At 39.0% G+C, this 71,664-nt stretch overlaps 6 protein-coding genes, 2 long non-coding RNA genes and 3 pseudogenes across 8 annotated transcripts in view; 8 read left to right on the top strand and 3 right to left on the bottom strand.

The window, feature by feature from the left end:
* LOC149393692 (P-loop containing nucleoside triphosphate hydrolases superfamily protein) overlaps nt 1–539 on the bottom strand; it is a 6,961-nt gene extending 6,422 nt beyond the window's left edge. Inside the window, exon 1 of the mRNA XM_089617104.1 lies at nt 279–539. Coding sequence (XP_089473230.1) covers nt 279–447 — 169 coding nt within the window. The 5' untranslated portion in view covers nt 448–539. The remainder of the gene's footprint in view (nt 1–278) is intronic.
* A 4,784-nt stretch (nt 540–5,323) lies between these two features.
* On the top strand, nt 5,324–7,350 carry LOC149393691 (uncharacterized). Its single transcript, XR_016299849.1, has 4 exons — nt 5,324–5,761; nt 5,880–6,000; nt 6,588–6,962; nt 7,035–7,350. It is a non-coding gene; the product is annotated as an uncharacterized LOC149393691 (long non-coding RNA).
* A 3,754-nt stretch (nt 7,351–11,104) lies between these two features.
* On the top strand, nt 11,105–12,088 carry LOC149393690 (uncharacterized). The gene is made up of 3 exons (XR_016299658.1): nt 11,105–11,291; nt 11,364–11,446; nt 11,788–12,088. It is a non-coding gene; the product is annotated as an uncharacterized LOC149393690 (long non-coding RNA).
* Nucleotides 12,089–23,875: 11,787 nt separating this feature from the next.
* On the top strand, nt 23,876–25,768 carry LOC149393689 (uncharacterized). Its single transcript, XM_089618119.1, has 4 exons — nt 23,876–24,414; nt 24,522–24,909; nt 25,047–25,598; nt 25,680–25,768. Exons 2-4 carry the CDS (start codon nt 24,747–24,749, stop codon nt 25,766–25,768), a joined length of 804 nt encoding a protein of 267 aa, XP_089474245.1. The 5' UTR covers nt 23,876–24,414; nt 24,522–24,746.
* A 6,052-nt stretch (nt 25,769–31,820) lies between these two features.
* LOC149393688 (uncharacterized) lies at nt 31,821–33,091 on the bottom strand (annotated as a pseudogene).
* A 6,320-nt stretch (nt 33,092–39,411) lies between these two features.
* On the top strand, nt 39,412–40,053 carry LOC149393687 (uncharacterized). The gene has a single exon (XM_089618118.1). The coding sequence runs from the start codon at nt 39,412–39,414 to the stop codon at nt 40,051–40,053; it is 642 nt and encodes a 213-aa protein (XP_089474244.1).
* A 1,575-nt stretch (nt 40,054–41,628) lies between these two features.
* On the top strand, nt 41,629–42,372 carry LOC149393686 (uncharacterized). The gene has a single exon (XM_089618117.1). The coding sequence runs from the start codon at nt 41,629–41,631 to the stop codon at nt 42,370–42,372; it is 744 nt and encodes a 247-aa protein (XP_089474243.1).
* A 90-nt stretch (nt 42,373–42,462) lies between these two features.
* On the top strand, nt 42,463–42,813 carry LOC149393685 (uncharacterized). The gene has a single exon (XM_089618116.1). The coding sequence runs from the start codon at nt 42,463–42,465 to the stop codon at nt 42,811–42,813; it is 351 nt and encodes a 116-aa protein (XP_089474242.1).
* Nucleotides 42,814–46,850: 4,037 nt separating this feature from the next.
* LOC149393684 (uncharacterized) lies at nt 46,851–47,479 on the top strand (annotated as a pseudogene).
* Nucleotides 47,480–51,778: 4,299 nt separating this feature from the next.
* On the top strand, nt 51,779–53,459 carry LOC149393683 (uncharacterized). Its single transcript, XM_089618115.1, has 6 exons — nt 51,779–51,929; nt 52,333–52,601; nt 52,676–52,849; nt 52,927–53,088; nt 53,189–53,275; nt 53,355–53,459. The coding sequence occupies exons 1-6, from the start codon at nt 51,779–51,781 to the stop codon at nt 53,457–53,459; spliced, it is 948 nt and encodes a 315-aa protein (XP_089474241.1).
* A 2,492-nt stretch (nt 53,460–55,951) lies between these two features.
* LOC149393682 (uncharacterized) lies at nt 55,952–60,090 on the bottom strand (annotated as a pseudogene).
* Nucleotides 60,091–71,664: the final 11,574 nt, after the last annotated feature.

Raw genomic sequence — 71,664 nt, 5'->3', positions numbered from 1 at the left:
AAATTCCTCCAAATTATTTCATCTAAATCTTTTTGAGGTTTCAACTCCATTTTCAATCTTGAACTCATGTTCCAACAATTAGGAACGAACTTTCTAGTCAAGCCACTAACTAAAGAACAAAAAATTCCCAAAAAAATTACAAAATCCAAACCTTTCTCGAAACTTTCCAAGCAAAGCAAATTTTTCGGAAAATCGAGTACGCACTACCAAAACTATATTTATTAATTGATTCTCCATACAAACCCTAAAATGGAGTGAGTTAGGGTTACGATACGAACCTCCTTCGAGCTCGTTGGAGCCGACGAGAAGAGAGAAAGGATCGTCCTGAGAGAGGGACGAGTTCCATGGAAGCGAGTCGAACTGATCGAGTTCGGCGTCATTTTTACGAATCCGCTTCCTCTTCACTCTCTTCATCGAAGACGACGCGGAAACTTCCTCGGAAGCCATTGCCGTAATATACCTGAAACACTGTGCACTTCCAACGGCGGGTTCTTTCAAGGTTTAAGGACTCGCGAGTACGTAGGCATTAACTTGAATATCTTAAATTTCACTTTAGCCCCTATATTGTCTAACAACTTAAAGTTTAAGCTCAAACTGTTAATTAATTTAATGTAATTGAGGAACGTTGCAGATTGGACAAAGACGAATCCATTTTTATCATACATGCTAAATTTTAATTTTTTTTATTTTTTTTAGTGGCAGTTTCGCTGCCTGCCGAGCGCGAGATTGAACCCACGATTTCAATTTTGGAGATTATATGAAATTACCAACTAAGTAATGTTAGATATCACTCATACGTGTTAAATTAATTATTCGACATTAATACGAGATATATATTTATAAATATATATGAATGATGTAAAGTGACTATTTTCGAAATTATATTGAGCTACCTCAATCTATTTTCTTTATATTTAAGCATTATATCATATTATTTCAAATTTAGAACATCAAAACAAATCGGTGCGGAGCATCGCCTATACCTCAAGCTAGTTATCGGACGGTACCAGAATGACCATTTCCAATTAATAAAATTCCCGACGCCTGCGGAAATGGAAGTTTTTTCTGTTAATCTCAGAATTTCCTTGCTATCGGAAGTGGTAATTTCCAATACCATAAACAAGCCAGCGAAAATCTGGAAAAATGTGAAAAAAAGCTTCAATCGTCATTAATGGCAGAAAAAATATGGACCGTTGGATTTTACATCCAACGGCCCAGATTTAATAAATAAATAAATAACAAAACAAACCTGTGGAAATCACCACCACCGATAACAAAACAAATCTTCCGTATGCTTCAACCACCACCACCGATATGTCACGGAAATCATTCTGCCAGTTTCGCAGGCACAGAATACGGCCATTTCCATGAGACAAAATAAGCAATCGGAAGTCCTTCCTCTTGATAACTTCTGTGCCGATAGCCAGTTTACCTATACCCAACTAAAAAAGAGTCAATGAGTAGCTCGCGTTATTAAACACTCTTGGTAGCCCTGTCCATCATCTTAGACCTTTGACCACACTCACATGCACAAACAATCCTGGCTAACAATTTAGGTCGGACTGAAGCCTGATTATCATTTAGTAGTAATTGTGCTTCCACGGAGGAACAACCAATTTTTCAAACATGTGTGTGTCTTAATTAGGTCGCACGCTCTGTGCGGCCCTAAAGTCGACTTCGACTATGTTCTCATATCCGAGTTGTGCTATCTCTATCTCTTAACTTTTAGCATGTGTGGCCTCAACTCAAACTTCATGGACTCATGATGTGCCTTCAATTCTCACATGGCCAGACCCGACCTAACAGTAAGGGCCTTAAAGCTTTTGCTTTATAGAATTTGGCTGTAGGACTAAATTGGAGGCTTATTCCAACTTTTTTTTCTTTTCAAATTAAGGTCACAAATAAGACTAGCTCAAGAAAGATAATTTTTTTTCTCCTTTTTACCCCCACTTTGCCGAATTATAATGATAATTTTACCCTTGTTTCAGCTTTCATTATAACATGTTAATTTGAATTACGGAAATTAACTTCTCACTCGCTCTCTCTCGACATCTCCGCTTCATGACCTTTATCTTCTCGCAAAAAGTAAAAAAAAAAAAAAAAAAAAAAAAGCTCACCTTCCTTGCTGACACAAAGGACCTTCGCTGACCCAATCGCCGTCTTCTTCTTCTTCACTCTCCTTCGCCGACAAAAATGAAGAAAAAATTTGGTCACTCACCAAGAAACCCACAAACCCTAAAAAGCTTTCGAAACACGATCCTCATCAAACACCCATAAAAAAATCATCCGCCCGAGACACATGCATCGCCGCATCGGAGTCAACGAGGGGTTATGACTCAAAAGGCGTAGTTGAGAAGAAGGCGGCTCATGTGACGAAAAAATCGACTCCGGCGAAGAAGAGAAAGCCCTCAGCGCCACCAAAGTATTCTGCCAAATGCCAGAAGACCGAGAAAACTGAGGACCATGGTTCATTTTTCTCCTCTGAGTTTGACGTCGACGCATTCATCATGGCCCCGTGCAGAACAGACCTACATCAGAATGTTAGTTTTTGTAATTAGATCTGGATTTTGTTGTATTTCACATGGATTTTGATGGAGATTTTGTGGTTTTCATTGATGTGGATTGTCGAATTTCGTGACTATTTTGTAAAAATGTGTTGATTGAAAATTGTTAGAAATATCCTAAACATTGATGTTTTATTTGGTAGAAATGTGGCTTGATAAACTACATTTTGTGTTAAAATAGGTCTAGTTTGTATTGGTTAGAATGCAGATTAAGATGTTGCTCTAGTTTGTGTGTTTTTGGTTATTTTCCATTGATTTCGTGATCATTGTTGTCATGAAATCTAGTGATCGCTTCGTGACTATGTTGTAACCAAATTCAAATACTTTTTGACAGCATTGTCACGAAACAATATTTGTTTCGTGACAACGTTGTCACCAAATTTATATGTTTCCGTGATGTGTTAATAATTTAGTGACCTTATTTATATGATTTAATTACAGGGTGGAACCGACATATAAAAGAACATGATATCAAAGAGGGATATCCTTTCACCTTCCATGAAAACCTGAATGGTTTCGCGGATGAGACGGGCATGACATCTCCCGAAAGAGCTCTATTTCGGAAATATTGTTTCGGGAAATTCCTGGACTTTCCTGTACTCACCAAGTCTTCCATGATTATTATTCACAGTATTAAGAGCTGGGTATTTTGACGGGGCTGACACGTCAAATGGCTCGTTGTTCATAGAGATTAGTGGACGACGGAGGGCATTCACAAAGGAGCATTTTGCTAAGATCACGAGATTAAGGTTTGATCCCGCCTACGGAGTGCAGGAAGAGTATGAGAATTTTGTTAATAAAGGGGTGTATCATGACACGTACAGTATGGGCTTTCTGCCTAAAATATGGCAACATCGCTGCAGTTACGAGGGCGGTCAACGAGCAATGCAGTGACGAGGAAAGAATGTGACTTCTACTCCTATACTTTATGGATAACGTCCTCCTCGCAAATGAGAAGACAATCAAACTGCCTACTATTGATGTGAAAAATCACACCAAAGCAGTCACGACCAATTTATGAAAGGAAACAGGTCGATTTAGATTTGTAAATGGACCTCAATTCTCCGTGGCAAGACCAAACAAAAAAGACAAAAAAAGCTAGACGAATTAGACAATGAACAAAGAGAAGAAAATAGAATGTAAAGTAAGCTCGGGGCTGTTTATATTATGATCGCTCAAAATAGTACAAAGATGTTAACATAGAGACAAAAATCACAAAATCGCAGAGTAAAATGAAAAGTAACGTGCCCGACATGGGCTTGATTGTCCTATACTTATAGTTCAAGAGACGAGGCTGCGAGCTCCGAATTACAGGTGACACGTCGTGTGTCGGTTGGAATTCACTACTACGTCTTGGGACACCTGTCATTGGAGACCTATTCGTATAAAGGGTAGTTACGGATCGACCGGGCTGGCGGGCTTCATATCTGCAGGTACTTAGGGAGCGGCTATCTTGAGCTGGCGTTTGAATCTTCTATCGTGCTGGTTCTTGAACTTATTAGCAAAAAATATGTGGGCTTGGGCCCAATTTTCTTGTACTGGGCCAAATCCCCCTCTTTTTAGATTGACAAAGTCCAACATCAACACCTGCCTGGAGCCACATCAAGATGGTGGACAACCTCGAGGTGTTTGACACTTATCCATGTGAAAACGTCGTATGGGACTATTCTTGGACTCGGTGAACTCGTTCGTCGAGAAGGCGAAGAACATAACCGCCTGAAAGAACTCAAAACTCAATCTTCCGGGTTTTCTGATCTCGCTCCAAATTTGGATTTATGAGTCTATCCCCAAATTCATGGAACTTCAATTTGCTCGAGTGTTGAATGCCAATGCAACGCCATTGATTAAAAGATGGACTGCCACCGAAGGAATGGTCTTCAAATCCCATCTACAAAGGATTCGCTTTTGGGAGGTAATATTTGTCAATTATATATATAACTTTTAGTGTTATACTGATTTGTTAATACTTCAGGCCAATTGGCGGTGAGGTCGAATCAGGGTTGCCTGTGGTTCAAGCCATTTCGTGACTATGTTGTCTCTTAATCATACCGATTTCATACATTGTAGTCACGAAATAATGTTATTTCGTGACAACATAGTCACACTAGTATGTTATTTTGTGACTATGTTGTCACTTAATTTTTTCGATTTCGTTACTATTTGCTACTGAGTTGTTTTGTTTTGTGACAATGCCTCCTAAACATAACTCTCTCGATTTTGCGTCTCTTAAATCACATACTTGGATCTTGGCACTGGAATCCAATCTCATGGATTTACGATCAGAGTTTTCCAACTAGAGGATGGAGTTTTCGTCCACCTTGCAGGCAATGCACAACGTAAATGGACATATTGTCGTCCAACCCTCTCTTGGAAAATTAGCATGTGTTGGAAAAGAATGAAGAAGAACATGAAAAAGAGAAAATAGGTGGAAGTGAAGAAGAAGTAGATGGGGCCGAGAAAAGGTCAATTGAGGAAATAAATGAGGAGAAGAACAAGGAAGACAAGAATGAACCTAAGAAAGAAGAAGTAAAAGAAGAAGAAGAAGAAGAAGAAGAAGAAGAAGAAGAAGAAGAAGAAGAAGAAGAAGAAGAAGAAGTAGAGAAAAAAAAAAGACATGAATGAAGACAAAGACGAAAAAGAAAGAAAGGAGACAGAGAAAGAAAGGTAGGAAGTTGAAGGAGAGAAAGACAAAGAAGAAGAAGGGCTAGATAAAGAAGAAGAAGAAGAAGATAAGACAAATGGTTGTAAAGAGGACAATGTAAATAAGAAGAGGGGTGCTGGTAACAATGATTACCAGAGTCAAGCTGATAAACCGCAAGAGGAGCACGGTGACCAAAATAAGACTCCTGAGCCCATTGAAGACCAAAATAAGCGGAAGCTACCCAAGAATCCAAAACACCCAACCGACCAGTCGAGGGGGTTGGTGAGGTCAGTTCCTCGGTGGTAATCATGCCATCACCCAAGCGGAAGGCTCAAAGAGTAATACTGGTATCTTTATAGCCTGAGAAGTCTGCTCGGTCAAGGAAGGCCACAGTGCATTACACGCCTCTGTCGGGTCCTCTTCAGAAGTTCGCAAGACCACTCCGAAAGCCATCGGTCTATCCACTGTCTGACCCAATGGACCAACCTTTCAAGGGTGACTTGGATGCCATGGAGAGATGGATCAAACTTGGGCTGCAAAAATCTTTCAGAAATCGGTAAAAATCTTTAAGAAACTGATTCAGTGTTTTCGTGACAACATAGTCGCGTAATCTAGTGTTCTAGAATACGTGACTACTTTGTCACTAATTATCATACTTATTTCTTTTTTTACAGGTTGATGTACAAGGAAAAAGATGAAAAGTTGAATCTTCTATTCAACTATACTGTGGCCGAAATAACTAACAAGACTTGGTTTCGGACTTTATGGGAGGCATAACAGTGGCTGACTGGAGAGGTACGTCAAGAACAACTGGTTTTTTTAGCGCGAAGGACAACAAACACCAATATATCCGCCTGCTTATTGTGTGCATGTAAACTAGGAATAATATGTTTGTTATGATGGTTTTTTTGTGACTATGGTTCATGTTGTGGCATCTTTGGTTTTTGGCTGAAGTCCATGGAACCAAACAATAATATCACTTTTTTTTTTATTGTGTGTTTTTTTATCATCATCAATGACAATGAATGATGTGTTAGTTTATTGTTTATTTTTTTATGACTTTGATATAATACATATAATCCTAGTTTTTTTAAAATGGTTTTTAATCGACAAAAACACAGTATTTAGTGACATTAATGTCACTAATTAGTGTTACACAGCATTCAGTTTCTAATTGGTCACTGATTATTTTGACACATGAATTCGTGACTAAATTATCACTAAGTGAACATATTAGTTTCCTTTTTTAATGCATTCTCTCTCAACACATCAACATCTTTCCTTCTCGCATCACATTAACGTCGCCTTCTACTACTTAAGGAAGAAGGGTAGTTATGGGAAATTTGGATAAACGTTCACGACACTGACTCGTACTCTTATAGCTTTCTCATGGGCGTGAAAAAAATGGGATAAAGCGGCCGACAAGGACAGCTATAATTGGTCGAAGCATATCAACGTTATGGAGTACATTATGGCCGACGCAAAACCGGCTTCTCTGATACACCATGGGTTGAAGTAGACAATATTTATATCCCCGTCAATGTGCCGAGCCATTGAATATTTATTATCGTAAATGTGAAGCAAAGACATACAATGACGTATGACTCTTTGCATTTGACTTTTGCTCGATCTTATCAGGAAATGATAAAAGAAGTGTTAGAGTTTTTGTCGATTTTTCTCAATGTCCTTGATCTTGCTGAGGGCAACTCCGAGCCATTTAAAATATACAAAGGGAGCATGCCACAACAATCCTCTGGGTAAGATTTGTTGTCTTATTAAGTATTCTATATTGTATTGGTCTGAAACTCTAATGTTAACCTGTATTTTAGGGGCGATTGTGGTATGTTTTGCACAAAGGGTGCCGAATTCTTGATCCACACGGAGTTCCGCTTTCTAATTTGAAGCGACAAGACATGTCCATGCACAGAAAGAAGAGGGCACTTGAGTTGTTGAAGCACGGGGCGTTAAAGATCATAAACCATGGATACTCAGTTTAAAATAGAATGTTCTAATATTGTTTAGGTAATATGGTATGATAATTTATGTGTGACGACAATGTCACAAATACAATTACGAAAAGTACTAAGTTTATGTATGTAAGTAACATGCTAGTCTTTTTATGTAACTTATGTGATGTAAGTAACACCTCCACGTCTCCGGCCTTGAAAACGCTACATTTTTGCTTGTCCAGTCGATCCGATCGAAATTAGCCAAAAAAATATATATATAATTTTCGTGACTAAGTGGTCACACATTATGGGTTTGCATCAGTCCATATATAACACTTTTGTTCCATGTCATATATTTCAGATTTATGTTTAGAAACCTTTTTTTTTTATTCTTGTGTGTGTGCGTTTTCAAAGAAAAAGGAAATTCTATATTTTAACCAAATCTCATTATATTTAAAACTTATTTTTGAAAAATTATATTTGTGGACAAATTAATACAAGTCACTATCTCTAAGATCTCCTACAATGTTGGCTTATTAGATCCATATACGCACATTTTTTTTTTTAAAAAATTCGATACCTCCTTGTCTCCGGCCATGGAGCAGCTACATTTTTTTAAATCAAGTCAATCCGATCGAAAATAAAAAAAAAATTTAGAAGACTAGGTCGGCACGAAATATGGGTTCTTCATGACAAAAAAAATTCGTTTTTCGCGACTACGTGATCACGATTTCCCAGAATTCGTGACAACATATGGTAACGAAAGTCTGAAAATTCATGACATGTTAGTCACGAAAAGATAAATATCCTGACTTGAGTGGTCACAAAACTTTGTTCTCTTCTTAGAAATTAAATCAAAACTAATTTGTTCACCGAAAACTGAGGTATATCAAGAATAGTTTGGAGTTGTATGTAAGTGTAAAACAAAAAAATAATTATAGAACATATTACACCACAGAACCCGGACTCACATTGTGTTCTAGAGATGATAAAAACATACATCTTCTGAAGTATATACTTTTTTTTTTATATAACTAGAATTTTAACATAAATATTGTTTAAAACTTATTTTTGAAAAATTATATTTGTGGACAAAATAATACAAGTCACTATCTCAAGATCTCCTACAATGTTGGCTTAATAGGACCATACACACACATTTGTTTTTAAATTCGACACCTCCTTGTCTCCGGCATGGAAGCACTACATTTTTTTCAAGTCAAGTCGATCCGATCGAAAATTGAAAAAAAAAATATAATTTAAGTGACTAGGTCGGCACGAAATATGGGTTCTCTGTGACAAAAAAAATTCGTTTATGTGACTACGTGATCACGATTTTCCGGAATTCGTGACGACATGTGGTCACGAAAGTCCAAAAGTTTGTGACGCGTTAGTCACAAAAAGATAAATTTCCTGACTTGAGTGGTCACGAAACTTTGTTCTCCTCTTAGAAATTAACTAAAAACTTATTTGTTCGCCGAAAACTGAGGTATATCAAATATCATTTGGAGTTGTGTGTAAGTGTAAAACAAAAAACAAATTATAGAATGCATTACACCGCAGAAATCGTACTCATATTGTGATCTAAAGATGACACTCTTTGTTGCTTAAATTAAGGGAAAAATATACATCTTAATACACTTTTTTTATATAACTAGAATTTCAACACAAATATTATATTTAAAACTTATGTTTGAAAAATTATATGTGTGGACAAAATAATACAAGTCACTATGTCAAGATCTCCAACAATGTTGGCTTACTAGGTCCATATATGCACATTTTTTTTTAAATTCGACACCTCCTCGTCTCCGGCCATGGAACGCTACAGGTTTTCAAGTCGAGTCGATCCGATCGAAAATTGAAAAAAAATATAATTTACGTGATTAGATCGGCGCGAAATATGGATTATTCGTGACAAAAAAAATTGTTTTCTGTGACTACGTGATCAGGATTTTCCCGAATCCATGACGGCATGTGGTCACGAAAGTCCAAAAATTTGTGACGTGTTAGTCATGAAAAGATAAATTTCCTTACTTGAGTAGTCACAAACCTTTGTTCTCCTCTTAGGAATTAAACCAAAACGTATTTGTTCACCGAAAACTGAGTAATATCAAGAATCATTTGGAGTTGTGTTTAGGTGTAAAAAAAATTATAGAATACATTCCACCTTAGAACCCGTACTCACATTGTGATCTACAGATGACAATCTTTGTTGCGTAAATTAAGGGAAAAAAAACATACATCTTCTGAAGTATACACATTTTTTTAATATAACTAGAATTTTAACATAAATATTATATTAAAATTTTTTTTTGAAAAATTATATTTGTGAACAAAACAATACAAGTCATTATCTCAAGATCTCATACAATGTTGGCTTACACGGTCTCATAATAATAACCGCCACTCTCTCTCTCTCTCTATTTAATGTAAGTCGCTATTCTCTCTCTCTCTCTATATCTCTCTCTCTCTCTTTCTCTCTCTTCCATTCGCTCTGTGTCTTCCCCGACGATCCAAATTCTTCACTTTGTCCAAAAAATATTTCGCTCAATTTCCTTCGCCGAATCACTTCCTCCGCCGACTTACTGTTCATCCTCGGTCTTCTCCGCCGACAAAAATGAAGATGAAAGGTGGGGCGGTTTGAAAAAGCAACAAAACCCTAAAAAACACTCAAAACCTGATACTCAGTCAATACCCACTAAAAACCCATCGCCTGAGCAATATGCAACGCCGCATCGGAGTGTATGAGTTAATCTTGATGCAAAAGCCGTAGTTGAGAAGAAATCAACAGCGGTGAAGAAGAGAAAGCCACTAGCGCCACCAAATTCTTCTTCCAAATGCCAAAAAAATGATGACCACAGATCATTTGGCCATGACGACGAAGCATTTGTTAGGGTGCCGAGCAGAATAGACCCATGCCGGAAGGTTATTTTTTTGTTTTATTTCTTATGCCCGAATTCAAATTGCATTTTTGGTACCAATATGTCTTGATAACCTGCATATTTATGTATATATAGGTCCAATTTATTTTGGGTAGAAAACAGATTAAGAAGTTGGTGTGGTTTCTATAAAGAGTTTCATTGTTTCGTGATAACATTTTCAATAAAATTATTCACGACTTATTTTCATTTGGTGACAATCTCGTCACGACTTTGACTTGTTTCATGACAATGCTATCACCAAATTGACATGTTCACGTGACTATGTTGTCACCAAACTGACTTGTTTTCGTGATTACTTTTGAGTTATTGACATTTTTTCTTTGATTTAATTTCAGGGTTGGACTCGGCACATAAAAGAAGATACCATCGACGGATATAACTTCAACTTCCATGGAAACCTAGATGGTTTCAAGGCCGAGACGGGCGTGACATCTAGCCAGAAAGTACTATTTTGGAATTCATGTTTTGGGAAATTTCTCAACATCCCCGTGATCACCAAATCATCCAGGATTGTTAGTCAACATGTATTAAGATCAGGGTATTTTGAAGGAGCCGAAACGTTAAATTGGTCTTTGATAATGAAGATTGGTGGACGACCAAGGGAGTTCACGAAAGAACATTTTTTAGATAATCACGGGATTGAGATTTGATCCGGACTACGGAAAGCAAGAAGAATATGAGGATGTGGTTGAGAATGCCTTGTACCATGACACGCTCTGCATGAGAGCGTTTTGCCAAAAGTATGGCAATATTGCTGCGATCATTGAGTCCAGCAAGTATTGGTCGGACGAGAAGAGAGTGAGACTTCTTCTCAATCACTTAATGTACAACGTCTTTCTCGTGAACGAGAAGGGCAACAAGTTGCCTACCGAGATCTACGTCATGATGGTGGACAATCCCGACGTGTTTCACACCTATCCATGGGGCAACTTGTTCCTGAACTTCTTCCTGAACTCAGTGAACACCTTTGTCGCCAAGGCAAAGAACATCGAATTTACCGGAAAGACCCCAAAACTTCATTTTCTTGGTTTATTGATGCCGCTCCACATTGAAGCTATGATTATATCCCCCGGTTTGTGGAACTAGAATTTGGTAGAGTGTTCAATGTCAACGCACAACCATTGATGAAAAAATGGACTGCGATAAAAGGACGGGTCTTCGAAAGCCAGCTCGGATGAATTCGCTTTCAGAGGTAATAATTTGGAAATTGCACAAAATGAATTTATAGAACTTGTAGTCTTTGTACTCATTTTGTATTTTCCAGATCGACTTCAAGAATATAGGCGGCGAGGTCAAAATCAGCGGCTCATGTGGTGAGATACCCCAAGGCGGGGAAGAAGACGAAGGGTAAAGACTACGGAAGCTCATCGTCAAATCACGAGATAAAATTCACAGACCATATACTCTAAATTGTTACGAGATTGGCATGTTTTCAAGTTTATTCAATGACATTATAGTCACAAAATGTTACTGTTGGTGACTAAAAGTCACAAAATAATTATTCAGTGAAAAGGTTGGTTTCGTGATAATATAGTCATGAAATTGTATAATTTACTGAATTGTATGATTTTGTGACTTAGTTGTCACAGTATTCAATTATTTCGTGCTTAGTTGTCACAGTATTTAGTTATTTCGTGAAAACATAGTCACCAAATAATACGACATTAATTTTTTTTTTGTCTTTGAAGTTGCAAATTCGGATCTCGGCATTGGAACTTCAAGGATTTTCGACCAAAGGTTAAGAAGTGGAGGAAGAAGAAGAAGGAGGAGGAAAAGAGATTAAAGAAGAAGAAAAAAGGAAGAAGAAAAATATGAAGAAGAAGGAATCAAAGAAGATAAACAGAAAGAAGAAGAAGAAGAAGAAGAAGAAGAAGAAGAAGAAAAAGAAGAATAACACGAAATAGAGGAAGAGGAAGGTGGATAAAGAGAAAACGAACAGCAAGACAGAAAGGAAGGCAAAGAAGAAGAACCAGAAAAAGAACAAGAACAAGAAAAAGAAAAAGAAGAAAATGAGGAAGTGAAAGAATGAGGTTGTAAAGATGCGGACCTTAAAAAGAAGAAGGATGATGGTAATGATGATGAGGGCTGTCAACTGGAGAACGCGCTAGAGGAACACGGGGACCAGAACAGGACTCCTCAATCCACTGTGGACCCGGACCGAGAGGAACCAACTAAAGAATCCAAAACTTCCAACTGAAAACGCGAGGTGGTTGATGAGGTCAGTTCCTTATTGGTTATGCTGTCATCATGGAAGGGGAAGCGGAAGGTTGACAGTGTAGTACAAATATCTTCATCTGCTGAGCAATCTCTTCGGTCAAGGAAAGCCCCTGTCGTTTACACTTCTACACCTCTATCGCCTATGCTTAAAAGGTTCACAAAACTCGGTCTGAAGCCTTCGATCTATCCATTCTCCGACCCCCATGGAGGAAGCTTCCGAGATAGAGTTGAAATCGTTGGAGAAATGGATAAGAGTTGGTCTGCTAAAAAATACCACAATAGGGTAAGTATCTTATATATTTGAACTTAGGAAATTGATGATTGTTTTATTTGATCACTGGAATTCGTGACGCTATGTTTTGTCACGAGATTTTTTTTTCTCAACTATGTTGTCACTAAGATTACGTCGTATTTGTGATAACGTTATCACAAAACACGTGTTCTTCGTGACAAATAAATGCATTTTTCGTGACTACGTGATAGTGACAGTCCGAAAATTCGTGACTTGGTCGTCACAAAAAGATAAATTTCCTGACTTGAGTGTTCACAAAACTTTGTTCTCCTCTTTGAAATTAAAACAAAACTCATTTGTTTGCCGAAGAACAGTGGTATATCAAGAATCAATTGGAGTTGTGTGTACGTGAAATATACAAATAAAAAATTATAAATAAATTACACCACAGAACCCGTACTCGCATTGTGAACTAGAAATGACACTCTTTGTTGCTTGAATCAAGGGAAAAAAAACATACATCTTCTGAAGTATACACTTTTTTATTATATAAATTTAACATAAATATTATAATTAAAACATATTTTTAAAAATTATATTTGTTGACAAATTAAATCATGTCAGTATTTGAAGATCTCTTAAAATGTTGGGTTGCTTGGTCCATTTACGCATAATTGTTTTTTAAATTCGATATCTCATCTCCTTCGGCCATGGAACGGATACCTTTTTTTTTTCAGTCAATTCGATCCGGTGAAAAGTTGAGAAAAAAAATAATTTACGTGACTAGGTCGGCACGAAATATGGATTTTTCGTGACAAGTAAATGCGTTTTTCGTAATTACGTAATCACGAATTGTCAGACTTTCATGACGATATGGGTTCTTTGTGACAAATAAATTCATTTTTTGGGATTACGTGATCACGAATGTTCAAAATTCGTGACGACATGTGGTCACGAACTTCCGAAAATTTATGATGTCTTCATCACGAAAAGATAAATTTTCTGACTTGATTGGTCACGAAGCTTTGTTATAGTGAGTAATGTTGAATAATAAAATGTGTGGGTCACCATTTACTACCAAACATATTGAAAAGTTATATTACAACAATATATTACAACAAAATATTACAAGACTCTGTCTCTTGATCTTGTACAATGATGGCTTATATGAAGCTCAAAGAGACAAAACATAATAATCAATAACAGAGTTCAAGATTCAGGGTTGACAAGTAGAGGCTTCTTCACGTTAACAACCAGTTGATCGGACTCAATCCGGAAGCAAGGATCGTAAACCCCATGGTATAGTGATGAAGGAGAATATCAATTTTGTAAAATTGGAGTAAAAGATATGTAAGTATATTTATCTTCTCACAACCAAGACTTCACCTTGCCATAATTTAACTCCACGAACTGATCACGCACACGAGTCATCAACGCAAACTACATGGATGATCCATTTATTAGAAGTTTTTGTTTTAAAACCAAAAATGGCTGTGGATCGAGAACATGATTAAATGTTTCTTCAAAGCTTTTTTTGTTGATATACATTCCTCCTTTGAATAGTCTTGTGGGAGAATGAGTATCCATCAAACCGACGTCAACCTTTCAATCTATTGGGTCTTGTGATGAAGGTGATTGTCACTCCTCTGGAGTGCCTGAAGACACTTTAGTGGGCTCCGGTGTGTCTAAAGATGTAGGAGTGTGCTTTGGTGTGCCTGAAGGACTCTGATTGGATCGTGGTTGGGAAGCTCAGAAACACCATCCTCTATAATTGGACCAAATAGTGCAGAGTCATGGTTGGGGATCTCAGAAGCACCCCTCTCCAGCTTTGGACACGACATATCTGGTTGAGTTTGAGTAGAAGAAACTCGTGCAGAATAGTGGTTGGAGTTCTGAGAAGCACCACCCTCCGGCTTTGGACACAACATATCTAGTTGAGTTTGAGTAGAACCAACTCGGGCCGGATAGTGGTTGTGGTTCTCAGAAGCATCCCTCTCCGACTTTGGACATGGCATATCAGTTTGAGTTTGAGTAGAACCAACTCGTACAGAGTTGTGTTTTGGGATTTATGCAGCACCACCCTCCGTCTCTTGACACGGTATATCAGAGTCGACACTAGGTTGGTCTAGCTTCAATTGCTCCATGTCCACTACCAAATTCAATTTTTATCTGTCCCTTTTCTCCCTCCGAAGATGCAAATAAAATTTCAAACTTAGGTTCGACGCAATAATAAATGATGGCACCGACACTTCTGTCTCGTACTTAACATGGAGCTTATGAGTAAAGGGGGAAAGCTGTAGCGTGACATACAATAGATGCAAGAACTCATCGTATGTTACTTTCGCAGGTGTTAAAATAGCCTTGCTCCTCTTGGTCAAGTAACGTCAAGGTTTCACCCATCTTCCGCTATGCTTGACGAATGTATGAACGTGTCTCATCACTGCACATAGCCCAAATATACAGAACAATTCAAAATTTATAACAAAATAAAGTAATATATGTTGTCACACAACAGATATATTTGGTGATAACATGGTCACGAATAAGTTATTTCGTGATTATGTTGTCACGCAATCGATATATTTCTTGATAGCATAGTCACAAATATTTTTTTTTTTCGTGATTATGTTGTCACGCAATATATATATTTTGTGATAACAAGGTCACGAATAAGTTTTTTCGTGATTATGTTGTAATGCAATCTATATATTTCGTGATAACATGGTCACGAATATGTTTCTTCGTGATTATGTTGTCACGCAATCGATATATTTCGTGATAACATGGTCACGGAAATGTTATTTCGTGATAATGTTGTAACGCAATAAATATATTTAATGATAACAAGGTCACGAATAAGTTATTTCGTGATTATGTTGTCACCAAATATATAACCAAATCCGGTTTTTCATTGAAAATTTAGTGGCATCGTTGTCATGTAGATCCTAATTTATGACAAATATATTCACGAAGCCTTCAATCGGAAAACTTGATTTGTTTAGTGATTCTCTGAGCCGATCACTAACAAATATATCAGATTTTGGGAAAAACGTTCAAATAAACCTAGGTCTATGAACAACTTATCGTAATTAGCTTAATGTCGAAGCTTTTGAACTAGTCATGGTGCTGCGGAGCTTTGTCGCTGAGCTGTGAGACACAACTGGTATGAGAAAATGAGGAAGAGAATGGGGAGAGAAAGCTGAGCTGAAGAAATTGAGGAAGATGAGAGAGAGAGAGGGTATGGTAGAAAATTGTGGGCTGGAGTAGAGAGAGAGCTGGTCAGAATAATAGGAAGAGAAAGGAAGAGAGATAATGAGCTTATGGGAAGAGACAAGAAGAGACTCAATGATCATATTGTATTGGGTATGGTTTTTGAGCACGAGAAAATGTGGACGACGAGGGAGAGATAAATCACGAAACGGAGAAGATAAGGAAGAGGAGAGCGATAGAGATGGTCGGAATATATATGAAGAGTTATTGGGTATGGTTCTTTTTTGGGTGAGATAATAATTTCATAAGGAATGTGTTAATTGATTAAAGGATAGATTAGAAAAATTAAACTCTTTTTTTAGAGTTAGTCCTAGTTGTGACTTTTTTTGGAAAAAAACAAAGTTGGAGAAATCCTATATTTTAATCCTAGAGTAGGAAATATCCTTTTGCTTTATGCCTTTTGTAAAAGAATGCCCACAAATATTATACACTCAAATTAATAACAATAGCATTTAAAAGAAAAAAAAAGGAGTTGAGCGGATGCAGCTTCTAGAGTAAGTTGTGAGCCCATTTAAAAGTCAATAGTATGAATCTCATGTACAGAAGCCAAAGCTTGTACAAGCTTGAAAGTTGTTGTTGTGTTGTGTTGTGTTTTTTTTTTTTTTTTTTGTAAATTTATAAAACACAACACTTCATCTTCCAAGGGTTCAATAATGGCGATTTTTACACAAAAAGGTAAAACTAATGTGTTTTATAAAAGGAAATTGCCACAACTACTACTTATTTGATAACTTTTTCCTATTTTCCATCAAAACCCTAATTTGGATACCAATACCACTAACATCTATGTAAAACTACCCATTTACCATTCACTTTAAATTTTCATACATCTCACCACACTCTTTATTATTTGACTCTCTCTCTCTCTCTCTCTCTCTCTCTCTCTCTCTCTCTCTCTCCGCGTCAGTCCCCATAAAGTCTGTTTGACTCTCTCTCTCTCTCTCTTCGTGTTAATGGTTTCTCTCTCTCTCTCTCTCTCTCTCTCTCTCTCTCTCTCTCGTTCCCGCCAATATTCCTCTCTCTTTCTCTTTCTCTTTCTTGACCCCATCTCTCTATCTCGCACTAGCTCTCTTTCTCACAGTCGAGGTCCAAAACCAGAGGACCCAAACGCCCGCCTGAGAACCCTATTCTCTCTTTCTCGCCGTCGGTCTTTAAAACTCGAATACTCAAACGTCCACGAGATGTGATATATGTCAAAAATTGACATTAGATGTCAATAATTGACGTCAACTGTTGACATTAGATGTCAACAATTGTCGTCAACTGTTGACATAAGATGTCAACAATTGACGTCAACTGTTGACATCAATTGTTGATATGTAATGGATGAATTTAAATTTAGTTCTTCACTTAGGCATTCAATTCATAACATTACAGATATATAAAACGTAGTGTAAATAGGCATATTAAGAAGTTTCAGGCTTTCAAGTCATACAAAATCCCATACAGAAATATAAATATTAAGAAGTTCCAGGCATTCAAGTCATACAAAAACCCATACACAAATTTATATATAAATATTAAGAAGTTTCAGGAGTTCAAGTTAAGGGCCATTTCTTCTTAATCCTCATCCTCCTATAGAAGAGGAGTTCCTCTCTCTGGCTTTTCAGCATAAACAGTCGTGTCCCCATGGGCACGACTTCCATAAAATCTCCCTTTTCGTTCAACTTAGTCTCCCAGTCGTCTCCGAAGACTACTTTCATAACACTTTCGACACTGATGATCAGACGCGATCCAAGCTCACTACTAGAAAAGCTATCCAAGTACCATATGTACTCAGTCTGGCTCATTTGGAACTCCGTGAGTTGTGCATGTTGTCAATGGTGTCCACAAGAAGAGTTGTAGTGTGTATTTATGTACATTTGATGTCATATAGTCTTACGAAGACTCTTGCTTGTAACTGCTTATTTATTAATAAAAGTTGAAACGTTCATTCAATCTTCCTCGTCTGAAGCTTTATGATAAAACCTTAGTCTTTTAGTCCATAAACAAACTTAACAACTTACGAAGAGACAAATGTAGATTTGCATGAACAAACTCTTCGTAGTTTGCTTAAAACGATATATTCGCAATCTAAGGGTCAAAGGACTATTGACCTTAGTACGATTGTTAGGAGAATCTATGATGTCTGGTTATGGGGCATTGAGAGTTGGAGACTCTATAGTTCTTCTAGGTATCTTTCGAAGGTACTGAATTGACCAGTGCACTTCTAGAGACAAAATAAGAACAAACCATTTAACCTCTTATGTTTCGAAGTCACTACGTATGAATTGCATCATGCTTACCTTAATCCTAAAATGAGACATGTCATTTCATAGCTTACGTATTCTCATTTGATAAAGTCAGAGTTCGGACTCACTATGTGATTCCGAACAGGACCTATTGGTGAAGTACTAAGTTATGAAGATGTCATGAGTAACTTTGTGAAGTTCTCATAGATATGGAATTCATGTACAAGATTGCTGAAATGCAATGTATATCACCTCATGCTTTGTTCCTTGGAATGTGAATAAATGAACTGGCCAGTGTCCAATTTGAGTCCTGACCCTTTTGGATGAAACAATGTGACTTGTTAGCTCCTCGTCAATACATTGTTTCTAACTTATTCACAAGCGACAAATGAGTTGAGGAAATAACAGCTAGAAGGGTAAAATGGTAATTTTGTAAATCCCGACTAGCTGATGATATTCATGAAGGGTAAACATAGATAATATTCAGTGGATCCGCTCATTACAATTAGGTTGAATTCTTGAGTAGAAAATAAATTAATTTGAACCGAGAGATTTTCAGTGTCAACTCTTTAGTGGAGTCAGTTGACATTAAGCTAAACTTGGAAAAAGGTTTGTGAACTTTTGAGTCCAAGTGTTAAGCTCAAGCTTTGTTCATTTGGATCCATGAGGTCACTGTCACGAATCACATCGAGTAGGAATAGTTAAACTAGAAGCTAAGTCAAAACAAAAACGAGACAAGTTTTACGAAAATTGTCAAAAGGGTATTTTTGTCTTTTGAGACATAGGATGAAATGAATGTTAATAAATTTTTTTGACATGGTCATTTGATGACATGCATCACTCGGCCAATATTAGTTTTATTGGGCCTTGTGGATTAATTTCATTTCATAAGAATTTTATTGAAAATTCTTAATGGGCCTTTTCCATGTTGTCATGAACAAATAGAAAAGCTTCTAGAAGGCCTTTCTAGAGTATGTTTTGGGCACCTACTACCCAAGAAAAAGATAGAATATTTTGTGCATAAATGTATCAAGATACTTGCCAAAAGAAAAAGAGGAAACAAATTTCCTATGCATGCATAAGGGAATTCAGCCAAGTGAGTCAAAGGCAAGGCAAGGAACAAAAAAGGAAACAAATCCAAGCCCTCTAGAAGGTTGCCTTGGCCGTGTGACATAAGTGGGAAGGAGGCAATATTTGCTCATGAATATGTGATATTCTATAGAAGAGGAAACTACCTTGTTGAAGGTAAGACCTCTCCTATAAATAGGAGCGCCTCATTCTTCACATTTCATTCATCCAAGTTTAAGAGATTTGAGAGACTCTCTCTCTAGAACTTGGCCGACTCCTCTCTCTCTCTCTAGTCAATTTCGTTTTTGGTTTTGGCACCTAGGTCCTCATTTGACCTAGTGTTTTAGCTCTTCGACTTCAAGACTTGTTCTTAAGTCGTAGTGTTTGAAAGTGCCCACACACTAATTCCTTTTTCTCTCGAGTGATTTAGTGATAGAAACTTTCGTGGTTGCTCGAGTTGCCGAGGAAGGAAGAGAGACGTGCTGCGAGGGGAGACGAACGTTGCAACCTTTTTCCAAAAGCTTCTCAACGTTCAACCTCCTAAGAAGGTTAGTAAATTTATAACGCTCATAATAGTTTTTATTTACTTGTGCTTGCTCTTTGTCTAGGTTAGTAAAATCGTTTTACTTGAATAAGAAAATTTTTAAAATTCCGCCGCTTACAGAAGCGTTAAACTTTTTCTTAAACCCTAGATGAATTCCAACAGTTATCCATTGACTACAATTTTAGTAACCAAAAATCAAAAATCACATCTACAATCACAAAAAATAATAACAAAAAATCAACTTTGCTTGGCATCAAAATGTACCTCATTTTTAGAACATTTTCTTATTCGGGGTTCGAAGTCGTCAGAGATTGTTGCCGGTGATTCAAGGGAGTATTTTTTTGACATTTCTGCGTTTTTTTTTACAATATTAGAGTCAACAACGTTCATTATTTGTTGATTTCAGATGTCAATGGTTGACATCTAATGTCAACAACTGATGAACTCTATAGAGTTTAGACGTCAATTTCTCTCATCAGTTTTTGATATTAGATGTCAACAGTTGACGTCCATTGTTGACATCTAATGTCAACAACTGATCAACTCTGAAGATTCTTAACATACCCAAAGAATATTCTAAAATTTGAACCACAAAATTTAGGGAAAAAGCGAAACGAACCTTGTGCGCGACCTTGGGTCTCGTGGGCGTTTGGATCCTCGGGTTTTAGAGAGTTGGTGCGAGAAAGAGAGAGCATTCTCGGGCTCTTAGGTTTCTTGGATCTGGTGGCTTTGAGATAAAGAAAGAGAAAGAGAAAGACCGAGAGAGAGATCGGGAAAAAAATAGTCCGACGATGGGATAGAGAGAACGAGAGAGTGAGAGAAAGAGATAGAATGGGAAGAGAGAACGTGAAAGAGAAAGACCGAGAGAGAGATCGGGAAAAAAATAGTCCAACGATGGGACAGATAGAATGAGAGAGTGAGAGAAAGAGATAGAATGGGAAGAGAGAACGTGAGAGAGAAGAGAGAGAGAGAGAGAGAGAGAGAGAGAGATAGATTGACGGGAAGAGAGAACGAGAAAGAAAAGAGAGAGAGAAACCAGACTGACACGAAGAGAGAGAGAGAGAGAGAGAGAGAGAGAGAGAGAGAGAGAGAGAGAGAGTCAGACTTTATGAGGACTGACTCAGTGTGAGAGAGAGATAGCCAAATAAGAAAATTTAAAGTGAAGGGTAAATGGGTAGTTTTACATAGGTGCTAGTGGTATTGGTGTCCAAATTCGAGTTTTGGAGGAAAATAGAAAAAAGTTATCAAATAGGTAGTAGTTGCGGCAATTTCCCTTTATAAAATTTGTATTTTAAGTTAGTATTGTTTATTTATATGACCATTATTATTATTAGAATTAATTAAGCAAAATCTCCTTAAACTCTTACATCATTAACAATTTGCACCGAAAACTTCTAATTTGTTTCAAAACTCATCCTTCCATTAATTTTTTTAACGGATATCTATCTGACATGTGTCGCTTAATAAATGCAATTCCAAAGGGAAACTTGATAAAGCAAGCTTGATAAAGCATGTGATTTGAAAACCAAACCATGTTTTGGTTCCCTTATGAAAACCAAGCATCTCACCATGTAAAAAGTCCAAATTACCCTTAAATGAATTTTTTTTTCAAAATCAATCCTTCACTAACTAATGACCCTTCCCTTCCCTTCCCTCACGTGTGGTTTTTCCCTTTTCAATTCTGAAACAAAAATATAAACGCCAAGCACTCCCTCCCATTCAAAACCCAAAAAAAAAAAAGAAACCGAGCCCTCTTCTCTCACTTTCCTTCGTCGTCAGTTCCCTTCCTCGTCAGTTCTCCGTCGTCAGTTCTCCCCGTCGTCGCCAGTCGTCATTTCGGTCCTTCATCGCCAGTCCAGCATCCTCGGGAACCCACAGAGCCCTCCAGCCGAGTCGCGAACCAACCGAGCCCTCTCTCACGAACCAACCGAGCCCTCGTCGCCAGTCCAGCCGAGTCGCGAACCAGACGAAAATGGTGAGTTTGTTTTGAGTCCCATTGTTTTAGGGTTTGTTAATGGTTTCATAATTATTTAGAGGTTTCTTCGGTTATGACTTTTTAGGGTTGTTTAGAATATGTTGCGGAGATTTTGGGTTTGATGGTTTGAAGTTTCGATGAATTTTTGGTGATCTTAATTGTTTTGATATGAAATATTGGGTATTATCGGTGTGAAAGTTTGGGATGTAGTTTTTTTTAGACATTTCGGATTTTTTGGCTGTGAAGTTCATAGAGGTTTGAAGGGATTTATGAAGATTTAAGTTTGCGTTGGATTTTTGGCTCCCTTTGGCTATGGATTTATTTTTGAATTTTTTTTTCAGAGTTTTCAGTTAGGTTATGTGAAGGATTTCATAGTTTATAGTTAGTTTTTGTAAATGATTTCAGAGTTTTAAGGTATTATATGGAATGGATTTCAGAGTTTTCAGTTAGGTTATGTAAAGATTTCAGAGTTTTCAGGTATTTTTTGTAAATGATTTCAGAGTTTTCTGTTAGTTTATGGAATGAATTTCAGAGTTTTCAGTTAGGTTATGTATAGATTTCAGAGTTTTCAGGTATTTTTTGTAAATGATTTCAGAGTTTTCTGTTAGTTTATGGAATGGATTTCAGAGTTTTCAGTTAGTTTATGTAAAGATTTCAGAGTTTTCAGGTATTTTTCGTAAATGATTTCAGAGTTTTCTGTTAGTTTATGGAATGGATTTCAGAGTTTTTAGTTAGTTTATGTAAAGATTTCAGAGTTTTCAGGTATTTTTTGTAAATGATTTCAGAGTTTTCTGTTAGTTTATGGAATGGATTTCAGAGTTTTCAGTTAGGTTATGTAAAGATTTCAGAGTTTTCAGGTATTATTTGTAAATGATTTCAGAGTTTTCTGTTAGTTTATAGAATGGATTTCAGAGTTTTCAGTTAGGTTATGTAAAGGATTTCAGAGTTTTCAGTTAGGTTATGTAAAGGATTTCAGAGTTTTCAGTTATCTTTTGTAAATGATTTCAGAGTTTTCAGTTAATTTTTTTATGGATTTCAGAGTTTTCAGTTATTTTTTGTAATGGATTTCATAGTTGTCATTTAGTTTATGTAATGAATTTCAGAGTTTTCAGTTAGGTTATGTAAAGGATTTCAGAGTTTTCAGTTATCTTTTGTAAATGAGTTCAGAGTTTTCAGTTAGTTTATGTAAAGGATTTCAGAGTTTTCAGTTATTTTTTGTAAATGATTTCAGAGTTTTCAGTTATGTTTTTTTATGGATTTCAGAGTTTTCAGTTATGTTTTGTAATGGATTTCATTTAGTTTTCAGTTATTTTTTGTAATGGATTTCATAGTTTTCAGTTAGTTTATGTAATAAATTTCAGAGTTTTCAGTTAGGTTATGTAATAAATTTCAGAGTTTTCAGTTATCTTTTGTAAATGATTTCAGAGTTTTCAGTTAATTTTTTTTATGGATTTCAGAGTTTTCAGTTATTTTTTTGTAATGGATTTCATAGTTTTCATTTAGTTAATGTAATGAATTTCAGAGTTTTCAGTTAGGTTATGTAAAGGATTTCAGAGTTTTCAGTTATCTTTTGTAAATGAGTTCAGAGTTTTCAGTTAATTTTTTTTATGAATTTCAGAGTTTTCAGTTATTTTTTGTAATGGATTTCAGAGTTTTCAGTTATGTTTTGTAATGGATTTCAGAGTTTTCAGCTAGTTTATATAATGATTTTCAAAGTTTTCAGTTAGTTTATGTAAAGGACTTCAGAGTTTGCAGTTATCTTTTTTTTTTTATGGATTTCAGAGTTTTCAGTTAGTTTATGTACAGGATTTCAGAGTTTTCAGTAAGTTTTCTGTGATTGATTCTTTATTTCGAACTTTTCTCATTTTTTTGTAGGCACCGAAGTATGAATTGTTAGTTCCCATCTGTAAGGAGTACAGTGGTCAAATAAGTTTCAGAGGCAGCGGGTTCTTGAAGGTAATAAGCACACGATTTATGGTATTCAGATTACATGCTAGGTTGAAGGACACACAATTTAGTTGGATCGATTCCCCTTCCGTTACGGGTTTCAACTTTAATGGTGTGATTATAGACCAACTTCTCCAACGACGCATCCAGCAAAGATGTCAGGATGCAATTTACTTTGGTATCGGTAAGAATCCTATCCGTTTCGGAAGAAACGAGTTTGGTTTGATGACCGGACTAAAGTTTAGTACGCTTCCATCAACGGAAGAATTCAAGAAGCACCTTTCTAGCAACCGTCTGTTGAAGACGTATTTTCCTGACCCCGAACACGTTGATGACAACGACAAAAAACTTCACAAGGCACCGTCTGTTGCTGATTTAGAGGCAGCTTTTAACACGTGCACGAACAAAGAAGACTTGTACAAGCTCGGACTGTGTTTGATTGTGGAAGGCATCATACGAGGAAAGGATAGTTGGCAAGGTATTTGGGAGGAGTTGTTAAGTATGGTCGATGAGCTCCCATACTTTATGGCGTTTCCGTGGGGCCACGTTAGTTGGGCTGCCACTCTCGAGGGGTTGCTAGCGACGGACCCGAAACACCTGCGTAGCTTATACGAGAATCGAGGTAAGAAGCAGAAGAAGGTTCAAGACGCAAAGTATGCGGTCCAAGGGTTTCTCCCTGCGGTTCAATTTTGGGCGTACGAGGCCATAGAGTTTGTCGGTGTAGAGTATGGCAAGAAATTGAGCGAGAATAGCATTCCGAGAATGCTCAAATGGGTGAGCATGAAACAAGCAAGACAGAAGGGGTTCACAAAAAAGTTAATCCGACAAAGCGTATGTTTTCTAACTTTTTTTCTTCGGAGATTTTATGTACATTTTCAGCTTCATTTCGACGTTTTCCAACTATTATGTATGATTAATTTCGAAGTTTTGTTTTATAGGTGGAGGCAACACCGACGCTTGAGCCTACCGATGGTGAGAAGAAGTATCTCTCCATACTCGAGAGACACCCATCTACTATACCAGAATATCCGGGTTACAATTCTGTTGTAGCGCACAAGAAGTCGGCGTACGTGAATGAAGAGGACGTTGGCCCACCGCGTGGAGATGAGAATTTTTCAATACTTGAACGACGTTTGAGTGATGTGGAGTAGAATGTTAAGAAAATGTGTAGGGAGCAGAAGCGCATGAGGAAGCAAATCATGAGGTGGCAAAAAGACACGACTGAGAAACTCGATTATTTGGTAAGTGTCGTCCCGGGAAGCGCTACACAAGAAGAGAGGTATCCATCGGAGAAGTTTCCACGGCGGAGGTCACCATCGCCACATGGTAATCTCTCTCAACTGTGAATTTCGAAGTTTTTAGTTTTATATTGTTAATGATTTCGGAGTTTTATGGCTTTTTTTATATACTGTTTCGAATATTAGTTATTAATTTTTGGTGTTTTGTGACATAATTTTTGGCAGTGGAGAATGATGAAGGTTTATTTTTTGACCCTGACGAAGCTGTTAATATTCATGATGAAACTTTGGACCCTCCGGATGATGATATCGGTAATGGTGAAGAAGAAGAAGATGGTGAGGAGGAAGACGATGAAGATGATGACAACGATGAAGATGATGAAACTTTGGACCCTCCGGATGTCAACGATGGAGATGATGACAACGACGAAGATGAAGACGATGATGACGAATGGATGGCAGCCCCCGAGACGACAAGCAACGTGGCAGCCCCGGAGACGACAAGCACCGTGGCAGCTCCCGAGACGGCAAGCGAGACGGCAGCCCCCGAGACGGCAAGCGAGACGACAGCCCCCGAGGCGGAAGCCCCCGTGGCAGCCACCGAGACGGCAACCACCGTGAACGCCCCCGTGACGGCAACCACCGTGGCAGCCCCCGATGACGACGACGACTTCGTCAACCCTCCGACGAAAGAGACGGCAAGAACTGTGGCAGCCCCCGATGACGACGACGACGACTTCGTCAACCCTCCGGCGAAAGAATCTGTCCGTGTCTATGGTAAGTTCTCAATTTTCAAACTGTTTTGCCTATATTTCATGGTTTATGTTCTTTTTAATTATTTTATGTTGGATTGTGTAGTTTCGAAGAGAAAGAGCAAGCGGCCCATAAAGTATGATGATTACACTCCGTTGAACACAGCCAAACTGAAAAGCCTGAAAAAGGGGTGATGAACATTACTTTGATAGTGTTGGAGACTAGTTTTTTTGGATGAAAATTGGGTTTGTAATGTTTGTTGATAATAACTTTGGTAGTTTTGGAGACTAGTTTTTTGGATGATATTTTGGTTTGTAATGTATACATGAATATGAATAACCCGAAATGTCTGAAATCCTTGACAAAAAATTACTGAAATGTCTGAAATCATTGACAAAAAATTACTGAAATGTCTGAAATCCTTGACAAAAAATTACTGAAATGTCTGAAATCCATTACAAAAATGAACTGAAATGTCTGAAATCAAACACATAAACTAACTGAAAACTCTGAAATCAAACACATAAAATAACTGAAATGTCTGAAATCAAGCACATACACTAACTGAAAACTCCGAAATCAAACACATAAAATAACTGAAATGTCTGAAATCAAGCACATACACTAACTGAAAACGCCGAAATCAAACACATAAAATAACTGAAATGTCTGAAATTAATCACATAAACTAACTGACAACTCTGAAATCAAACATACAAAATAACTGAAATATCTGAAATCCATTATAAAAATTATCTGAAAACTCTGAAATCAAACATACAAAATAACTAAAATATCTGAAATCCATTATAAAAATTATCTGAAAACTCTGAAATCAAACACATAAAATAACTGAAATGTCTGAAATCAAGCACATAAAATAACTGAAAACTCCGAAATCAAACACATAAAATAACTGAAATGTCTGAAATCCATTATAAAAATTATCTGAAAACTCTGAAATCAAACACATAAAATAACTGAAATGTCTGAAATCAAGCAAATAAACTAACTGAAAACTCCGAAATCAAACACATAAAATAACTGAAATATCTGAAATCCATTATAAAAATTATCTGAAAACTCTGAAATCAAACATATAAAATAACTGAAATATCTGAAATCCATTATAAAAATTATCTGAAAACTCTGAAATCAAACACATAAAATAACTGAAATGTCTGAAATCAAGCACATACACTAACTGAAAACTCCGAAATCAAACACATAAAATAACTGAAATGTCTGAAATTAATCACATAAACTAACTGAAATGTCTGAAATCCATTACAAAAATTAGCTGAAAACTCTGAAATCAAACACATAAAATAACTTAAATGTCTGAAATCCAATACTACTGACGAAAAGTACACGACTTCCTATTATGTCCTCTACCTCCACAAATACTACATTTGCGCTGAACAACAATGACTTCACCTTGAGACGGCAAACGTTTGATCTTGCGCCGTCCTCCTTTGCTCTTCTTCTTCGGCCGACCGGCGGGGTTTTTCGCAACAGGTACCTTGACCTCCATATTCAACAGCTCTTCTGGAGCATTCCACTCGTGTTCAGGACCACAAGGGTACACAGCATCCATGTAGGCTGCTCTCCAACTTTCTACTCGATAGAAAGGGTGACACAATGAATACACATCGATGTTACGCTTTGTTGCGACACACGTCGCATGCATGCAAGGGAGACCAAGAAGTTGAAACAACCCGCATGTGCATTCTTTTGTCAACATGTTTACCGTGCCATCCTCGTCTCCATCAAGTACTAAGAACTCATGTTGCGTAACCCCCGAATATTGCAAATGGCGATCCTTTTGAACTTGAAGTCGTAAGTCCTCATCAAATTTTGGACTCAGTTTGGTCTTCGCATTTCCAGATTTTTCTCTTCGCTTGAAGAACCATTCTTGAAGAGTAAATCGAATGCATTCCACCATGCTACAAATTGGGAATGTTCTAGCGTCCTTTATCCTCTTGTTGAAGCTTTCCGCGTAGTTACTCGTCAATAAATTGTACCTGTTGTTAAAATATTCGAAGTCGCATTGTAAATCTAAGAAACAAACCAAAATCTTCGAAATAAAGTACTACCTGCTTGTGAACTTACCTTTTTCCAGGAAAGTACGACCGAGCAAACCTTTCAATTCCAATGTCTTCCAGATATTTAGCAAGGTTTGGATCTTTACGCCTTAGCTTCTCGAATTGAGCATGTGAAACAGATTTTCTCCAAGCATAACATGCGCCATACATCTCTGGGCCACAAACATCGGTTTTGAACACATGAGCAACATTCATACTTAGATGCTGGTAGCAGATCCCGTGATAACACTCTGGATACAAAACCGGTATAGCATGAAGGATACTCGCGTGCCTAAAACAAAGCGTTTGAAACATAAATATTAGATCAACTAAAATATTCGAAATGTACTTCTCAGAAAACCTAAAATCTCTGAAATAACATTCCAAAATTGTCGAAACAAAACTAAAATCTTCGAAATTAAGTACCTGTCTGATATGAAACAAAGATCTGGCGGGGAACCGATGGTCTCTCTCAGTTTCCGAAGGAAGTAGGTCCAAGAGTGATTATTTTCGGTGTCTACAACAGCAAATGCAAGTGGAAACAATTGGTCATTTGCATCTAATGCAATCGCCGATAATATCTGCCCTCCGTACTTTGTCTTCAAGAAACTACCATCGATACATATCACAGGTCGACATGATGCAAATCCCCGTATACAAGCTCCAAGGGCCCAAAAACAGTACCGAAATCGACTGCCGGAGTCAAGAACAAGGTCAGTAACCGAACCTGGATTTTTTTGTTCTAATGCGTAGAAGTAAGCAGGTAACCGCTTGTATGACTCGTCAAGTGTACCCCTTATGTACCCAATTGTCGTCTCCTTGCATCTCCAAGCCTTCTCGTAACTCAAATTTATCCCATACTCCTTTCGTACATCTTCTATGATGTTCCTTGGTGTATATGATGTCGATTGAAGACTATACTTATGCTTGATAACATGTCCTACAATCCATGGTGCAGCTTGAAGTTGGCCACTAGCAGGGGCATCAATCGAACAAGTATGTGTAGAAACATACACACTCACTTCGAACATATCACTGTTTGGTAGTTTATTCCCTCTCAATTTCCAAGTACAATCACCAGCTTTGCACTTGACTACCCACCGACTCCTGCTTGTTTCGAAGACCCTATACTGAAAGCTCTTTCTCATTGCAAGCATGGCAACTTTAGTTTTCAAATCAAACTTATTATCAAAAATTTGCCCAACACATATGTCCGAAGAACTGGCAGTGGATGAAGGCGTACTTACATTTTCCTCCGAATCGGGAATTGAAACATGTGCATCCCATAATTTTGACTTCTTATGAGGCGTCGCCGATACTGGCTCTAACATGGGAATATCATTATCATTCATAACCGGATCATCCTCACAATAGAATCCGCTTGCATCAAAATCTTCCTCATCATCGCCATCTTCATCTTCCTCATCATCACCATCCTTACCTTCCTCATCACCCTCTTCATCGCATGGCGCCTGAAAATCATTCACCTCGACGCTAATACCTAAGCATGCTACCTGAGAATTTGGGGTTGGTGAAACTGCCCTGCTTGGAGTTGTATCAAGAGCTGCATCAACAATGTTTCTTTTCACGGGGGTTACGCATAAGGAAATCCTCAGCTTGGATTGACCAGAATTCTCTAACATAAATGCCGTCACACTAGCGTCCGATGCCAAAATGAGAGGAGGCATTGGTCTTCCAGCCCAAACATACGCAGCTTCAAGTTTCAAATCGTATAACGACTCGTCGACACAAAAAGCTTCGTACATAGCGATTAATAGCTCCGCCCGAGATATGTCTTTCGCGAGTGCACGGAGTTCGAATCGCGATTCATTAATATATTCCCATTTTGTACCTTTGTTCACCCAAGTACCATCAAATAAACAACATATATTAACGTTTGAACCTGTTAAGAAGTTAAAAATTTGAGTTTAAACGATATCTTTTCTGGGAATCGAAATCTTCGAAATGAAATCGAAATAACAACTATAAACTTCGAAATTACAGACAACAATTTCGGACTTTTTTCTGGATCCAACATGACAAACTCAAACTCTTTTTTTCAGGAAATCAAACAAATCTCTTACAAAATATCATCGAATTAGGGATCAAAACTTACCCATATATCTTCGGGTTTGCCGTGCGTTGGGGTTTGCGACGAGCGTGGAGATGGGCGTGCTTGGCTGTGGGCTCGGCTGGTTCGCGACTCGGCTGGAGGGCTCTGTTGGTTCGCGAGATTGCTGGACTGGCGACGACGGCTAGGGCTCTGAGTGGCGACGACGGCTGAGTGGCGACGACGGCTGCGGGCTAGGGCTCTGAGTGGCTCTGAGGATGGTTTCTTTTTTTCTTTTTTTTTTTGAAAGGGAAAGGTGCTTGGCTGTGGGCTGCACGTTTTTTTTTCTTTTGTTTTGGTTTCTGAATTGAAAAAGACAACTGGAGTGAGTGAAGGATTGATTTTGAAAAAAAAATTCATTTAAGGGTAATTTTGACATTTTACATGGTGATATGCTTGGTTTTCCTAAGGGAACCAAAATATGGTTTGGTTTTCAAATCACATGCTACACTAAGCTTGCTTTATCAAGTTTCCCATTCCAAATGCATTAACTAAAATACCCTCAAAAAATTGTTTATAACATTTTTTTTAGCAAATCTGTTTACCAAACAGATACCAAAACAATAATGATAATGATAATAATAATAATAATAATTATTATTATTATTAAAGAGCTTTTTATTTCTTCAACGTAATTTTTGACTTGCCTTTTATTTTTGTTTTTTTTTTCTTCAATAGCTTTAACATTAAAATATGTGGCCAACCTCAGACAATCGATCGGAAAAGAGCTTCGACTCTCTGGGCTACGCGACGACAATCGAATGGAGCCTCTTCGGTGATGAAACCACCGCGTTGTCCCAAATCGACCTCACCTGTCTCGCTGAGTTAGGGAAAAACCTAGCCATGAGATTGAAGATTCTGTTCGATAGAGATTCCGTAACGAGTCCCACGCTCATCCATATACAGGCATGTCCATATACGTTGTCCTTCAAATCCCCCAAATATTTTGTTTCGTCAAGACTTGACCCAAAACTGGGAACTATCTCGATGAAAATTACGGTTCAGGAATCGATACAAGCAAGGTTTTGGGGCTTTTGGGAGAAGTGGAAGATGTTGACCGTTCTTCAATCTCCCAATATCTCGCATGAGCTGTGTTAATTTGGATTTGATTGGATTCGATTTTTTATTTTAAATTTCATATTTATTTTTATGCTGTGTTGAGGGTTTAATTGTAGAACTCGTCGTACACGGTGGTCGACCACACGTACGATGCGGTGTTTATCATAGCTGGTGGTGCTGGTTGGCAAGCTGCCATTGGACTCTCCTAGCACGGCATCAACAATGTCTGCATAATGAAGCTTCTTGATTCTGTCGTCGTTGTTGTGTTTGTCTCGCAAAAAAAAAAGTTATATGAACAAAATAACTTCTGTGAATGTTTGGTAATGGAAGAAAAAAAAGTTGTCGTGTGGATGAGGGAGGATTTTCTCGCCGTAATTGCACATGAACTTCACGCGGGTCTTTTGGTTTTCCGCCCGCTGAGTAGTGTAGAACTTGTTCTTTTTTTTTCTTTTTTTTTTGGTGAGAAAGATCAGTTGTTTGGTTTCAGACTGTGTGTTTGTTTATTTTGTTTTTATTTTTAATGATAAAAGGAAGGATTATAAAGAAATATGAGTTCTGACCAATTTACCCTTATTTTCCTTCAATTACTGTTAAGAGCAACTTCAACCCATTTTGTATATTTGGTGTTGAAATCACACAACTTTTGTGTTGATTTAGCACCAAATTTTTTTCCAACTCCAACCACGACACCAAATTTCACACTAAAAATACTATTCACTATTATTATAGTATTAAAATGATACAATCTCTTTATTAATAAATATTTCAATAAATAATTATAATGTTTATATTTTTTAATTAAGTGATTAAAATTATTTATTACTTACCAATATTTAACAAAAACTCAAATAAATAAATAAAAATTGAAATAAAAATAACATTAATAAAAAAATATTACATTTAAATAATTCAACAAAAAAAAACATACATTTGAAAGATAGATTACATCACACTAATTATCAGAATTAGTATATTCATTCTACAAGTGCTCAATTAATGCATTTCGAAGTTCAATATAAGCGTCTCTATTCTTGATTTGTCGGTGTTGAGCTAAGAATTTTTGAAATCGAGCATCTTCATTTTCCGCCATCTCAATTTCTGCATTTGAAACTTCGGCTCGTTCTTCAATGATTGGATTAACATCGCGTTCATTTTCTATTATCATATTATGCAAAATAATACACGATGTCATGATATCATGTAACACTTTCTTACTCCAAAAGCGGGATGGTTCAACCACAATTGCAAATCTTGACTTCAACACTCCAAATGCACGCTCCACATCCTATCTACATGTTTCTTGTTTCATTGCAAATAACTTTTTTTTTGGACCACGTGGATCGTGAATAGTTTGAACAAGGGTCGACCATTTTGGGTATATGCCATCAGCTAGATAATAACCCATATTATATTTTTTTTCCATTAATGATATAATTGGCTGGTGGAGCAGTACCCTCAGCAAGATTAGCAAAAAGATGAGATGCCTCTAGCACATTCATATCATTATTAGATCCTGGTAGGCTGAAACATGCATGTCATATCCAAAGATCATAATCAGCTACAGCTTCTAGAATAATCGTAGGAGATCCATTACGTCCAGCATATTGACCTGCCCAAGCTGTTGGGCAGTTTTTCCACTTCCAATGCATACAATCTAAACTACCCAGCATACCTGGAAATCCTCGACGCTCATTAATGTGGAGTAGCCTTGCAATGTCATTGGGATCAGGTTCTCGAAGATAATGGCCTCCAAACACCTCGACAATAGCACGGCAAAAACACTTCAAGCATTCCAAAGTTGTGGACTTGCCTATTTTGATATACTCATCGGTGGAGTCTGCTGGTGATCCATATGCCAACATTCGAAATGCGGCTTTTAGTTTTTGCAAACTAGACAACCCGAGTTTACCGAGTCCATCTCTTCGTTGGACAAAGTAATTGTCATGCCTTTGCACAACATCATGAATTCGAAGAAATAAAGCTCTGCTCATTCAAAATCTTCGTCAGAACATTGTCTCTGGGAATCGAGGATTCTCTGCAAAATAGTCGTTGAAGAGATTGCGAGCGGCATGTTCCTGATCACGGTTGATAACTATATGACCAGGAATAGATCCAAGATGAGAGCCTTCGGTATTTAGCATAAAATTGTTGTTTGCAGTAATTTGAGATATGACTTTGTTTTCTAGATCTTCATAAAATTCATTATCTGAAGAAGAAGAAGAAGAAGATTGTATATATGATGAACTACCATATTGAAAATTCATCGTTTATGATGAGAAGAAGTATACGGTAAAGAAGGTGATGACATTTTTTCAAGTATGAAACTCATCATTTATAGAAAGAAACAAATAGATCTAGACCATTGAATTTTTAGATCTAAAATCTAGACCTTTGAATATCTAGATCTAAAATCTTGACCATTGAATTTCTAGATCTAAAATCTAGCCATTGCATTGTATTGTCACATCTTGTCTCTTGGTATTTAGGGCTGTACAAAACCGAACCGAAAATCGGATAAAACCGATATCTAAACCTAACCGAAACTGAAATCTGGAGCCACATCAGATAACCGAAATTCGGATTCGGATAACCGATCCAGTTTCAAAAACTGGACAGGATATCGGATTTGATTTTAGAAAAATTTGGATATCGGTTATATAACCGATTTTTTATTTAAAAAATTAAATTAAAAATAATTAAACATAGGTCTTTTACAACCACCTAACTTTTATTTTTTGTTTTTAGACTATGAATTATTATTCTAGAGCTTTATATGACTCGTTTTGTACTCGTATTTAAATCATTGTAATAATTTTAGAACTAGATATGTATTTTAAAAACTGGATAGTCAGTTTGTTTAAACCGGATATAAAACTGGATCCAAAATTTAAAGAATCGGATAACCGAATTTTGAAAAACAGATATTGGACCGGATATTTAGGTTTAAGAAACTAGATAACCGAATATTTGGATAACCGAATTTCGGTTTTAGACTAAACTGGACCGGATATTGGACCGAGAAAAACCGAATATTCAGATTCGAATATAAAAAAATGTAAGAAACCAAACCCAACCGATCTAGTTTCAGCCCTATTAGCATTATGAGAAAGAAACAAATAGATCTAGACCATTGAATTTCTAGCTCTAAAATCTAGCCGTTGCATATTATTGTGAAATCATGTCTCTTAGCATTATAAGAAAGAAACAAATAGATCTAAACCATTGTATTTTTAGATATAAAATCTAGCCGTTGCATTGTATTGTCACATCTTGTCTCTTAGCATTATTAGAAAAAAAAAAGATCTAGACCATTGAATTTCTAGATCTAAAATCTAGCCGTTGCATTGTATTTTCACATCTTGTCTCTAAGCATTATAATAAAGAAACAAATAAATCTAGACCATTGAATTTCTAGATCTAAAATCTAGCCGTTGCATTTCTTCAAACATTTCTAAAATCTAGCCGTTGAAGTTCTATATAAATAAGACTTACTCCTCAACTCATTTCCTCACAAATTCATTCTTCAACTCATTTCTTCAAACATAACTTCAAGTCGTAGTTCTTTATATTATGTTCAAGAAGATATACTTTTGTGTCATACCTATTGTTATGGCATCATTTTTCGTATGCGAAAAACGACAATCCAAATGCAAAAATGACGCAAAACCGGAAGACCCCCCCGGTAGAACCCACAAAACCGGATGATCCCTCCGGTAGAATCCACAAAACCGGAGGATCCCTCCGGAGAACCCACAAAACCGGAGGACACCTCCGGTAAAACTCACAAAACCGGAGGATCCCTCCTGTAGAACCCACAAAACCGGAGGATCCCTCCGGTAAAACGCTCAAAATCGGAAGATCTCTCCGGTAAAATCCACAAAACTGGAGGATCCATCTGGTAAAATCCACAAAACCGGAGAATCCCTCCGACCAAGTTTCCAGAACTTTACACACTCAAAATTCTATAAATACCCCCCTCATTTTTTTACCAAAGGAGGATGGTTTTGAAGAAAATAAAAGCTCTCAAAAAACAAAAAGCTTTCAAAGCACTCAAAAGATCGGAAAATGACAAAGAAAAATAAAAGACAAAGACGGAGAGAAGAGAAGAGGGAATCAAGACCAAGATTAGAGAACGAAGAGAAGACGAAGAATCCGACGAGAAGACGAAGAACGCGAAGAACGTGAAGAGCTCGAAGAACGCGAAGAACACGAAGAACGCGAAGAACACGAATGCCGACTATTGACGAAGTGACGAGGAATCGGAAACCACTTTCCGATGAGACAAGGACGACGAGAATAGAAGAACTTCATCACACCTAACCTGCGTGCGGTTATAGGGTCTAACCCTAGATCGAACCACCAACGGTACTGAATGCTAATCGCAAAACGGGATTAACATTTTGGCGCTAGAAGGAGGGGTACTCGAAAACAACCACGAGTTCTCCACCGGCAAATCCACCTCCCTCTACGGGACCATCACAAGCCTCCCTAGTAGAATTTCTCTTTTCAAAATTGGAAGAATCCTCCACCGAAAGTGTCAAGACCAGAGGACTACTCCACCGAATCATCATCACCGGAAGACTCCTCCGGCAAAAATCTTATGCAAGATGTCCAACCACGTTGCCGCTTCTGGAAGCAACGCCCCTCAACCGACGGAGAGCGTAGTACTTCATACACGGGCCCGAACTCAAGCTAGGCATGACCAAGAGACCTCGCCACCAAGCGTCATCCCGTTAGCGGGCACCACGCCTCCACCACATCCAAATACGATCGGCGTTAGAAATCCCACCCTCGACATTGTCTTCATCGAACGAGACGGCCGCATGGAGTGAGAACAGTCTTTTCCTACTAACAAGCGAGTTCGCAAGAGATCGAGAGGAGAGGGTCATGACACTACACGCACAAGCAAGATAATGGCGCCAACAAAACGCCCACACGGGCGGTCAAATGCGCGAGCAAGTGCAAGTACCCAACAATGAGGTTGGACAAAACGACGCGCCTGACCCAAGTATTTGAGACATCAGCCGCCACTACCAGGCGGAATTGAGAACCGTCCAGGAGCAAGATCAATGCCCGGAGATCCAGGCACCCCAGCGCATGGGGGCCTATCCTACCAATGGACAAAGAGACCCACGCCCGTAATCTCGCGTGAACCTCCCCTAGGCCACTCGCTCCACAACAGGAGCGAGGTCCGAATAAAGAAGGTCTGCCTTTAAGCGGCTTGGACAAGGAGAGGAAGTTGCCGACAGTAGAGACGTGAAAAGGTTCTCACCGCCCCGACGCACAAGGTCTCCAAGATGCTTGGAGCCACATGTGGAATTGAGACGGCACCTCAACTCTTAGTGGGAGATTCCGAGGCACCAAGTTGCCCCAGAGGAGCAAGGAAGAAGTCGTTCCCCCGACAACGGCAACACTGACGCCTCCTGCTTCATATGCTACCCAAGCATCGAACGAAAGAGGGCGCACTACTCGATTTGCTCCAGCCGCCATGCAGACCGGGAACGAAGAGCTGACAAATGTGGTTAACGAGCTGAGAGAGGAAGTTGGAGAGCTACGCATGGCACAAAACTAGAACCCCGCTTGTAAGAAGCATGATTGAAGGCATAGCTTCACCGTTCACCGCGAACGTCCTCGCCGACGATGCCGCAGGAAATTTTCGCCCGCCCAGTATACCGCTCTACGATGGGAGCACAGACCCACTCTACCACATCCATCAATATCAAACGAATATGAAAATGGCAGTACAATCACCATCGACGATGTGTCAGGGTTTCTACCTCACGCTCACTGGCACCGCGTTTGAGTGGTTCCAAAGACTTGGACGAGGGTCAGTCCATGTTGGAATTGATCTAGGGTTTAAGAAAAAGTTTAATGCTTCGGTAAGCGGCGGAATTTTAAAATTTTTCTTTTAACTAGTAAAACGTTTTTACTCACCTAGACAAAGAGCAAGCACATGTAAATAAAAACTAATATGAGCATTAAAGATTACTAACCTTTTTAGACGCTTGAACGTTGATGAGCCTTCGGAAGGTTGATAATGTTCGTCTCCCCTCGCAACACGTCTCTCCTCTTTCCTCTCAAACTCGAGCAAACACGAAAGTTTCTATCACAAGAATCACTCGAGAAAGAAAGGAATTAGTGTGTGGGCACTTTTAAACACGACGACTCAAGAACAAGTCTTAGAGTCAAGGAGCTAAAACACTAGGTCAAATGAGGACCTAGGTGCCAAAACAAAAACGAAATTGACTAGAGAGAGAGAGAGAGAGGAGTCGGCCAACAATGTCTAGAAAGAGAGTCTCTCAATCTCTAACTTATGTGGAATGAATAGAATGAGAGGAATGAGGGTCCTATTTATAGGAGAAGGGTTGGCCTTGGAAAGAAGTAGTTTCCTCTTATTTTCCAAGCCTTTATGAGCAATCCCTTATTGCCGAATTCTCCTAAATGGGCGCCCACCTCATGCACATCCCCAAGGGATTAGTTTCCTCTTTTGTTCCATGCCTTGCCTTTGACTCTCTCTTGGTCGAAATTCCTATTACCTTGTATAGGAAATTTGTTTCCTCTTTTTCTTTTGGCAAGTATCTTGATACATTCATGCACAAAATATTCTCGCTTTCTTTGGGTATGTTGGGCGCCTATAGCCTTTTAGAATGGGCTTCTAGAAGCTTTTCCATTTGTTCATGACAACATGAAAAAAGGCCCATTAAGAATTTTCAATAAAATTCTTATGAAATGAAATTAATCCACAAGGCCCAATGATCAAGTCATGGCCGAGTGTTATTGAGTCATCAAATGACCTTGTCAAAAAAATTATTGACATTCATTTCATCCTATGTCTCAAAAGACAAAAATACCTTTTTGACTATTTTCGTTCTTGTTTTGACTTAGCTTCCAGTTTAACTATTCCTACTCGATGTGATTCGTGACAGTGACCTCATGGATCCAAATGAACAAAGCTTGAGCTAAATACTTGGACTAAAAAAATCACAAACCTTTTCCAAGTTTAGCTTAATGTCAACTGACTCCACTAAAGAGTTGACACTGAAAATCTCTCGGTTCAAATGAATTTATTTTCTACTCAAGAATTCAACCTAATTGTAATGAGTGGATCCACAGAAATTATCAGTGTTTACCCTTCATGAATATCATCAGCTAGTCGGAATTTACAAAATTACCATTTTACCCTTCTAGCTGTTATTTCCTCAACTCATTTGTCGCTTGTGAATAAGTTAGAAACAATGTATTGACGAGGAGCTAACAAGTCACATTATTTCATCCAAAAGGGTCAGGACTCAATTTGGACACTGGCCAGTTCATTTATTCACACTCCAAGGAACAAAGCATGAGGTGATATACATTGCATTTCAGCAATCTTGTACATGAATTCCATATCTATGAGAACTTCACAAAGTTACTCATGACATTCTCCCAACTTAGTACTTCACCAATAGGCCTTGTTCGGAATCACATAGTGAGTCCGAACTCTGACTTTCTCAAATGAGAATACGTAAGGCGTTAAATGGCATGTCTCATTTCAGGATTAAGGTAAGCACGATGCAATTCATACGTAGTGGCTTCGAGACATAAGAGGTTAAATGGTTTGTTCTTATCTTGTCTCTAGAAGTGCACTAGTCAATTTAGTACCTTTGGAAGATACCTAGAAGAACTATAGAGTCTGCAACTCTCAATGCCCCATAACCAGACATCATAGATTCTCCTAACAATCGTACTGAGGTCAATAGTCATTTGACCCTTAGATTGCGAATATATCGTTTTAAGCAAACTACGAAGAGTTTGTTCATGCAAATCTACATTTGTTTCTTCGTAAGTTGTTTAGTTTGTTTATGGACTAAAGACTAATGTTTTATCATAAAGCTTCAAACAGACAAGGAAGAATGAATGAACGTTTCAACTTTTTATTAATGAATAAGCAATTACAAGCAAGAGCCTTCGTGAGACTTTAATACATCAAATGTAAAAAATAAAGACTACAACTCTTCTTGTGGGCACCATTGACAACAGTCCAATCATTCGAAGATCTCCAAGAGAGATTCCTCACTCGCTTCTCTGCCTCACGAGTACGACAGAAGGAGAAATCTTACCTTCTGACGATCAGGCAAGGGAGCGGCGAAGAACTCCAATATTACCTCAATCGGTTTATTGAAGAATCAAATAAGGTGGACGAATACGAGGATAGTGACGCTATCTATGCATTCATCGACGGTTTACGTGCTTGCGACCTCCTGATATCGTTTGTGAAACAACGACTTACCACAATGACATAATTCATTTCTCAGGCACGCAATATATTTCGGTCGAGGAATATTACGAGAGTCGAAGAATCCGCGAGAGGGGAAGCCGTCATAGAGACGAGGATGAAGCCGACAACGACACACAAAGGAAGAAAAACTAGAGCACACACATCACGGTCTCAAACATCCGCCCCCCGACAAACCCGAAGCCCCTATTGGTCGAGAAGTTTCAGAGAAATGTCGACTTCACGCCACTCAAGACCACGCCGGATAGGATCCTAGCCTTACACGGGGACATGTTTACTGAGCCTCGACCCCTATTCAAGGAGCCATCAATGCGAAACAAGAACAAGTACTGTGAGTTCCACAAAGACCACGACCATATCACCCCTGAGTGCATCCAACTCAAGAGACAGATCGAAGACCTCATCCAAGACGACAAGCTAAAAGATTTCGTGATAATGATGGTCTCCAATCCAGACCCCGCTTTAAGGAGACAGGCTTTTCAGAACAACATGCGACAAGATCATGGTAAGAAGGTCTTCATGGGTGGCGGCGACGATAACGACGCCGGAGGCAACACAGCCTATGCTCCGCTAAATATCGTGACAATTATTTTTGGAGGACCCGAGGCGGGAGACACTGCGCACGAGCGAAGAAACTACGTGAGGGCGATGGCTGGAGAGGGCCCCTCTCATCACATCAACCTTACCCTGAGCAAATGGCCCACCACACTGTATGAGACGATCCACTTCACAGAAGAGAAGGCTCGCCGAGTCATGCATCCACACAACGATGCCATTGTTGTCAGAGCACAAGTGGCGAACAATCTAGTAAAGAGGATTCTCATCGAGAATGGGAGTTCGGCCGATATCTTGTTCAAGACGGCCCTCGACCGGATGGATCTTGGCGAAATCCACCCGACCCCAGTCAAGACACCGCTATTTGGGTTTACGGGGGAACGTGTTTACACATAAGGCTCCATCAACCTCCCAGTCACCTTTGGACAAGAGGGTGAGGCCCAAATCATGCGTTTGGTAAACTTCTTGATTGTGGACCAACCTTCCGCCCATAACGTTATCATAGGGTGACCGACTCTCAACAAGCTTCGCGCAGTCACCTCGACGTACCATCGCCTAATAAAGTTTCTAACATCGACGGGAGTGGGGGTAATGCAAGGAAACTTGGCCGACTCAAGAATGTGTCACGTTCGAGGATCTCGCAATAAAAAATGATGAGATATTAGGGGCAATGTATCATATTGAAGACGACATCACAGGCGAGATCGACGAGACGCAAATGTCCGGAGACTTGGACCCGAGAGAGGAAGCTGACACCAACAAAGTAGAAGCATCGAGCGAACTCACACCCATAATACTCGACGACGCCAAACCCAAACAAGTCGTCATGATTGGAGCACACTTGTCGGTCGAACTGAAAGGTCAACTCAGATAAACCCTCCGGAAAAATAAGTACGTATTAGCATGGATGTACGCGGATATGCCGGGAATCAACCCGGAGGTCATCGCTCATCGACTCAATGTGCTCACCGGAGAGAAAGGAAAAATTCAAAAAAGAAGATCGTTTAACCCCGAGAGATACCTCGCGATCAATGAGGAAGTCGAGAAATTGATCACCGCTAAGTTCGTTCGCGAAGCCAAGTTCCCCAATTAGGTCTCTAACGTAGTCATGGTGAAGAAATCGAATGGAAAATGGCGAATCTGCAACGACTACACCGACCTAAACAAGGCATACCCAAAGGATTGTTTTCCCTTGCCAAGGATTGACCAGCTGGTCGACTCCACCGCTGGACATGAACTCATGGGCTTCATGGACGCGTACTCAGGATACAATCAGATAAGAATGTACGAACCGGACGAACTTAAAATCACGTTCACCACTGACCGAGGACTATTTTGCTATCAAGTAATGCTGTTCGGATTGAAGAATGCCGGAGCCACTTACCAACGCTTGGTAAACCAAATGTTTGCCAAGCATATCGGAAAGATGATGGAGGTTTACATTGACGACATGCTCCTCAAGAGCCTCAAGGCACCGGACCACGTCAAGGACTTGGAGGAGACCTTCACTCTCCTCTGAAAGTATAAGATGAAGTTAAACCGAAACAAATGCCCATTTGGAGTCGAATCGGGAAAATTCTTGGTATTCACGGTCAACCAGCGAGGAATCGAAGCCAATCCTGAAAAGATCCAGGCCCTTCTAGATATGAGATCCTCGACCAAGGCAAAGAAGGTTCAAAGCCTCACTGGACACGTGGCTGCGCTTAGCCGATTCATCTCCAAGGCCACCGACCGGTGCCTGCCTTTCTTCCAAGCCATCAAAGGAGGAGCCAACTTCAATTGTGCGAGGTCGCATTCCATAACCTAAAGGCCTACTTTGCCACACCACCACTCTTGGCAAAGACAAAGGACGGCGAGACCCTTTATCTGTACTTCTCCGTAGATATGGCGGTAAGTGCAGTCCTCATCCGAGAAGAAGAAAAGATCCAATGACCTGTATACTACGTGAGCAAGGCTCTCCTAGACGCAGAGATGCGATATTCAGAGATAGAGAAATTGTTTCTTGCTCTGACGATGGCGGCAAAGAAGCTCCGGCCGTATTTCCAAGCACACCAAATCGTTGTGAGGACCGAATGTCCGATCAAGAAGGCGATGCAGAAGGGCACCTCAACAAGAATGGCCATCTGGTCTCAAGAGTTGGGAGAATACGGGGTGGAATTTCAGCCGAGGGTTGCAATCAAAGGACAAGCTGTCTCCGACTTCATCGCCGAATTCACCTACGACGTGAACATATTCCAAGACGAGAAAACTGAAAGAGAAAAAGAGACCACAAAGGACAAGGAGGCGGAAAAGAAGAGGAAGGCTACCCCCGGCGGGCCAATCTGGAGCCTCCACGTGGATGGAGCATCTAACATGCACGGGTCGGGAGCCGGAATCGTCTTCATCAACCCATATGGAGAGAAGCTCAAGTATGCCATTCATTTTCAATTCAAGACCTCAAACAATGAGGCTGAATACGAAGCTCTCCTAGCGGGACTCGACATAGATAGAAAACTTGGAGCGAAAAACCTTAGGATCCACAGCGACTCACTCCTCATCGTCAACCAAGTCAATGGGGAGTATCAGGCGAAGGAAGAGAACATAGTCGCATACCTGGAGGAGCCCAAGCTCCGATTAGAGACAATATCCTTGTACGAGATCATGCAAGTCCCCAGAGGCTCGAATGTCGAGGCTAATGCTCTAGCCCAGATGGCCTCCAGAGGCGAAATCGATTAATTGGGAAAAGTGCCCGTCGAGACCCTGAAGCTCTCATCCATCAACATGAGAGAAGTGAGATTGATCGAAGAAGAACCATAGCCGAAATGGATGACTCTAATCGTCAACTACCTCCACGACAACACGCTCCCCTCCAACCAAGCTGAAGCTAAGAGGGTGAAGTACCATGCGCACAAATATGTTTTACGAGGTTCCACGCTCTACAAAAGAGGATACTCGCATCCGCTCCTCCGATGTTTGGACGAGGCCGAAGCCAACTATGTCTTGAGGGAAATCCATGAAGGGATATGTGGAAATCACTCCGCAGGCCCATCCCTCACTTTGAAGGTGCTCAAACAAGGCTATTTCTGGCCTACAATGAAGAAGGATGCCTTCGGCTTAGCGCGAAAATGCGACAAATGTCAAAGATTCTCGCATGTTCCGAGGCAGGCCCCAACCTAATTATGCCCAATCCTCGTGGCACGCCCGTTCACGAAATGGGGAGTAGACCTCATTTGCAAACTCCCGATGCGTCAGGCCAACGAGTCTGGGCTATAGTCGCAATCGACTACTTCACAAAATGGGTGGAGGCAAAACCTCTAGCCACAATAACCGAAGCCAATACAACAAACTTCATGTGGTGGTAGATTATATGTCGCCACGGAATCCCCGCCTCGATAGTCACCGATAACGGCAGTCAGTTTGATAACGCAAGAGTCCGAGCAATATGCGAGCAACTGAAGATTAGCAAAACGTTCTCTTCACCGCGCCATCCGCATGCGAATGGTCACTTGAAGCTGTTAACAAGACAATCAAAAAGACATTGAAGAAGAAACTGGAAGAGAAGAAAGGCGCATAGGCCGATGAGCTCCCTCTCGTCCTCTGGGCCTATCGGACGCCGATGAGAACCACTACCGGTGAAACAAAATTCTCCCTGATCTACGGAGTCGAAGCTGTCATCCCAGTCGAGATTGTAGCACCGTCATTTTGAATGGAAACCTTCGACGAAAGCGACAACAATGAAGCCCTTCGGATGGAGCTTGGTGTGATCAAAGAAATGAGAGCTGAAGCGTTCACTCGCATGGCCGCCCAGAAAAGGATCGTTAAAAAGCACTAAAACTCGAAGGTTAAAGTTCGCTGTTTTGTCGAAGGAAGCCTCGTCATGAGAAAAGTGTTCCAAAATACACAAGTACGTGGGGCGGGAGCACTCGTGCCAAACTGGGAAGGGCCTTACCGAATCCGAAAGGTGATCCACAACAGAACCTATCGCCTCGATGAGATGGACGGCACAGAGATTAGGTACCCATGGAACGCAGAGCTCCGCCAATATTACCAGTAGGCCATAACGCGATGTTGTCTGAAGGCTAGCAAACGATACAACCAGAGTTTTTGGTTTACTTTTCTACGCTTTTACTTTCAAAAAGTGGCCACCGGCCCAAATGTAATGTTACTTTTCTAAAAGTGGCGATGCCCAAGTACATTTTGAACTTTCAAAAGCGGCTACACGCCCAAGTAATTAATGAAGTCGAGATTCACACTCAATTTGCAATGATTAGCTATTTTTTCATACAATTTAAACGAGTTACATAAAAACTATAGGGTTAATGGCCTAAGCCAAATACCAAACGCAACGGCAAATAAAATAAACTGGACAAGAAATCGAGCCCCTAAACGTAGAAAAAAAAGTGATTGCGGCGTCAAAATCCTAAACATATCTCAAAGAATTCCGTGCGACCCGAGATGAGGGGACTCGCGCCATCGAGTCCTCGACCAACCTCAAAGTATCCATGGAATCTGAGAAAGAGGTCAAAATCTCAAACATATCTCAAAGAATTCTGTGCGACCCGAGATGAGGGGACTTGTGCCATCAAGTCTCCGACCGACCTCAAAGCGTCCATGGAATCTGAGAAAGAGGTGATTGCGGCGTCAAAACCCCAAACATATCTCAAAGAATTCTGTGCGACCTGAGATGAGGGGACTCGCGCCATCGAGTCCCTGACCGACCTCAAAGCATCTATGGAATTTGAGAAAGAGGTGATTGGGGCGTCAAAACCTCAATATATCTCAAAGAATTCTGTGCGACCTGAGATGAGGGGACTCGCGCCATCGAGTCTCCGACCAACCTCAAAGCGTCCATATAATCTGAGTAAGAGGTTATTGCGGCGTCAAAGCCCCAATCATATCTCAAATATTTATGCGCGACCCGAGATGAGGGGACTCGCGCCATCGAGTCCTTGACCGACCTCAAAGCTTTTATGGGATCCGAGAAAATGAGAACTCTCGACTCCAAGGTCCTGAATGCAACTAAAAGAATCCCATATAGCTTGAGATGAGGGAATTCATGCCATCAAAACCCGGACTCACCTCAAATCCTCATCAAGGCGCAAGAAAATGAAAAAGGCATCAAAACCTAGCACAAGCTCAATCATGTCCATACAAAAAATACAAACACAAAAATAAAGGAGACAAGTCGTATAAATAATAAGAGATTCCAAAAGATTCATACAATTACAAGTGAAAAAAGGGAAAGCGCTTATTTACCAATAAGACTCACCCAAACGGGGACCCACGAGAATACAACGGGTTAAAAAGATGCACAATGAACCGCGCCACCAAGAAAAAAAATATCAACAAGTGATAGTTTGCCCAAAAAGCATAAAAAAACAGTAACTACACAAAAAGACAAGTACGGGAAGTCATAAGTAACCGCACGGGCGTACGAAATGCAAGTTTCAAAAGCGACAAATCGCTATCGCCATCCAAGTCCACTCGCTCTGTGTCCCAAGGAAGAACCTCCTCGCCCTTGCCTGGCTCAGTCACCTCCGGAGGCAAGTCAGAAGGAACATAGGAGAAGGAAATTGGGAGACCCGGGTTCTCGACAATCGTCTTCTTCTTCCCCTGGAAGATCCCACACCAGTAAGAAACCAGACCGTTGTATGCTTGATCAGAGATGAGCTAGCGCCACGCCACTCGAATTAAGCCACACTCCGCCCGAGAAACGTCACGCCCCGTCCAAATAGTGTCACTATCTGCCTGAATAGCATGTAGGTCCGAATGCAGACATATGAGTTCGGCTGCCTGATCACGGTTCTTTCCCGAAAAAGGAAATAAACTCTCCTCCTAGCTTCTTAATCATTGAAGTGCCTTCATCCTGACCAGCCTTCAGACCATCTTCGAACGATATCTCGGCCCATCTCGCCAAGTCACAGAAGTTGTGTTTAACAAAAAAAATAGCAAACATTCGAAAAAGATCTGGGTAATTGAAGCTTACACATCCAAGTTCACTGGAATATTCAAAATGGTGCATAAAAATTATAGTTTCACGCACGACGAGTCGCACGTAAAACTTGGGGGGGGTTAATGTTAAGGCGTCATTTTTCGTATGCGAAAAACCACAATCCAAATGCAAAAACAACGCAAAAACGGAAGACCGCTCCAGTAAAACCCACAAAACCAGAGGATCCCTCCGGTAGAACCCACAAAACCGGAGGACACCTCTGGTAAAACTCACAAAACCGGAGGATCCCTCCGGTAGAACCCACAAAACCGGAGGATCCCTCCGGTAAAACTCACAAAACCGGAGGATCCATCCGGTAGAACCCTCAAAACCGGAAGATCCCTCCGGTAAAACCCACAAAACTGGAGGATCCCTCCGGTAAAATCCGCAAAACCGGAGAATCCCTCCGACCAAGTTTCCATAACTTTACACACTCAAAATTCTATAAATACCCCCCTCATTTTTTTACCAAAGGAGGATGATTTTGAAGAAAACAAAAGATCTCAAAAACCAAAAGCTTTCAAAGCACTCAAAAGATCGGAAAATGACCAAGAAAAATAAAAGACAAAGACAGAGAGAAGAGAAGAGGGAATCAAGACCATGATAAGAGAACTAAGAGATGACGAAGAATCTGACGAGAAGACAAAGAACGCGAAGAACACGAAGAACGTGAAGAACGTGAAGAACTCGAAGAACGCAAAGAACGTGAAGAACACGAAGAATGCGAAGAACGCGAAGAACACGAAGAACGTGAAGAACACGAAGGCCGACTATTGACGAAGTGACGAGGAACCGGAAACCACTTTCCAGTGAGACAATGACGACGAGAATATAAGAACTTCACCACACCTAACCTACGTGCGGTTATATGGTCTGACCACAGATCGAACCACCGACGGTTCTAAATGATATTTCTCAAAACCCAATCATAGGGATTTCCCAAAAAAAAGATCAATTTTGGGCAAGAATTGAAACAGAGTATTACTCAAATGGAATCCAAAAAGTTAGACCAAGAAGATCTTTAGAAACTAGAATGACAACCATTTTGTCTGCTGTTTCGAAAATAAGGGGATGTATTAACCAGATTGAAAATAAGAATCCAAGCGGTGCTACGGAATAAGACATTGTAAGTATATATTTTGTCGAGAATATGTATACATTATATTTTTTTTATTTGTACTTACTAACTTTTTATCATTATTCTTTTATCAATATGTAATAGTTAACTCAAGCGAAAATGTTATTGGTAGAGGATGCCAAATACAAGAGGGGCTTCAAATTTGACCATGTGTGGCCCATTCTTAAGGGAATTGAGAAATTTGCTGGTAACAGCTCAAATACCGAGTCCCCAGGTCGTAACCATCCTTCATCGTCATCATTTTCTACCGAGTCACCTGTAACCCCCAGTATGAATTCATTTGATCTTAACATGAACGATCAAGAAGGCACTTGCAATTTATCTGAAAGACCAATGGGTGTAAAGAAAGCAAAGAGACAACAAAAAGATGATGAAGAATTAAAAAAATTATGGACAAAAATGAGAGTCTTGTCCGAACTATTAAAGATTCTAATGTTGATAGAATTGAAGTTCAGAGACAAAAAAATGAACTTTAAAAGAAAAAGATTGAGCTAGCTCAAATGAAAGAAGAGAATAAAATTTTATTCATGAATTCAGATACTATATCCGACCCAAATATGCATGAATTTCTAGTAAAAGAAAAAGAAAAAATTATGCAAAAAAGAGCACAGACGAACCAATATGAAAAACAAGGAGAAGGTTCCCAATATCATGGATCTCAATATCGAGTATCTAATTATCAACGAGATCAAGCTCAGGGAGATCAAGCTTAGGGAGATCAAACTCAAGGAGATCGAGATCAAGATTTTACTCAGTATTATAATTATCTTGACGGAACTGGAAATAATTTACTATGTCTTTTAAAATTATGTTATTGTTTTTAGTTTTTATTTATTTTGTGTGTTTTTTATGTTTTACTTGAAATTTATTTTAATAAGTTTTTTGTAGTCAATTTATGAGTTTTGGTGTTTTATAAATATTCATAGGGTTAATATATACATATATATATATATATATATATATAATTAATATTTAATGTGTTATTAAAAGGATTTAAAAAAAAAAAATTTACCGTGTGATATAGTGTCACTGCAAATATAGCGTGACACTCTGTCACACTCTATATTTGGTGATGCAAATAGAGTGTGGTTGGAGCATATCACACGATATATATAGTGAGATGCCGTGTGATAGGAGATGCTATAAATATTAGACAGAAGGGGAATTTTTGTTATGTTTTAAAGTTTGCGATAAACATTTGACAAGACAAATTATTAATGGTGCATAACTTCAGGGGGATTTGTGTAATTAATCTCTATTATTATCGCACTTGAAATTTACTACTATACATATTTTTATTTCAATACTCATAAAAGTCTTATTTTAAAGTTTAGTTTTAGACCTCAAAATGTCTCAAGCCGACCCTGCATATGGCCTAAACTGTAAAGAATTCAATATTAGACAAAAGAAGAATTTTTGTTATGTTTTAAAGTTTGAGGTAAACATTTGACAAGACAAATTATTAATGGTGCATAACTACAGGGGGCTTTTTGTAATTAATCTCTATTATTATCACACTTGAAATTTACTACTATACATATTTTTATTTCAATACTCATAAAAGTCTTATTTTAAAGTTTAGTTTTAGACCTCGAAATGTCTCAAGCCGGCCCTTCATATGGCCTAAACTGTAAAGAATTCAACATTAGACAGAAGGAGAATTTTTGTTATGTTTTAAAGTTGAGGTAAACATTTGACAAGACAAATTATTAATGGTGCATAACTTCAGGAGGATTTGTGTAATTAAACTCTATTATTATCGCACTTGAAATTTACTACTATATATATATATTTTTATTTCAATACTTCCTAAAAGTCTTATTTTAAAGTTTAGTTTTAGACCTCAAAATGTCTCATGCCGGCCCTGCACATGGCCTAAACTGTAAAGAATTCAACTTTAAATGGAGCCTTCAATTGGAGGCTTCAATTCTCTCTCTCTCTCTCTCTCTCTCTCTCTCTCTCTCTCTATATATATATATATATATATATATATATATATGAATTATTGATATTTTTAGCTTCTCAAATATAGCTACTTTAACAAGTTGCACCCAGAACGAAAAAAAACTGATTTCTCGGCCTTTTGTGATAGTTAAATTTTCACTTGTCCTTTTGTTATTTTTATCCTTAAGATCGCCATGTCACGTGATGATTGAAACGAAGCGATTAAACCAGCCCAATATGAAAATCTCTCTCTCTCTCTCTCTCTCTCTCTCTCTCTCTCTCTCTCTCTCTCTCTCTTCTTCTTCCTTCTTTCCTTGTTCCTCTCTTTCCAATCGAAATCAAGGTGGGTGTTTCTTTGACTCACGCACAAAACCCATGGCAAGTCTGATGTTGAGACCGGCGAGCACAAGGCCCATGACAAGTCAAATGTTGACACCGACAAGCGTAAGACCTACCGCGAGTCCGATGTTAAGGCCGAAAAGAACAAGAGCACGGCAAGACCGATGTCGATACCGGCGAGCACAAGACCCACAACGTGTCTTTGACCCACGACGAGGCTTGCTCTCTCTTGTTGGCAAGATGAAATCCGCGCCTATGCCTTCTTCCCCTGTCGTGATTGGTTTGTCTGGGATTTAGGGTTCTGAATCAAAGAAAAATACGGTCCAATGGAGAACAAATGAGCTTCACAGTCGGACATGGATTTAAAGAGTATTGGAACACAAACTTTGTGTCTCAGCCCATGTCGTTTAGTCTTTTATGGTTTAGTCTGTATAAGCAAATAACATCTCATTTTCTTAGTTGGTTGTTTATGTTTTGTAATGTGTTGTTTATCTCTGCTATATAAAGGTTGTTATCTTATACAATTCATTAAGAATCGAATAAAATTTTGTATCCAATTCAGTCAAGAACAAAGTTCATTTTTCCCAATTCGATTTCTTCAATCTAAACATATAAATCTAATATGATATCATAGCGAGTCTTCCGTGTACTATGAGTTTTCCGGTCTCCAATTTCTTCTCCTTCACGTTTTCAAGCTTTTCTCTTATCGCTACAATGGCAAATGACAAATCTTCATCCACAGAGATAGGTCGTGTGGTTCAGAGCATATTTTCGGATTTGATTTTCTAGGTTAAATATATCCTTCATCGTCCACAATTCCATGCGATCGGAAATGATCTATGTTGCTGCTTTTCTCCTTCTCTTCATGTTCAATGGCGATTCAGACGGACACATAGATCTCCGATGCAAGCTCAAGTAAAAACTCACGAAGATTAGGTTTTTCTGCCTCTCTTTTCTCGATGTGCATTCCGATTCCTTTCCCGTGCTTCCATGGCGGAAACTGGAATTTCATCGATGAAGAATTTATTTTGATTCGGTGAAGATTTGAGACAACGCTCCATTCTCTCGATCTGCTGTAGGAGCGAGACGGAGTTCCATTCTCGAAGTTCAGACCAATCTTTTAAATTTTGGAAATTACGATATTCCAGAGAAACCCTTGGTCTCTCATCGGCTGATCAGTGAAGACAATCACGTCTCTTTGTTGCGAATAGTGAATATTGTACACTCCGCCAGACCGCCCTCAGATAATCTACAAGACCGAATGTTTGGAAGCGCGACAACAACATCGTAGTTTCTTGGCTTCTCGATTTTGTTTCCAAAGAAAGTTGATCAAGCTTCTTGTTTGCCGAGTCCGCGAATGAGATTTGGGGCAAGCTTGAGGAATGGTTCCAACAAAGCGACGGAGCACATATTTTTTAGCCACGAAGAGAGTTCATCATTCTCACGTATGATCATTATCCCGAGACTCCCGTCGTAGCAATTTCATCAAGATCCTCTTTGATCCGTCCTGCCATCAAGATCCTTCTCCGTCAGAATCAATGCCATTGTTTACGCAGAAGCTTGTGATTTTGGATGATGAGCCGCAAGAGCTTGTGATTTTGAAGGTATAATTCTTAATTACTTCGTGGTAGCAATTGTTTTAAGTCTTTTTACATGAACTGGCTCATTATCACACTAATTTATTTAGTAGCAAAATCGTCGCTTTTTTTTTTATTTCATTTATCACTTAATTATTGATTTTGCATTTAATTATTATAAACTAACAAGAAATGCTCACTCTATTTCTTAATGTATAATTCTTAAAAATTTATAACTCATCATTGTTTTTTTTTTGTCCACCTCTCTGAGAAGGTTTTGAAAGGGACAAAAGACCTCTAAACACATTTCTTAGCATGTATGAACAATAATACGTGCGTCACACATTACAATGCATATGTCACACATTACAATGCATATTGAATTATGCAAAATTATAAAAGAATGGAAAATTAAAGTAATGAAGAGGAAAAAAAACAACTTGATAAAAATTAAGCTGCACGTTTTGTGTTAGATTAGAGGAATGTAATAGAAAAAAAAAATCCAACAATAAAATCTGAAGTGATATATTGAAACAAGGCAGTAGAGTGACATGTTTGAAACAAAATGGTAGTTATTTCTGGGGTTTAAAAAGTATTACAGTACTTTAACTATTTTCCAGCTGTATTTCTCTTACATTTTTTAGATACATCGTTGATTATATACGAAGCTATTCATCATTTGTTACTATATACTACTTTATTTTATTTTTATAGTTCTTTTTAATAATGATGCCAAACCAGGGCTAATACATTCAGGAAGGCGTAAGGTACGTACATTATTTTTTTTTTCTTCTTGATTCTTGATTCATTTTTATTATTTACTTTGACCAAGTCTTAAAATATATTTTGATATCGACTAATCCCACTTCAAGTGGGTTTTTGAAAAATAAAATAAACTGTTTGTTTTATACCATTTTTATGAAATCACAGCTGCGTATATAAATAATATTCCATATACCATATTTTGATAAATTTTAACATTTCAAGAATATCTCGTTCAAACTCTCTCTAGACTTATTTAAATTCGATCGTTTTTACCAGGTAAATATAGCATACACTTTTTTTACACATTGTTATTGTATCACATCGTGATCGGTTGAGACATTCATATTTATACACCTTGATCTTGCTTCTTTTTTTCTAGGGTTTACGATGGAAGATATAACTTTCATGAGGTTCGCTCCGTCGGAGGAGGAGTTGCTTCTAAAAGTTCTTGCTTCAAAGATTACTTTCGACATTCATATTTGCTCCAAGATTGTCAAAGAACACAGTACCCACTTTCTTGATCCAAGAACCGTTGATTGTAAGTACATTCTTTTCGACATTCATACTTATTGATTTCATTACTGCGTTTTAGCCTTGTCACTGTGACAATAATAACATAAAAAAACCGAATCAATAACTCCACCTGGAACTCGCAGCTTTGAGAAATTATCCCTCACTTGAGCTTTTAATCCGAAAAATAAATATTAAAAATTATACTCGACTGCTCAGTAATATGTACAACTAAAATTTATAGCACAACTTTTTATAATAATAAAAAAGAAGAAGAATCAAAGAACTAACGTTCTCTTTAGTCTTTAATTAACTGCACTTCCAAAACACAATTAAATATATTTTTATTACTATACTTGTCATACGTTGTTATGTTTGAATTAAAATAAAAAGTTATTATTAATTTTCTAAAATTTTAAAATTATGTACAGGGAGTCCGAACGTGAACCTGTTCGACAACGAGCGGTATTATCTAATAAAGAGGGTGCCGAAGTCATCGTCCGGCCAGAATGTGAATCGCAGCGGTGAAACCGGATTTTGGAGAGCTGCACAAACGAAGCCGATTAAAGATTCAAACGACGGTGTGATCGGAATCATGAATCATCTCAACTTTTACGCTTACGATGCTCAAACAAATCGCGCCGTCAAAACTCACTGGATCATGCACGAGTACATACTTCACACCAATGATACTACAAGCGTAAGTGATGCAGTATCTCGTTGAAAAATAATTGTATTCAATAAATTATTAAATTATATATTGGTCGGCTGCAGTTTCAAGAATGGTCGGTTTGTCGGGTAAAAGACAGCACCGCACCGCAGATTGCACCGCTTCCACGGCCAATTATAGCACCGCTTCCACCGCCGCAACCTGCAACACCTGAGATCTTCCAAAGTCAGCGTGATGAGATGCAAGAGCAAGAGTTGGCAGTTGAAGATCCATTTCAAGTGAGTTTGTCATTGCTTGAAAGCGTGTATATATATGTGAAAGTATGTATATATAATCGTGTATATTGTTTATGCAGGAGATTGTGATTTTGGGTGATGAGCCGCAAGAGCAACATGTTGTAGACGAAGATGCTATTCAAAACTCTTCGTTGGATATCTACCAAAGCCAGCGTGATGAGCGACAATGGCAACAATTGGCCGTTGAAGATGGCATTCAAATTGAATGGCCCATGTTTAGTGTGAGTTTTTTTTCCAAATTATTCATTGCTTCCTTCAAGTATATGTCAAGTTATTATTACTTAAAAAGTTTGTTATATTAATTGTATATTATTTACGCAGGAGCATATGTTTTGTGATGCTGAGCCGCGAGAGCAACATGTTGTTGTAGAGGAAGATTCTATTCAAAACTTTGACTCCTGGTTTAGTGTGAGTTTTTTTTTTAGATGAAGTTTATGTGATGTAATTTATGTTGTGTAATTCTTTTTTCTTTTTTTTGTTCACGCAGGAGCTTGTTAGTTTCGACGTTGATTTTGAACCGCTTCCGCAACAGAATGTGGAAGATGATGACCCGGCAGTGCAATCTCCTCGCCGCAAGAGGCCGAGACCGTAGTGTACGAGTTATGCTTATTGCTGTCCAAAAATGTAGTCTAAAAAGAGGATGATGCACTCTTTTTCCCTCACCGATTGGGATTTATCCTTATGGTTGTCCTTATTTACACAACAAACATGTGATGTTGTTCTTTTTTGTATTCGTGGCTGGGTTTATTCTTTTGGTTTCGGGCTCGCGTGCAAGACTGGCGTTGGGTCCATATCCTCTTGAGCTTTCCCAGTTCACAAGTTGTATTGATGCTTTTTATATATTGGAGCTATGTTTTTTTTGTTTATACCAGAGTATCCATTGTTGATGATATATTGTTACTTCTCGTGTTTTCTTTGGGTATGAAAATATTTTCATCTTTAACTTCTATTTAAATATTCCAGCCAACACAGTAATGTTGGATAATAATCAATCCTTATGTTAGTGTCACTCACTTAAAGCTTATTAATAATTTAACATCTGGACTGGCTATGTAGAAAATAATTTTCTTAGAGAAAAAAAAAATTTACAATGTATATTTAAATATATATTATCTAAGTAAATGAAAAACGCACGTCAACAATTCGGACGTTTTCAATATGTTGAGTGATTTTATTATCCACTAAAACTAATAACTAGCAAAATTTTGGATTATTGACCCGTTGATAGTATCCCTTTGATGGTTGAATAATTTTAGTTTTTATCTTTTTTTTTGCTACTCTCTAATAGGTTGATTAAATTTACAAGTACATTTATACTTTTTTTTTGTTTGCACGTATGAACAATAATGTGTGCGACACACACACATTGCAATGCATATTTCATGCAAAACTCAAAAAAAAAAAGAGCTGAAAATAAAGTGAAAGAAAAATTAAAGTAATGAAGAGGACAAAAAGAAACGATGAAAATTAAGATGTTAGAGAATTTTCATCACACGTCAACCAAACCACACTAAAATATGAAATCTAGTTACTTTAAGCAAGGTTTGAAATTCCGGGGAAACCGAATGTAAACTAATCCGGAAATCGTTTTTTTCAAAGTCCCGGTACCAGTATGTACAAAACCGTTCACTTTCCGTTTTTCCTTGGATTCCGAGGAAACCATTCCGGAAACCATCCACTTTCCAGGGAAACCGTCCACTTTCCGGTTCTCTTTAGGCAAATTTTCACGCATTCCGACGGAAATTTACCGGTAAGTGATCAAATACCTACAATTCTTAAAAGCTGATGATATTTAGTGTTCTTCACGAAATAATTCGTCGTTAGTTTTTGATGATTTAGTTCAAATTCTTGGTTTCTAACTTCATTATTGGGAAACCATCCACTTTCCAGGGAAACCGTCCACTTTCCGGATCTCTTTAGGCAAATTTTCACGTATTTCGACGGAGATTTACCGGTAAGTGATCAAATACCTACAATTCTTAAAAGCTGATGATATTTAGTGTTCTTCACGAAATAATTCGTCGTTAGTTTTTGATGATTTAGTTCAAATTCTTGGTTTCTAACTTCATTATTGTGTTTAAACTTTAATTGGAGTAAGTGAGAATTCTTTCCCTACGTGTTTGCGATGATGTATAAAAATAATATTTAGAATTATACTGTGATACATATTCAATTAATTGCAACCACAAAGTCACAGACTTGACGCTCCTGCAAAAGGCCTAACGGATTCAGACTGGCATTCAGCCTATTTTTTGAGCTTTGAATTGTTCAACAATACAAAGCATCCATTATATATCTCGGAATCATTTGTACCGCAGCACATAAACCATAACACATTTATAGAAAAATTTACGAACTTTGTAGGGACTCACACTACAAAAAGACTTTTGGGACTCTTTGTAGACATTTTTAGGAGACTACTACTCTTTTATTTTTTTTGTTCGATGCAAAACAAGGTGGTGGTGAGGGGTATTTATACTAGTGGTGAAACAATATGGACCACTCATTTTCACCCCTTCTAGGATGTTCTTACAAAATATCTAGATATTTTACAATACTCTACACCCTTCTACATATATAATACTAAGAAGTTTCTAGTTAATGGGCTTCTACTAATTAGATTTATTTCGTAATTGGGCTTACACCACTCTTGTGCTTTTTATTCTCCATTGGGCTAATGTTGATTATTAACACTCTCCCCCTTAACACTAGCATCCATGCGCCGTACCATATTGAGCTGACACCGAAAGCCCTCACATTTGCCAGTACTTAGCCCTTTTGTGAAAAGTCCACTACTTGGTCATCTATCTTGATCTGCCGCATCTTGATTTCCTCCTTTAGAACTTTCTCTCGGATGAAATGATAGTGTACCTCCACATGCTTTGTTCGAGCATGAAACACCGGATTCTCTTATAGGCGAACCGCAGATTGGTTGTCGCAGTGAAGTGGCACCGCATAGTCAACGTTTTGTTGTAAATCCTCCATTAAGAGTATGAGCCATGTACATTCCCGAGCTACTGTAGCCGCTGCTCTGTACTCTGCCTCTGTAGTTGACAACGACACCATTGGTTGTCTTTTGTTGCACTAAGAGATTGTTCCCGACCCGAGCTTGAACACATATCCTATGGTTGATCTTCGGGTATCGTGATCTCCTGCGTAGTCAGCATCGCAGTATCCAACTAGCTTGCAGTCTTCACCTATTTCATACAAAAGGCCATAGTCGATTGTAACTTTGACATATCTCAGAATTCGTCGAGCCGCATCCAAGTGAGGTTTCTTTGGATTTTGCATGTACCGACTCAAGACCCCAACTGCATAAGAAATGTCAGGCCGAGTTAAAGTTAAGTAGATAAGAATACCTACTAGTTGTCGATACATCGTCTCGTCTTCCAATTCTTTGCCTTCATGTGCACAGATCTTGGCATTTGGTTCAATCGGAGTTGAGACTGGCTTGCACTCCATCAATCCAAACTTTTTAAGTATATCTCTTGTATACTTGTGTTGGCAGAGAAATAATCCTTCTTTGGTGCGATCAACTTCTAACCCCAAGAAGTGCTTAAGCTCTCCTAGCTCCTCAATCTGAAAGCGCACCGATAGATTTTCTCGTGCGTCATCTCTAGTGATGATCAAATCGTCCACATAAACCAACAACAATTGCCAATTTTCCTTCTCTTTCCTTGATGAATAAGCTTAAGTCTGCATGTGCAACTAAATAACCGCTCCGAGTAAGAAATTCAGCAATCTTACCATACCAACCTCTTGGCGCCTGCTTCAATCCATACAAAGCTTTTCTCAGTTTGCGCACATGATTGAGCTTTGTGGCACTCTCAAATCCTTTTGGTTGGTTCATGTCTATCTCTCGGTCTAGCTCCCCATGCAAGAAAGCGTTCTTCACATCCATTTGCCATAATTTCCGATCTTTACTTGCCACAAGTGCTAGCAGGATTCGTACCGTAGTGATCTTTGCCCCAGACTAAACGTTTCATCATAGTCTAGTCCATATTGCTGAGAGAATCCTCGAGCTACTAGGCGGGCCTTGTATCTCTCGATTGATCCATCTGGGCGACGCTTAATTTTGTAGACCCACTTGCAAAAAATGGGTTTGATATCTCTTAGTCTTGGCACCAGTTCCCAAGTTTGGCTTTGCTCGAATGCCGTAATTTCTTCTTCCATCGCCTTCTTCCAAGCTGAGTCTTTGTGATGCTTCTTCATACGTCTCCGGCTCTTGAACAACGTCTTCTAAAATAGCTACGTTGGCATACTTGGGATTTGGCTTTCGCATTCTTTCCGTCCGTCTAAGTTGTGGAACTGGTGTGTCCATTTTACAAGATTTGCTTAGTTGAGTTTCTGATGCAGTCCAGCCCCACATCGAACACGCTTTGACGTTTCTGGAACGATTTGAGAAACGGTCCAAGCACGCGCGACGCGCACCGGTTGACTCGAGCATCAGTTTTTCTATTGGCGTCATTCGTTTCGAAGCTACAGACATTATCTGCATGGAACGACTTTCGAGAATGTTTTATGTTAATTATGTGTTTAATTTCGTGTTTAATTTCGGTTGTTGTCTTTTGGTTTTCCCCAACTGTTGGGTGTCTTTTGTTGTGTATTTAAGGCTGCGTTTCAGACTTTGTAAGGCAGACTTTGATTAAGAAATATTTACAGAAATCCAATCTTCGTTTTCCCTGTTTGGAATCGAATTTTGTTTCCCAAGTTTTGGGTATTCGTCCGACGAATCAACAGCACCTGGAGGAACTTTGGTTGGGCATTCGTGCGCCGAATCAACGATCGAAGTTGTCACTTATTTCTCTAGCTTCCGCTGCATTAGTTTCCACATGCTCATCACCGTCACCACGTTCTTTAGGCGTGTCAATACTTGGCCGAACGTGTGCAGTTTGCTCCCCTATCTTCCGTTGTAGCATTTCTTCAAAGTTGTTCGAGTCTGGTAGAACTTTATTCTCCGAGGACCACCACGAAGATGCTTCATCAAACACTACATCTCTTGAGGTGTAGCATTTTCCATTTGTTGGATCACAACACTTCCACCCTTTTCTTTGGTTGTTGTATCCAACAAATATACATCTGACTGCTTTCTTATCTAACTTGCTACGTAAATGACTAGGCACAAATACATAGCATACGCAGCCAAATACTCGGAAGTAGCTAACTGTAGGTTTCATATCCGGTAACGTCTCAAATGGTGAGAGGAAACCTAACCTTGGTTGGGGAAGTTTGTTGATCACATGGGCGGCAGTTCGCATAGCTTCAGCCCAAAATCTTCCTAGCACATTCTTCGCGTGTAGCATGCTTCGACATATCTCTGCAAGATGTCGATTCTTTCTCTCCGCTATACCATTTTGTTGCGGTGTGTTGGCACATGTAAACTGATGACGTATCTCGCACTCTTGTAGATATTGCTTGAACTCGTCTGACTTGTATTCTCCTCCATTATCTGAGCGAAGACAACAGATCTTCATTCCCACTTCTCCTTCGGCCTCCGTCTTGAATTCTTGAAAACTTTGAGAATGTGTCAGACTTTTCTTTCATGAAGAAAACCAAGACATATCTTGAGTAGTCGTCGATGAACGTCCTCCCGCTAATCGATGCTTGCTTGACTAGACCGAATACATCAGAGTGAATTAACTCTAATGGTTTCTTTGCTCTGAACTTTGACTCCTTGTATGGTAATTGGTGAGCTTTATCATATTGACATCCAGCGCAAACAACATATGTTTTGACTTCAAGTTGAGGTAGGCCTTTGAGCATGGATTTCTCCATAATCGCCTTCAACTTGTGGTAGCCAACATGTCCCAACTTCGCGTGCCACAAATCAATATCTCATTCTTCCGAGTCTTGTCTACATAGGCAGACTCTGCCAAGAGCACATAAACAGATTCCACTTTCCGTCTTTCCATAGTTGGCGTTCCCAATACTTTAACATCTTCATACGCCTTTACGTAGTTGCCTGATGTTGTTAGTTGTGGAACTGACAATAAGTTCTTCTTTATACCTGGCACATGATAGACATCGTGTAGTAACACCGTTTCAGATGTATTACCAGACATGATCGTTGTGCTACCAATTTGAGCAATCGACAATGGTGAGTTGTTGGCTGTACTTACCACGCGACTCCCTTTGTACTCCCTCTTGTTTTGTAGTTTCTTCTGATCGCCGGTCATGTAATTTGAGCATCCTGAATCAACGATCCAGTCGTTATCGTAATAGATGTATTCTCCCGACATCGCCATGAGTGCTAGGATCCAATCGTTATCGTAATAGATGTATTCTCCCGACATCGCCATGAGTGCCAGCTCGTCTTCTTCTATGGCACATAGCACCTCAGCATCCCATTCATCCTCCATCTCCTTATTGGAAGTTTTTGCATTGCTCTCGATTGTTTCTTCTTGGACCAACAATCCTTGGGCATGTGGCCCTTCTTTCCGTAATTGTAACAATTGCCTTCGAACCTCTTCTCTTGAAAACTCAAATCGTTATTCTTCCGAGCTCTCCAATGTTGTGTGGTTCCTTGATGGCTTCTTCCTTTGTCACCATTTTTGTATCCACCTTTGGACGACTTGACATTGCTCTGGCTTTTGCTTGCGTAGAGTGCTTCATCTTCACTCTTTAGCGTGATGCCTCTCATTTGCATAGCCATGGCTTCTTGGCTTGCTAGCAAATTTTCAAATTCTACAAGTGATGGTTGAGTGGGCCATCCTTGTACGGCAATAACGAAGTGTCTATATTCCGGCCGCAATCCATGGATGATGATCCTCTTCATTCGAGCTTTTCCAATGACGGACTTCAGATCTAGTTCAGTAATCTCCCGATAGATCGACTTGACCTTTGTGGAAGTACTGAGAAATCATCATGTCACGTTGTGAGATTGATAACAGCTCGTTCTCCAGCAGTTGTAGCCTTATATCATTCTTCTTTGAGAAAAGCGTGACGAACGTGTCTCATGCTTCTTTCGGTGTCTTCTCGTCTCGAATGTGCTCCACCTTCTCCTCTTCAATAGTAGTTTTCAAGGCAAACATTGCTTTGCCTGCTTTGATTCTCCATTTGCACAGGATGCCGTTAGCATCTTCCTCCGGTGGCGTGGTTTCGCTTCCTCCGACGACCTCCCAAAGGTCTTGTCCTTGTAAATAGGACATCACACATGTTGCCCACGTGTTGTAGTTGTTGCTGTTGAGTTTCTTAATTCCACCGACGACTTGGAGATCACCCATCGTGTTGACAGTACCTCGGTAATACCAAACAAGTTAGTTTCCGACACAAAGCTTGCAGAGTCACGGACTACTCACGACACAAAGAAAACTCACACTAACAATCTCAAAAAATAGTTTCTGATGTGGAAGATCAGTCAAAGCTGCAACCACAGAGCATACTAAGACTTTCAAGAGATCCGACAACCAAACTCACAACCTCGCTCTGATACCAGATTGTTGAACACAACTCTTTTGTGGAAAACACTCACACTTTTTATTAAGACTACTCAAAAGAGATTACAAGACCAAGTGTTAAGACTCACACTACAAAAACACTTTTGACACTCTTTTAAGACACTTTTAATAGTCTACTACTCTTTTATTTTTTGTTGGATGCAAAACAAGGTGAGGGGTAGTTATACTAGCGGCGAAACAATATGGACCACTCATTTTCACCCATTCTAGGATGTTTAATTTCGTGTTTAATTTCGGTTGTTGTCTTTTGGTTTTCCCCAACTGTTGAGTTTCTTTTGTTGTGTATTTAAGGATGCGTTTCATATTTTGTAAGGCAGACTTTGATTAAGAAATATTTCCAGAAATACAATCTTCGTTTTCCCTGTTTGGAATCGAATTTTGTTGCCCGAGTTTTGGGTATTCGTCCGACGAATCAACAGCACTTGTTCAAGTTTTTTTTTTTTTTTTTTTTTTTTTTTTTTTTTTTAATTTATAAAACACAACACTTCATCTTCCAAGGGCTCAATAATGGCGATTTTTACACAAAAAAGTAAAACTAATGTGTTTTATAAAATTTGTATTTTAAGTTAGTATTGTTTATTTATATGATCACTATTATTATTAGAATTAATTAAGCAAAATCATCCTAAACTCTTACACCATTGACAATTTGCCCATCAAGCATTTATCATCAACTTCTCATTTGTTTCAAAACTCATCCTTCCGTTAATTTTTTAACAGATATCTAACTGACACGTGTCGCTTAATAAATGCAATTACAAATGCATTAATTAAAATACCCTCAAAAAATTGTTTTAACATTTTTTTAGCAAATCTGTTTACCAAACAGATACCAAAACAATAATAATAATAATAATAATAATAATAATAATAATAATAATAATAATAATAATAATAATAATAATAATAATAATTAAAGAGCTTTTATATCTTCAATATAACGACTTGCCTTTTATTTTCGTTTTCTTTTTATCTTCAATAGCTTTAACATTAAAATATGTTGCCATCCTCAGACAATCGATCGGAAAGAGCTTCAGACTCTCTGGGCTACGCGAAGACAATCCAATGGAGCCTCTTCGGTGATGAAACCACCGCGTTGTCCCAAATCGACCTCACCGGTCTCGCTGAGTTAGGGCAAAACCTAGCAATGAGATTAAAGATTGAAGATTCTGTTCAATAGAGATTCCGTAACGAGTACCACGCTCATCCATATACGTTGTCCTTCAAATCCCCCAAAGATTTTGTTTCGTCAAGACTTGACCCAAAACTGGGAACTATCTCGATGAAAATTACAGTTCAGGAATTGATACAAGCAAGATTTAGGGGCTTTTGGGAGAAGAGGAAGATGTTGACCGTTTTTCAATCTCCCAATATCTCGCATGAGCAGTGTTAATTTGGATTTGATTGGATTGGATTTTTTATTTTAAATTTCATATTTATTTTTTTAGCTGTGTTGAGAGTTTAATTATAGAACTCGTCGTACACGGTGGTCGACCACACGTACGATGCGGTGTTTATCATAGCTGGTGGTGCTGGTTGGCAAGCTGCCATTGGACTCTCCTAGCACGGCGTCAACAATGTTTGCTTAACGAAGCTTCTTGATTCTGTCGTCGTAATTGTGTTTGTCTCGCCAAAAAAAAGTTATATGAACAAAATACACTAGTACAATTAATAGCATCAGGTGCGACAAAAGTCGCACCAGAAAGCAGCAATGTCGCACCTGAAAGTATCATCAGGTGCGACTTTAGATGCGACAAAGTTGCATCTGAAAGTGCGCACCTGATGATTTTAGGTGCGACTTGTCGCACCTGAAAGTCATCACTATCAGGTGTGACATTTTAGGTGCGACTAGTCGCACCAAACGTCGCACCTAAATATCCTCCAAAATAAGATATTAAAGCGTGAATTATAGTATCAGATGCGACTAGTCGCATCTGATACCTTCGCGGTAAAAGTATCAGATGCGACAGTAATTCCCTGCCTAATATTTTGGCGGGTGTTAGTACAATCAGATGCGACTAGTCGCATCTGATACTCTTCCCGCGAAGGTATCAGATGCGACTAGTCGCATCTGATTGTCTGTAGTTTTTTTTTTTAAATGCTGATTCTAATAGAATCAGCCTATTAAATATATAAAAATTATAATTTAAAAAATTATTTAAAAATTAATTAAATAAATTAAATAAATAATTTGAATAATATTAATTAGAATAATTATATAAATAATTTAATAGAAATTCTAATATTAAATTCATAAAATTTGATAATTTACGTTCAATAAATTAAAAAAATTACAATCTATTCTTTTTGTTTCCCTTTTTCATTCGAAGTCTGCCAATTCTGGAATGCACGGCCTCCTCTTCCGCCAGATCTTGCTCGTGCGCCTTGGCGGCCTGGTGCGCTGCCGCTCGAACGATGTCGCTGAAATTCTACCGAACCTGGCGTCTGATCAGCATTTGGCATTGAAGCGGATGGCGGCGTCTGAACATTCGGCATTGAAGCGGATGGCGGCGTCGTCCCAGGGTGCATCATCGCGGGGGATGTCTGCATGGGAGACGGATGCTGCTGTGTGTAGGCAAAGAACTGTTGGAATCGATCTAGGGTTTAAGAAAAAGATTAAACGCTTCGCAAAGCGGCGGAATTTTAAAAATTTTCTTTTTAAGTAAAACTAGTTTTTACTAACCTAGACAAGAGCATATGCATGTAAATAAAAACTAATATGAGCTATAAAAGTTACTAACCTTTTTGATGCTTGAACGTTGATGAGCCTTTGGAAGGTTGGCAACGTTCGTCTCCCCTCGCAGCACGTCTCTTTTTTCTTTCCTCGGGAACTCGAGCAACCACGATAGTTTCTATCACTAAATCACTCGAAAAGAAGGAATTAGTGAGTGGGCACTTTTAAACACTACGACTTGAGAACGAGTCTCGAAGTCGCAGAGCTAAAGACTAGGTCGAGTGAGGACCTAGGTGCCAAGACAAGAGAAAACCGAAAATAAACTAGAGAGAGAGAGAAGAGGACTTCGGCCAAGTTCTAGAGAGAGAGTCTCTCAAATCTCTTAAACTTGGATGAATGAATTGTGAGGAAATGAGGCTCCTATTTATAGGAGAGGTCTCACCTTCAATAAGGTAGTTTCCTCTTCTATGGAATATCACATATTCATGAGCAATTTCCTCTTTTTTCCCTTTGAGATACTCGGCCAAGCTAGGGCTTCTAGAAGCCTTGATTTGTTTCCTATTTTGTTCAAGGCTTGCCTTGTCTCTCTCTTGGCCGAATTCCATATAGCATCCTTATGCAAATTTGTTTCCTCTTTTTCTTTTGGCAAGTATCTTGATACATTTATGCACAAAATATTCTCTCTTGGTTGGGTATGTTGGGCGCCCAAGGCCTTCTAGAAAAGGCTTCTAGAAGCTTTTCCATTTGTTCATGACAACATGAAAAAGGCCCAATAAGAATTTTCAATAAAATTCTTATGAAATGAAATTAATTCACAAGGCCCAATGATCAAGTCATGGCCGAGTGAAACATGTCACAAAATGACCTTGTCAAAAAATTTATTGACATTCATTTCATCCTTTGTCTCAAAAGACAAAAATACCCTTTTAACTATTTTCGTTCTTGTTTTGGCTTAGCTTCCAGTTTAACTATTCCTATCGATGTGATTCGTGACAGTGACCTCATGGACCCAAATGAACAAAGCTTTAGCTAAACACTTGGACTCAAAAGTTCACAAACCTTTTCCAAGTTTAGCTTAATGCCAACTGACTCCACTAAAGAGTTGACACTGAAAATCTCTCGGTTCAAATGAATTTATTTTCTACTCAAGAATTCGACCTAATTATGATGAGCGGATCCACTGAATATTATCTATGTTTACCCTTCATGAATGTCATCAGCTATTCAGGATTTACTAAATTACCATTTTACCCTTCTAGCTGTTATTTCCTCAACTCCTTTGTCGCTTGTGAATAAGTTAGAAACAATGTATTGACGAGGAGCTAACAAGTCACATTGTTTCATCCAAAAGAGTCGAGACTCAATTTGGACACTGGCCAGTTCATTTATTCACACTCCAAGGAACAAAGCATGAGGTGACATACATTGCATTTCAGCAATCTTGTACATGAATTCCATATCTATGAGAACTTCACAAAGTTACTCATGACAGACTCACAACTTAGTACTTCACCAATAGGCCTTGTTCGGAATCACATAGTGAGTCCGAACTTTGACTTTCTCAAATGAGAATACTAAGGTGTGAAATGGCATGTCTCATTTCAGGATTAAGGTAAGCATGATGCAATTCATACATAGTGACTTCGAGACATAAGAGGTTAAATGGTTTGTTCTTATCTTGTCTCTAGAAGTGCACTGGTCAATTCAGTACCTTCGGAAGATACCTAGAAGAACTATAGAGTTCCTAACTCTCAATGCCTCATAACCAGACATCGTAGATTCTTCTAACAATCATACTGAGGTCAATAGTCCTTTGACCCTAAGATTGCGAATATATCGTTTTAAGCAAACTACGAAGAGTTTGTTCATGCAAATCTACATTTGTCTCTTCGTAAGTTGTTAAGTTTGTTTATGGACTAAAAGACTATGGTTTTATCATAAAGCTTCAGACAAGGAAGATTGAATGAACGTTTCAACTTTATTAATGAATGAATAGGCAATTACAAGCAAGAGTCTTCATGAGACTTTATTACATCAAATGTTCAAAATAAAGACTACAACTCTTCTTGTGGGCACCATTGACAACAAACTCCCACTTGACTCAAAGAAGGTGTGTGTAGTCCTTCATGCCTAATCCCTCACGATGTTGGTCGAAGACCTTGTTCGCTAGGGCCTTGGTGAATGGATCTGCGAGGTTGTCCACCGTTGAGATCTTCTTCACTTCCACGTCTCCGCGCTGCACGATCTCTCGAATCAAATGGTATTTCCTCTCAATATGCTTAGAGCGCTTATGGCTTCTAGGTTCCTTTTAGTTAGCGACAGCCCCACTATTATCACAATAAAGGGTCATGGGCTCGTCGACGTTTGGAACAACTTCCAAATACTTAAGGAATTTTCTAAGCCATACAACCTCTTTTGATGCTTCACAAGCAGCCACATATTCTGCTTCCATTGTGGAGTCAGCAATGCAAGATTGCTTAATACTTCTCCACACAACAGCTCCACCATTAAGGATGAACACAGATCCCGAAGTGGATTTCCTGGAATCCTTATCCGCTTGAAAATCGGAGTCGGTATATCCCGTCATAGTCAGGTCAGTACCTGAGTATGTAAGAATCAAGTTCCTAGTTCTTCGAAGATACTTAAGAACATGCTTAACAGCAATCCAGTGCTCGGGTCCAGGGTCGGATTGGAAACGGCTAACCACGCCAACGGCGAAACATATATCAGGTCTAGTGCAAAGCATAGCATACATGAGGCTTCATACGGCAGAGGCGTAAGGAATTTTCCTCATGTCTTCAATCTCTTGTGCAGTCTTGGGAGACTGGTCCTTAGAGAGTGAAACTCCATGCCTAAAGGGTGTTTGGCCCTTCTTGGAGTCTTGCATCGAGAAGCGATCCATCATCTTATCAATATAAGATGCTTGAGAGAGCGACAGGGTCCGGTTTTTCCTATATCGAAAGATTTGGATCCCCAGAATGTACGCGACTTCTCCTAGATCCTTCATATCGAATTGCTTTGCCAGCCAGACCTTAACCTCAGATAACTTACCCACGTCATTACCAATGAGTAGTATATCATCGACATATAGTACCAGAAACACAACTTTACCTTCGTGTATTAACTTGTAAACACAAGGCTCATCTATTGACTGTTCAAAGCCAAAGCTCTTTACAGTTTCATCGAATCTAATATTCCATGACCTAGATGCTTGCTTTAATCCATAAATGGACTTAAGCAACTCATGAACCTTGGTCTCTTGACCTTCTTCCACGAAACCGTCTGGTTGAGCCATGTAAATGCGCTCGTCAAGATTTCCATTCAGAAAAGCTGTCTTGACATCCATTTGCCAGATCTCATAGTCGAGAGCTGCAGCTATGGATAGGAGTATGCGGATGGATTTAAGCATCGCGACTGGCGAGAAGGTTTCTTCATAGTCAATCCCTTCTTGTTGGGTATAACCCTTCGCCACAAGTCGTGCTTTGAACGTCTCGACGTTCCCATCAGGACCCCTTTTCTTCTTGTATATCCACTTACACCCTACGGGTTTAATCCCTTCAGGAAGGTCTACAAGTTTCCAGACTTTGTTGACATACATCGAGTGCATCTCAACTTTCATGGCGTCAAGCCAAAGGTTTGATTCAGAACAAGCCATTGCTTGGCTATAGGAAACAGGATCATCCATGTCGGAGACGGCTACAAGAGAGTCTCCATAAGACATGTACCTGTCAGGCTTTTGAGTAGCCCTCCCACTACGTCTAAGTACTACTTGACGAGATTCTGACGAGTTAGGTTGTGTTTCAGTTGGGGTAAGAACAGTTCTTACAGATGAGGTAGAAGCTTCCTCACCCAACTTTTCTTCAAGCACAATTTTGCTTCTAGGTTTCGCATCCTTCATAAAGTCCTCCTCGAGGAAACGAGCATTCGTGCTAACGAAAGTCTTATCGTCCTCGGGACTATAGAAAGTAAAACCTTTGGTTTCCTTCGGATATCCTACAAACAGGCACAATTCTGACCTACTAGCCAACTTGCTAGTCTTTTGCCTTAGCACGTGTGCAGGGCAACCCCAAATTCGGATGCGGCCAAGATTCACTTTACGGCCAGTCCATCGTTCATAAGGAGTACCAGGAACCGTTTTGGACGGAACTTGGTTCAGAATATAAGCGGCTGTTTCGAGGGCATATCCCCAAAAGGAAAGCGGGAGTGATGAGTAACTCATCATTGATCTAACCATCTCCATAAGAGTTCGGTTTCTTCTCTCTGACACTCCGTTTTGTTGAGGTGTGCCAGGCGCGGTAAGCTGAGAAGCGATACCTTCTTCTTTAAGAAAGTCATCGAACTCTCCAGACATATACTCACCACCTCGATCAGATCGAAGGGTTTTGATCACTTTGCCAGTTTGCTTTTCCACTAAAGCCCTAAAGACCTTAAATACGTTAAAGGTCTCGGATTTGTGTTTAAGCAAATAGACAAACCCATATCTTGAGTAATCATCAGTGAAGGTAACGAAGTATTCGTATCCTCCACGTGCCTGTTGGTTGAGCGGACCACATACATCAGAATGTATTAGTTCCAGCAACTCAGTGGCTCTTCGACCCTTATCGGAGAAAGGTCGCTTAGTCATTTTTCCTTCTATGCAGGATTCACAAGTAGGTAGTGAACCTATTGCAGAGGCTTGGAGTGGACCATCTCTCACAAGTCTCTTAATCCTATCTAGACTGATATGACCAAGTCTTAAGTGCCAGAGGTATGTTGATTTTGTTAGATCGGAGGATTCAGAAAGTTTGATCCTCTTTGGCTCCCTAATTAGATCGTTATCTATTTGGGTGTCTAAAAGAGAAGGTTGAGTGGGATAGATGTAAAAAAGACCATTCTTCATACATGCATCAGTGACGAAAGAATTAGAAAAAGAAATACGAATTCCATTCTTTATAAACTTTAAATAATAATCTTGCTCGAAAAGTTGAGCAACAGATACTAGGTTTTTCCCAAAGGAAGGAACATAATAAACATTATTCAAATTTAAAGTTCGATCTTCAAAAGATAGCGTCACGGATCCCACAGCCTTCGCAGACACCACGCTCTCATCACCCCACTTGAAGCAGAAGTCGCCATCCTCTAAGCTTTTGCTTTTCCTAAAACCAGTCAAGGAGCAGCAAATATGGTTAGTAGCAGCGGAGTCAATAATCCACGATGATACATTATCAGCTACTAAACAGGCTTCAGTAACAAGTACAATACCTTTAGCTTTGGTTTTGAGGTAGGCGGGACAGTTCCTACGCCAGTGACCAGGCTCGTTGCAGTGGTGGCACTTGTCTTTAGACTTGTCCACCTTCGGAGCCTTTGGCGCCTTCTTCTTCGTTTGAACCTTAGGTTGGTTCTTCTTCTCGGCGTTGCGAGGTCTCTTCTTAGATCCAGAGGTGGAGGCAGTAGCATGTACTTCTCCTTGAGCCCTCTTTTTCTTAGTGAGTGCCTCAGCGGTTTGAAGTTCCTTCATGAGCTCGGTAACAGTGTACTCCAGCTTGTTCATGGAATAATTCAATTTGAAGGTATCAAAGGTTTCGGGGAGAGTTTCCAAGATCATATCTATTTTGGTCTCCCCATCAATCTCAGATCCAAGAATCTCCATCTCGTTGAGATAGCTAATGATCAGCATCATGTGATCTCTAACGGGAGTTCCAGCCTTCATACGACAGTTCATGAATTGTCGGACCGCTTGTTGCCTAGCTTGACGTCCTTGCCCTCCAAACATCTCATGGAGATTGTAGAGCATATCGGTGGCAGTTTCATAATCACGATGTTGTTGTTGCAACACATTGTTCATCGATGCCAAAATATAGCATCTCGCAATCTCATCGGATCTAAGCCAGGCCGCCAGGACGTCTTTCTCCTCTTGCGTCGAATCATCATTCGTTTGAGGACAGGGGGTGGTGAGAACCCATTTGTGCTTGTCGACAGTAAGGACTATGTCGAGGTTACGTTTCCAGTCGACGTAATTGTCGCCTTCGAGTTTATTCGAGGAAAGAATTGTTGAGAGAGGGTTGAGAGACATATTGCCTATAACAGTTGAAACAAGTTTATGATTAGTCTTTGGTTTAGGATTTAAGTTTCATTAAGACTTTTGTAAAACCCAAAGGTGTTATAAACCAAACGATAATTTACTCCCTCAAGAGAAGGCCGCAAAAAATCTCCATTTATAAGTAAATGACACATCATTAATGCTAAGCCAAGATGTCAGTACATCATTTTGACTAGCCACCTTGTAAATTGGTTTGATCACTCACATCCTTTCGCAGAGCCTTAAGGAAGGATACTAGGGATTGAGCCTAAGTGTGCAACCAACCACTTAGTCCAAAAGATCAGCTTTGAAAAACAATCCCCCAAGGGGAGGCCTTGCCATCATTGCATCATTCTCGGACGTAGCTCATTGAGCAATGATCGAAGCAACAAGGCCTTGGAGTACTCACATTTAAGTGAGGGTCGCAAGAGCGGCTCTTAGTCCCACGTTATTGCATCTTTCATTAGTGTTGGGGATCGCGGGTTACAAACAACGAGTATAACCCTCCCACTTAGTTTTTGGAGATGGTTCATCGACTCTTTTAAGTTCGGAAACAGATTTCCTAGTTAGAGAGCGACAGAGCGGACAACTAGAAGAGAATCCTAGATCGACATGTTCAGAGCAGTATTAGTGCATAAAGGCACAAGGGACATACTCGATCTTTTCCTATTTTCTATTTCGGGAAAGTGCGTGAGGGAAGTGTGAACTTCAACTCACTCGAACACTTGAAAGTTTGAGATTACACATCTTTTTATTTTTCGGTTTTGTCTACAAAGAGACCTCCCACTCAAAATTTCAAGAGCATATAGATTTTGAACATATGTGATATAGATATAGTTTTGAAAACATTTTGAAAATTTATTTGATTTGGATGACAAAATATTTTCAAGTTTGAAAGTGAAAACGGTTTTTCAAAATTCAAACTAGTTTTGTAAAAATTCAATTTCAATTAATCTTTCAAAAAACAAAACTTTTAATCTTTACACATCATGTTTATAATCATATGAAAAACATTTTTGCTCAAGAAAGTTTTCTCATTAGAGTTCTATAACTCATGGTAGTGGGGTTTGAAAATCCGGATTTCTAAAAAACTGGAGTTTCAGACAGCCGCGCACCTCGGAGTAAAATCGCCATAACTGGCGGCTCCGATGTCCTTTTGAGCCGAAACCGGTGGCATTGGACAGAGGACAGACAGAGCTTTAATTTGATTCAAGAATCATTAAATTTAGATTTCTGAGCAGAGAGTTATGCCGCTTTTAATGCGGGTTTACATTCCAGCTCGAAGAAAAAGAAATAAATTAAAGCTTTGTCCTTTTAGATGCGAAAAAGAATCGAGTGTAACGGAACGTTTTATGAGGTTGTTTAAAGCTTTTATTTGTGTTTTATTAGCAGGGTAATAACATAAAAAATAAAAGAAATAACAACATGCATAAAACGATTCAAGTAAATAAACGAAACTAGCAAGAAAACAAAACTAGTCACAAAATTTACTCGAAAATTCTCAAACCTTTAAAACACGTTTTTCAATATAAAAAATTAAAAACTTTTAGAACTGATTCTAATGTGTTTTAACATCATCCCAAACTTATAGAAAAACAACATGGTTTTTAATTTAGAGACAAGAGCAATAAATTAAAAAAAAATCTAAGATTACAATTCTAACTTGTCACAAAATTAGTAAACTTTCGAAAACGATTTTCAAGCTCATAATTTAAAAAACATGCACATGCATTCCTTTGACCATAGCTCTGATACCATTTGTTGGAATCGATCTAGGGTTTAAGAAAAAGATTAAACGCTTCGCAAAGCGGCGGAATTTTAAAAATTTTCTTTTTAAGTAAAACTAGTTTTTACTAACCTAGACAAGAGCATATGCATGTAAATAAAAACTAATATGAGCTATAAAAGTTACTAACCTTTTTGATGCTTGAACGTTGATGAGCCTTTGGAAGGTTGGCAACGTTCGTCTCCCCTCGCAGCACGTCTCTTTTTTGGATTAAGGTAAGCATGATGCAATTCATACATAGTGACTTCGAGACATAAGAGGTTAAATGGTTTGTTCTTATCTTGTCTCTAGAAGTGCACTGGTCAATTCAGTACCTTCGGAAGATACCTAGAAGAACTATAGAGTTCCTAACTCTCAATGCCTCATAACCAGACATCGTAGATTCTTCTAACAATCATACTGAGGTCAATAGTCCTTTGACCCTAAGATTGCGAATATATCGTTTTAAGCAAACTACGAAGAGTTTGTTCATGCAAATCTACATTTGTCTCTTCGTAAGTTGTTAAGTTTGTTTATGGACTAAAAGACTATGGTTTTATCATAAAGCTTCAGACAAGGAAGATTGAATGAACGTTTCAACTTTATTAATGAATGAATAGGCAATTACAAGCAAGAGTCTTCATGAGACTTTATTACATCAAATGTTCAAAATAAAGACTACAACTCTTCTTGTGGGCACCATTGACAACAAGAACTGTCACTGAAACGCATCCATCTGAGCTTGTTGTGCGGCCAACGCTGCTTGTAGCTCGCTAATCACTGGATCTGGAACGCGCGTCGATGAAGAACCTGAGGACGAGCTGTCGTCCTGAGCCTGAGCCA

This window comes from Urtica dioica, chromosome 6 (genome assembly GCF_054948205.1).
Source record: "Urtica dioica subsp. dioica isolate 48M chromosome 6, U.dioica_male_clone48M_v1_H2, whole genome shotgun sequence".
Classification (NCBI taxonomy): domain Eukaryota; kingdom Viridiplantae; phylum Streptophyta; class Magnoliopsida; order Rosales; family Urticaceae; genus Urtica; species Urtica dioica.
The sequence above is the reverse complement of the archived record's forward strand: the minus strand, read 5'-3'. Positions and strand labels throughout refer to the sequence as shown.

What these genes read in the sequence shown, in the direction of transcription:
- LOC149393683 (XM_089618115.1), top strand. Translation starts at nt 51,779, where the DNA reads ATGGAAGATATAACTTTCATGAGGTTCGCTCCGTCGGAGGAGGAGTTG. An exon ending in TGATCCAAGAACCGTTGATT is followed by an intron (nt 51,930 to 52,332) that starts GTAAGTACATTC and finishes AATTATGTACAG; the next exon opens with GGAGTCCGAACGTGAACCTG. An exon ending in ACACCAATGATACTACAAGC is followed by an intron (nt 52,602 to 52,675) that starts GTAAGTGATGCA and finishes GGTCGGCTGCAG; the next exon opens with TTTCAAGAATGGTCGGTTTG.
- LOC149393686 (XM_089618117.1), top strand. Translation starts at nt 41,629, where the DNA reads ATGCGATATTCAGAGATAGAGAAATTGTTTCTTGCTCTGACGATGGCG.
- LOC149393687 (XM_089618118.1), top strand. Translation starts at nt 39,412, where the DNA reads ATGCGAAACAAGAACAAGTACTGTGAGTTCCACAAAGACCACGACCAT.
- LOC149393685 (XM_089618116.1), top strand. Translation starts at nt 42,463, where the DNA reads ATGACTCTAATCGTCAACTACCTCCACGACAACACGCTCCCCTCCAAC.
- LOC149393689 (XM_089618119.1), top strand. Translation starts at nt 24,747, where the DNA reads ATGTGTAGGGAGCAGAAGCGCATGAGGAAGCAAATCATGAGGTGGCAA. An exon ending in GAGGTCACCATCGCCACATG is followed by an intron (nt 24,910 to 25,046) that starts GTAATCTCTCTC and finishes AATTTTTGGCAG; the next exon opens with TGGAGAATGATGAAGGTTTA. An exon ending in AGAATCTGTCCGTGTCTATG is followed by an intron (nt 25,599 to 25,679) that starts GTAAGTTCTCAA and finishes TGGATTGTGTAG; the next exon opens with TTTCGAAGAGAAAGAGCAAG.